Here is a 70,456-nt window from a genome sequence, read left to right as displayed (position 1 = left end):
AAGCCTCCCCAGGGCCTTGTTAGGGCAGATAATTGGAGGCCATGGTTAAAGACAGGCAAAGCACTGTGCTGAGAAAAGTCTTGTATTCTTCTAATGAAGGAGAAGAGGCCTCATCCCTGGAAGTGGGAGGGGAGATCCTGCACTCCGACATCTGTGTCAGGGCTCTTCCTGGGGTCTGTGGGATGGGGTGGGCAGTGTGATGCCATGAGAAGAGCAGTGGTATGAAACTTCTGAGGTTCTGTACAACGTTGAAATGAATCAATGAGGCCCCATCACAATGATTTTAACATATCTCCTCCTAAGCTGTAGCCAAAGGGGCAGCTATGGCTGTTGTCTCTGTTACTCAGGCCTATGAGGACACAGCTTCTCATTAAAGCACCAGGGCCTCATTGCCTCCTTGCCGCCACCCATGAACCAGGCAGGGCTCATACCATTCTCCTGCACTTGGCCATGCACATCCCCATCTCCTACTGACCAGGAAGGGTCCTGTGGAAGATGTGAAGGGAAAGGATCTTCCTTCCCAGAGGACAGGGGTCAAGGCCTGGCCCTTGTGCTTGGTGACACACATCCAGTTTGTCTATACCTCAGTGTCACCTTCACATTGCCTTTGTCTCCTTGTCCTCAATGCCTCCAGGGTTCTGCTCTAACGAGCTCCAAGGGAGGCTGTGTCAGTGCTGGCCCTCAGGGGGACACTGCAGGAAACTTGCCTCTGACTTGGACTTCTGGAGAGATGTCTTCAATTGTCTCTGAGGGCCTGAGGTTTGTGGGCTCATCAGCAAAGCCCCCAGAGGGGTGATTGCAGTGCCTTTGGTTGGTGCTGTGCTGCTGAGCTGGGCCAGGTTCATGGGACAGAGAGAGCTTGTGGCAAGAGGACCCTGGTGCAGAGAGACAGCTGTGGCCAGGAGCAGCTCCTCTGCACAGCGCAGCAGGGCTGGGGGCTCTGACCGCAGCTGGCACACAGAGAGGAGAGAAGGAGAGAGGGCTTGGAGGCAGCTGGGTGTGGGAGGATGCTGAGAGCTGCCTGCAGGAGAAACCTGCACAGCCCTTGACAAGGTAAGTGTCTGGCTGCAGGGCCGTGCAGCTGCAGGTCCTGGAGGGGTCTCCTCCTGCTGGGTCTTGTTTCTGGGAGGGCAGTGGGCAATGCAGTAGGCTTTGAGAGTCCTGCTGGGTTGCAGTGCGAGGTGAGGAAATCTGGCAGAAACCTCATGTATAGCCATAGGCCAGGTCTCCCTGGTCTGCCCAGAACACCCTGCTCGAGCAGGCCATGTCAGGCTCTCTGTCAGCTGCCTCATAGTTCTTGCAGCCATGGAAAAGAAGACAAGCTCACAAGCTCCGTCTGGCTTTCTGTGGCCCTCCTCCCTCAGCAGCCTTCTCCAGTGTCTTCTCCGTTTTTTCAGGGAAACAGTCTAACGGGATGGTCCTGCAACTCATATAGGGGTGACACAGGGCAGCTAAGAACAGGACTGCTGGGCAGAGCTGCTCTGCTTGATCTTCACCAAGGGACACTCCCACAGGGTATCAAGAGGAATGCACAGGAAATTTGAGGACATTCAGCAACCCAATTCCTATCCTAAGCATTGCAGGGCCTACTGGGATAGAATAAAGCAAACAAAATACCTACAGCTCAGCTCTGCACTCAGCTGAGTTGTTTGCAACAACTGACAAGTAGAAGGCACTTGAGGTTCCCTCATGTTCCTGCTTTCCTCCTACTGCACAGGAGGAAGGAACTCTAGGGAGCCCACAACTACCCATTCTTCCAGTGTCACTCTCAGCTAACACCAGCCACAGCTCAAGGAAGAGAGCTGCAGAAAATGTCTTCACATACTGAGCCTTGGACTGGGGGGTACTCTAAGGCTTGCAATAGTTCTTCCTCAAAGAAATCTTTTTTAACTTTTTCTACTGTTTTCTCTCAAACAGGCAGCCGTGTTCAATGTCAGAAAATGCCCAACATCAGCTCTGTGAGTGAGTTCCTCCTGCTGCCATTTGCAGACACGCGCGAGCTGCAGCTCCTGCACTTCGCGCTCTTCCTGGGCATCTACCTGGCTGCCCTCCTGGGCAACGGCCTCATCCTCAGCGCCGTAGCCTGTGACCACCGCCTCCACACCCCCATGCACTTCTTCCTGCTCAACCTCGCCCTCCTCGACCTGGGCTGCATCTCCACCACTCTGCCCAAAGCCATGGCCAATGCCCTCTGGGACACCAGGGCCATCTCCTATCAAGGATGTGCTGCTCAAGTTCTCTTTTTTGTCTTCTTCTTTGGTTCAGAGTATTCAATTCTAACTATCATGGCCTACGACCGCTACGTTGCCATCTGCAAGCCCCTGCACTACGGGAGCCTCGTGGGCAGCAGAGCCTGTGCCCAGATGGCAGCAGCTGCCTGGAGCAGTGGCTTTCTCAATGCTGTCCTGCACACGGCCAACACATTTTCCCTTCCCTTCTGCCAAGGCAACTCTGTAGACCAATTCTTTTGTCAAATTCCCCAGATCATCAAGCTCTCCTGCTCAGATGCCTACCTCCAGGAAGTTGAGCTACTTGTTTTCAGTCTTTCTTTTGTATTTGGTTGTTTTATTTTCATTGTATTGTCCTATGTGCAAATCTTCAGGGCTGTGCTGAGGATGCCTTCTGAGCAGGGCCGACACAAAGCCTTTTCCACGTGCCTCCCTCACCTGGCCGTGGTCTCTCTGTTTGTCAGTACTGGCATGGTTGCCTACCTGAAACCCCCCTCCATCTCATCCCCATCTCTGGATCTTGTCGTGGCAGTTCTATACTCAGTGGTGCCTCCAGCAATGAATCCCCTCATCTATAGCATGAAGAACCAGGAGCTCAAGGATGCCTTGAAGAGACTGATGACTGCAGATGTTTCAAAATCAAAAACATAGCCTATTTTTTTCTGCATATGACCCACAATACAGTGCAGGCTCAAGGTTTGTTCTGTTATCTTTTTTTGTCATTTTTCTTACTCTGCAGGGCATCACCACCAGCTCAGAGATATATGGTGCATGGGAAGGATGTTCAGCAATGGCTGGCCAGTCCACTGCTCATTGTTCATCTCATAAAGGCTCCCTGGGAGGTAGGATGTCCAGGAGAAGAGCAGGGCCCCCTGAGGGTTCATGGGAGACGTGTAAAAGGAATCCCATTGCTGCTGGTGCCAGCAGGCACATCATACACACACAGAGAGATGAACACGAGCAAGCACAAATGCCATCAGCCATTCCTACAAGTCTCATGAAGGCCAGTGGGGCAGACAGTGTCACGAGGTTAAGTAACATGCCTTGGGAAGTCACCTTTATCCAGCTCTGAGATATGCTTCCTTAAAGCAAGGTCCCTGTGACCAATCCTCATGCCTTGGGGCATCTCAGAGGAGGGCAGAGCAGGGCAAAGCACTGCAGGGCTAAGGTGCCTCCCAGCCTCTGGCAGTGGCTGCAGGAGCCAGAGGGACACTGCAGACACTGCAGTGCACTGTGCGTGGTGTGCAAGGCAGAGACTCATGTCTCGCGACAGCCCTGTGTGTATGAGGAGCGTGGGAGGCCATCTTAGATGTGGACACCTCACAGAGTGCTGCTGTTGCCCTGTGTGACTCCAGAATCAACCCCCAGTGTCTCTGTGAGATTTCTGTAACCCCCCTCTCACAAGCTCATTGCAAATGCCCCTCTCTGCTATGTCACACTACCCTGCCTTTCTGGACCAGGCCATCAAGCGTTTGGATCAGAGAGATTTCTGGGGACTTGGAAAAAGCAGACAGCAAACTCGTCTTCAGGAAGCACAAGAAAAAGGACTGGGAGATTTGCAGTTGTCACCTCTGCCCATGGGAACGTGATGGAGAAAGTCCTGCCACAGGTGAAGCAGTAGGGGAGGGCAGAGAAGGGAATGTGGTGAACCTGGATTTGGCAAGGCCTTTGCCATAGTCTCCTGGAGTCTCTCTTTAGCCACATTGCTGATATTCACACTGAAGAAGGGGATGAAGTTGGGGGGGGAGAACTTGGCTGGACATTAGTGGTACAAAGTCCTCCTGCCAGCCAGTTACCAGCAGCATCCTTCAGTCATGGGCACTTGGACCAACACATTTGACCCTTTTTTATCTCCCTTTATGATGGCATGGAGCACTTTTCCAAGTCATCATCTCATCAACATGAGTTATTCTTTAATTCAGTGACTTCTTCCCTTGGAGTTCTGCTTGAAGACGGAAGAGGTGGAGGAAGAAGAAAAAAGAAAAAAAAAAAAAAGTTGGGAAATATCTTTTGGTAAATGTTTGCATAAGACTATTCACAGAAAAAGCATACATTTGTAGATAATACTTGTCCACAGTGCTGTCAATAATAAATAAAATAAATAAATAAACAAATAAAATAATAATAATAAAAAACCTATGAGACTAAATCAAGAGAATTCATAGAAAAATAAAAAGCTGGTGGTGTTGCCATAAAAGACTCTTTCAGCTGTTACTTAGAGTCCTTTTATGCACAGGTTCCCATTGTTTCCTAGATCTACTTTCATGGCTGGTTTCCATTCTCTATTCAGAGGTGGCCACTGCCTCCAGGATGCCCTGGGGTAGCCAAGGAACGCAGATGGGACAAGTGACATGAGGGAGCACTTTTGGAGCGCAAGCTGAGGGGCATGAACTGAGGCTAGGCCTTACAGGGGCTGTACAGGGCTGCTAAGCACAGAATCATAGAACTGCTCATGTTGGAAGGGACCTTAAAGATCCTGTGGTTCCATAAGTTTCACATACACCCAAATCTCAAGCTTGTGCCACACTGCTGCTGGCCTAGGCCTTTTACTTCAGATGTAGGCCTTTTCCTGCAGCATATACCACGTTGGTCATGGCACAAAAATACTGTTTCTACACCAGAGATCTGGAGCCTCCTTCATGTTAGGCCACATTTCAGTGTCCTTCATGCTGCCTGCAGGGTTTTGTCTCATGGATGAACAGAATCCCAGAATCACCTAGGCTGGAAGAGACTTCCAAGATCACCTAGTCCAACCTCTGACCTACCACTAACAAGTCCTCCACTAAGCCATATCACAAAGGATCACTGAGTATTCTGAAACTCAATATCATGCTTTCATTATTATTATTATTATTATTATTATTATTATTATTATTATTATCACTATCACTATCACTATCACTATCACTATCACTATCACTATCACTATCACTGTTATTATTACTTTCCCTCTGAAGCACAATCACAGAATCAGAGAATCATACAACGGTTGAGTTGGAAAACACCTCGACGATCATCTAGTTCCAACCCCCCTGCCATAGGCAGGGACACCACCCCCTAGATCAGGTTGCTCAGGGCCATCTAACATGGCCTTGAACACCCCCAAGGATGGAACATCCACAGCCTCAGCCACAGCATTCCACTCCCTGGAATGCAAGTCTTTAAGCCCCATAGACTTGTACTTTTTGAGCTTCTTCAGGTGGCATCAAACCTTCTCTTCACTTAAAACAGGTGGGAATTTGCACCCCCCAGCCTCTATCTATGGGTTCAGGGAATGAAAGACTTGGGAAGCCTGACTGGCAGGGAAGATTGAAGAAAAGAAGTTGTTGAGTCCTTCAGGCTTCTCCATGTCTGTCATTAGCAGTTAACCCTTGTCATCCATCAGAGGGGGTACACTCTTCTTGGCCTTTCTTTTCTGAGCAATATACCTGTAGAATCTCTTCCTATTATTCCTTGAACCCCTTTCCAAGCTGGGTTCCATTCATGCCTTGGCTTTCCTTTTCCCATCCCTGCACACCCAAAACTGAAACATGTGAGAGGGCCTAGGAAAAGTAACTCTTGATCCACAGAAGCCATTTGGGAAACAAAACTTGTAGGTAGGAAGCACAGTTTTGTGGAGGTGCAGAGCTGATGGGCACATTGTGCAGGATGCTCCTAAAGATCTTTGTGTCCTTTCTTTCCTGACTACAATGATACTTCCTTCTCAGGAATGGAGGAGCCAACAGAAGTGAAAAAGATACTCTGTGATCATGAATGTCATCAGGAAGCTGACCCCACTAAGATACGGGGAGGTTAGGAGAAGCATGGACAAGAGAAATGTGAGAATTTGCGGTGAGAAAATGAGCATGGCCAGCAGAAATTAATGATTTCATAGAGATAAGAAGGTGCATGTAATGTTGACGCTGTAGTAACAATGACTTGAATGAATCATGTATGACCCTTTACCTTATTTAGGCAGTAATTTTAATCCTGAAACCTAAATGCTACTCCAACACTCTGACAGGAATCCCCTACTCTAATGCTTGAATTCAAAGGATCCCTTCAAGCAAAATTAAGCCCATAGCCCCATTCTCTTTCCTTTATTCTCTTACTCACCCAAATGCCTTCCGTGGACACTAGTATTAAAATGCTCTACTGATCCTTAGATTTCTTGGCAGACCTAATTAAAAACCCTAAACCACAGAGCTTATCCATACCCTAACGACAGAAGAACACCAAACATTCCCAATAAACCTCTGTTTACTCTCTTACTCAGAAAAGCAAGCCCTAGTCCCTAAGGGACTAGGGAGAGGTGAGCTCTGCCTCAGGATCTCCTGCCCCAGCAGGAGGAACATAACTGTGGCAGTGACTGTGAGGTCACTTCTGTCTCTGCACGTGATAGGGCAGCAGCAGGAACGTGTCACAGAAAGGGACTGTGAGGTCACTTGTGTCTGGAGGTGGCAGGTCACCCTTGACTTCTTCCTGGGAGCTGCACTTTTGAGCTGACATCTGGCAGTGGCCCTGCTAGGCCAGCAGAAGGCACCTGCTTGGCATGCTGACTGGGGGATCCCCTCTGCCTCCAGAGCCAGGAGGACGCAGGCAGAAAGAAGGCCCCCATATGGGTTGTCCTGTCCCTTCTGCTTGAGTCCATGAGTGTGCAGCAGGAGGCACAAGGCTTGGCTGTGACTCCACAAGAAGCTGCAAGGCCAGCAGCAGGCCCCTGGCTTGGAAGATGTCACTGAGGTGTGTCTGGTTGGCTGACAGGCCTCAAGGAGCCTGCTGGGTTGGGATGCCTACTTCAGGAGTGGTTTCCACCCTGATGGAGCTTTCTGTGGCATTAGGAAAGAGAAGGAGAAGAGAAACACCCACAAAGCGTGCGTTGGAATGCTGGCACTGGCCATGAGGAGGAAGAAATGTCCAGAAGAACAACTGGTCTTGCTGCTACAGACTGGGACAAAGAAGATATTAAGTACCTCAGCCTTCACCTTATCTTGAGATCTTCACCAGATTTCCCCCACATCCAATAAAGGATGATGACTCTCCTTTATCCTCCTTTATTTAAAGTATTTCTATAAGCAGTGTTTATTGTCTTTGAGAGTCATAGAGAGATTGAGCTCCACCTGGTCTTTGGCCCTTCCAGTTTTCACCTGCACAACCCCGTAACATTCAGGACCCAGATCCAGACAAACTGACAGCATGCATGAGAAGGAAGCACAGAAGAGATGGAACCTGGCAGCCTTCCATCCCCTACCCTTTTGTGGCTCTGTGCTGCAATTGCATTCAGTTGGTTACTCCTGTATTATCCAAACTTTCCTGTGAGTCCTGATGCTGCTGTCTTGTCCGAGAGAGCACAATCACAGGAAGGTTGAATTGTCTGCCTGCAGACATGAAGAGCTGACAGAATGGAGCATCAGTGTGAGCTAACATAGAGAAAACGCAAATTTTGTCTACAAAAACCTCTTGACATTTGCAAGGAGAAGAAACCAGTCCTGCAGCAGAGGGAGAGGAACCCCACACATCGGGGCAGACTGGGACCCTTCTGAGTGAGCAGTGTCCAGGAGGAGGAGTGCCTGGGCACCACGAGGGATGCCATAGGAGCAGTGATGCCTGCTCACCAGGAACCAGGCCAGCTTCCTACAGAGCTGCCTTATGAGATATTTGTGTCCATGGCCATGGCTGTTGTCTCTTCCACTGAGCCTTATGAGGGGACAGCTAATCACTAAAGCAACAAAGCCTAATTAACTCCTCGACAACCCATGTAGCAGGCAGGGGTTGTACCATTCTCCTCACTTGGCCATGCACATTCCCATCTCCTACTGCCCCACAAAGAGCCCTGAGCAGCGTCTGAAGGTGTTGAGGGATTTCTTGAAACAGCAAAAATCCCATGGCTTGCTGTAGCTGAGCAAACCAAGCTACCAGGGCAACTATGAGAAGTTCCCATGACAGTGTTCCCACATCGCCCAATTGAGGAATTCAGGAAAATATTGTTACCAGTAGCCGGCCTCAAGGACAAGGTCTATGTGACTGCTAATCACAAGGGGGTTGTTTTCTTGCAGGTGGGGTTGTTTTCTTGTAGCTGTTTGTCTGAGTGCTTTTGACCAATAATCTTGTGTGAAACACTGACCACCCCTGTTAAGTTCTCTATAAAAGTTAGGCTATTCGGGCAATAAAATGGAGCATGATCTGACTCTACTGGTGTCTGTTGTGCTTTCGGCCGTGCTTCCTGCAACATATGGTGCCCGAACAGGCTGAGACCCGAACAGGCTGCGGCCGGGACATCGGAGCGGCGCCGGGACAGAGATCCGAGGCACACGGCAAGCTGACCACCGCACAGAGAGAAGCATTGAAACACCCTACTAACCGACCTGGGCAACGGCCTCGGGGTGAGAAAAGGAATCGCGGAGAGACGCGGAAAAGGGAATCGCGGTGAGACGCGGAAAAGGGAATCGCGGAGAGACGCGGAAAAGGAAATCGCGGTGAGACGCGGAATCGCGGAGAGATGCGGAAAAGGGAATCGCGGTGAGACGCGGAATCGCGGAGAGACGCGGAAAAGGGAATCGCGGTGAGACGCGGAATCGCGGTGAGACATGGAAAAGGGAATCGCGGTGAGACGCGGAATCGCGGAGAGACGCGGAAAAGGGAATCGCGGTGAGACGCGGAATCGCGGAGAGACGCAGAAAAAGGAATCGCGGTGAGACGCGGAATCGCGGGGGGACGCGGGAAATTTGAAGTAATCGCATGAAATTGAAGTAATCGCGGTGCGATACGGGCCATCCGAGATCGAGTTGCTACGGGAGACCAGAGGCGTCAGTGGACAATGGTGGCTGACCCTCACCGTGTGGCGAGTCGGCACAGACTAGAGGGACGGAGATCAGGACCCTGCAGCCTGTCTGACATAACCATGGAGACAGCGGCAGCAGCGGCTGTGCTGCTTCTCTCTGGCATTCTTTTTATAAGAAGTTATCTTGCAATGCAAAAAAAGACTATTCGTCCCCAGATCGGTGTTATAACTATGTTTCTGGATAACATTCCGTGGGGTTGCCACATTCTACAGACTATTAATGACGATTTAGCTCTATTGCAGGGCAGGAGAGCAGAGACGCAGATTACACCGCCAAATGACCACCGTCAGTCAGGCTCGTTCACAAACAGCTTCTAGGGTTGCAGCTGGCACGGCCTGCAGCCGTATAGCAGACGTTACACTCTCTTTCCTAACTAGTAATCATGTGTCTCACCCATTTGTGGTGAATGGTCAGTGGTAAAAAAGAAAAGGGGGAGAGTAAGGGGCGACAAAGACAGAAACGGTACCAGGAGGATGCCACTGACACTAACGGCATGGGTAATAGGAGCAGTATAAGTGACACAGGTGCAGGGCGGCGGTGGGTACTGCCGCGCTGTGGGGCACTCTGCCTGCTGCTCGCCCTCGCCGGCCTGTGCACTGCTGCCGACGGTGCTAGAGCAAAATGTGAAGACTGCTTAGATGGCAGTGATGAGAGTGCTTGTGTGAAGAAGACGTGTGCTGAATCTGACTTTGTGTGCAACAGTGGTCAGTGTGTGCCAAATAGATGGCAGTGTGATGGGGATCCGGACTGTGAAAATGGGTCTGATGAGAGTGTTGAGCTGTGTCATATGAGAACATGCCGGGTAAATGAAATCAGCTGTGGTCCTCAGTCAACCCAGTGTATCCCAGTGTCCTGGAAATGTGATGGTGAAAAGGACTGCGACAGTGGAGAAGATGAAGAGAATTGTGGCATTGTGACTTGTAGTGCAGCAGAATTCACATGCAGTAGTGGGCAATGTATTTCCAAAAGCTTTGTCTGCAATGTTCAAGATGACTGCAGTGATGGTAGCGATGAGCTGGAGTGTGCACCTCCTACCTGTGGTGTTCGTGAGTTTCAGTGCAAGAGTTCTACCTGCATCCCTATCAGCTGGGTGTGTGTTGATGATGCTGACTGCTCCGACCACTCGGATCAATCTTTGGAGCAGTGTGGCCGCCAGCCTGCACCTCCAGTGAAGTGTTCTACGAGTGAGGTGCAGTGCAGCTCAGGTGAATGTATCCACAAGAAGTGGTGATGTGATGGAGATCCTGATTGCAAGGATGGAAGTGATGATATTAACTGCCCTTCTCGGACCTGCAGGCCAGACCAGTTCAGATGTGGAGATGGGAACTGTGTCCATGGGAGTAGGCAGTGCAGTGGTGTGAGAGACTGTCTGTATGGCACTGATGAAGCAAACTGTAACAATGTTATTCAGTGCTCTGGACCTGGCAAATTCAAGTGCAGAAGTGGAGAATGCATAGATATCAATAAAGTGTGTAACCAGCAGAGAGACTGCAAGGACTGGGGTGATGAGCCCTTGGAGGAATGCATCATAAATGAATGTGACTGTCCAGCTGGGTTTGAGTTTATAGACAAGAGAAACTGTGGAGACATTGATGAATGTCAAAACCCTGGTATCTGTAGTCAAATGTGTATCAACCTGAAAGGTGGCTACAAAAGTGAATGTAGCCGTGGATATCAGATGATTCCTGCTACAGGAACCTGGAAAAGGCCATACTGGTACAAAGACACAAATAACACCTGTGATTGCAATGATGCTGCTAAGCAGGGTTTAGGGGTTTATAGCATGGAGACAAGGGGTAACAACTACAGTGTTTGGAACAATTGTACAGCTTTGGCCTTACCTCCTGATGTGCTTCTGATTTGTGGGAATGGGGCCTGGCAAGGTATCCCTGCAAATGCTATCAGATGTCCATGTTACATAGATAAACTCATTGTATTTGCTCCTAGCTTGTTACAGTTGCGTGAGATCACCAGACATAAATGGACATTGCTTGCATTGGATTGCAATGATAATGTTGAATTGTGTGGGGTTGCAGCTAGAGCGGCATTAGCAATTTCAGTGCCTGGAGTGGCATCTGCGGCCGCACGTAACAACTTAGAAAAATTGGTATGCTGGGCTGAGAGGCAAGCCTATGCCACGACAGAGATACTTGAGGAGATGTTACCAGATCAAAATAGTCTGCGACATCTGCTTTTACAGGATCAAGCTGCTATTGACATCTTGCTTTTGGCTCAAAGGAATGGGTGTGAGGACTTTAAGGGAATGTACTGTTTAAACCTTTCTGATCATAATGAGTCAATTCACAAATCCATTACTTTCCTGAAAGAGCACATGAGAAAGATTCAATATGGTATCAATCCTTTCAATCAATGGTTCACTGACTTGTTTGAAACAAAGTGTAGATGGTTGCTGGGTTTAATCACAAGGGGATTAAGGATTTGGTTTATGGTGGTGGTAATCATCGTTGTGTGTTGTAAGTATAGCTAAAGAGTTACTTGTAAAACTGCTGTGTCGGGCTTGGTTTGCTCAAAAGAAGAAGGGGGAATTGTTGAGGGATTTCTTGAAACAGCAAAAATCCCATGGCTTGCTGTAGCTGAGCAAACCAAGCTACCAGGGCAACTATGAGAAGTTCCCATGACAGTGTTCCCACATCGCCCAATTGAGGAATTCAGGAAAATATTGTTACCACTAGCTGGCCTCAAGGACAAGGTCTATGTGACTGCTAATCACAAGGGGGTTGTTTTCTTGCAGGTGGGGTTGTTTTCTTGTAGCTGTTTGTCTGAGTGCTTTTGACCAATAATCTTGTGTGAAACACTGTCCACCCCTGTTAAGTTCTCTATAAAAGTTAGGCTATTCGGGCAATAAAATGGAGCATGCTCTGACTTTGCTGGTGTCTGTCGTGCTTTCGGCCATGCTTCCTGCAACACCATACCATTTATTTCATGCTCAGGTTCCACTCCTTACAAGACCACGTTCTGCTGCTGACCATGGCCATGGCTCCAGGGAAGCAGCAGCATCAACCCAAAGGCAGCAGAGAGGCAGAGCCCAGCGGGCAGTGAGGGGCAGCCCCAAAGGGCCACCGGGGCTGCTCCTGCATGTGTCAGCTGGGCTCTTGGCCCTGAGCCCCTCCTGTGTGCTGGAGCTGCTCCACCAGCTCCAGAGAAGATGGGAAGATAAGGATACTGAGATCAGTGAATTTCTGATGGCTTCTTTATTGTCTTTATTTACACTGGAAGATTAGTCCTATGGGTAGATTAGATGATTTGGTCAAAGTAAATAAATTAATTAACAGGCAGGATGCTAAGAATAACATTACTGAAATAATGATAAAAGTGAACTGACATGAATCACAGTAATTTCACATAATTATGACTATATATTATAAACCCATTATTGATGTTTAAGAAGCATGTATAGGAGCAGTCTCCTCACTCCATACTTTAAGTTCTTGTTTCTCATGCTGTAGATGAGGGGGTTCAGTGCTGAAGGTATCACTGAGTACAGAAATGCCAGCACCAGGTCCAGGGATGGGGAGGAATTGGAGGGGGGCTTCAGGTAGGAAACCATGACAGGCCTGAGGGAGGTGGACACCATGGCCAGGTGAGGGAGGCACGTGGAAAAGGCTTTGTGCCAAAGCTCTGATATAGAGACAACAGGACTGTCACCTAGATCCACAAGGTCTAATCCAAATACACTGCTCCTACCTGTGTCAGCTGGGCTCTTGGCCCTGAGCCACTCCCGGATGCTGGAGCTGCTCCCCCAGCTCCAGAGGAGATGGGAAGAGAGGGATACTGAGACCAATGAATTTCCACTGAGTTCTTTCTTGTCTTTAACTACCAAGGAAGACTGCTTCTGTATATGCATTAGACCATGTGGTCAAACCTAACACAAGATGTAACATTCAGAATGCTAAGAATTAGATTATTAAAAACAAAATGAAATATTGTTCAAATTTTTACAGAGAAAAATAATTTAAAAAATGTTGTGTCATTTTTCCAAATACCCTTTTATTTATTTTAGTATTATTATGAATGATAATGTCATGATAACAGTAGTAACAATAAAAATGATATGATATAGTATGAATCAAAATATTTGCACAGTATTAAGAATACATCTTCTGAACACATGATGGATGCTTAAGAAGCATGTATGGAAACAGTTTCCTCACTGCATCCTTGAGATCCTGGTTCCTCATGCTGTAGATGAGGGGGTTCAGGGCTGGAGGCACCACCGAGTACAGAAATGCCACCACCAGGTCCAGGGATGGCGAGGAAATGGAGGGGGGCTTCAGGTAGGAAAATATGCCAGTGCTGACAAACAGGGAGACCACAGCCAGGTGAGGGAGGCACATGGAAAAGGCCTTGTGCTTGCCCTGCTCAGAGGGCATCCTCAGCACTGCCCTGAAGATCTGCACATAAGAGAAAACAATGAAAATAAAACAACCAAATGATAAAAAAATGCTAAACAGAACTGCCCCAACTTCTCTGAGATAGGAATCTGAGCAGGGAAGCTTGAGGATGTGGGGGACTTCACAGAAGAATTGGTCCACAGCATTGTCTTGGCAGAGGGGCAGGGAAAATGTGTTGGTCGTGTGCAGGACAGCATTGAGAAAGCCACTGCCCCAGGCAGCTGCTGCCATCTGGGCACAAGCTCTGCTGCCCAGGAGGCTCCCGTAGTACAGGGGCTTGCAGATGGCAACATAGCGGTCATAGGCCATGATAGTGAGAATAGAATATTCTGCTGCTATAAAGAAGAGAAAGAAAAAGACCTGTGTAGCACATCCTTGATAGGAGATGGCCCTGGTGTCCCAGAAGGCATTGGCCATGGCTTTGGGCAGAGTGGTGGAGATGCAGCCCAGGTCGAGGAGGGCAAGGTTGAGCAGGAAGAAGTACATGGGGGTGTGGAGGCGGTGGTGGCAGGCTACGGCACTGAGGATGAGGCCATTGCCCAGAAGGGCAGCCAGGTAGATGCCCAGGAAGAGCGCGAAGTGCAGGAGCTGCAGCTCGCGCGTCTCTGCAAATGCCAGCAGGAGGAACTCAGTGATGGTGCTTCTGTTGGACATCTGCTTTTTTCGGGATATGGTCCTGAATAAAGTAGAGGATGAGAGTAATAAAGTACAAGAAATGTATCAGAGGGAAACAAATTCAGTTTCTCATTTAAAATCATTGCCTATATTGTGCACTTTCTGGCAGACATTTGGCAGATCCCTTTCATGCATCCTTATTCATTCTGCCTGAGGCTGTCTCTTGGAACAGGGGGCTCTACTGTGGGCAATGCAGGAGTCAGTCCTGTCCTACAGAAAAAGGTGAAGAGGAACATGGGGAAATGTCAGTTTCTCTTCCCTCCTGATCTCAGAGAGTTTTTCACAGTGTTGCTCCCAGTTCACCAAACTGCAGAGCAGAGCTGTGGACACTTTTTTTTAAATTTTATTTTAAATTTTTGTATTTTGAGTTTTTCTTTCAGCTGTCCCACCACTCCTGAGGAGTGTTTCTAAGCCACAGATCCTGGTTATTTCTACTGGACTCAAAGGGAATCCTTGTAGATCATTATCAGAGAAAAAGGGACTGTCACTTTAGTGCATAGTGTTTTTTGGGGAGGATAGCCAGTCTGTCCATCAAGTACGGTCTCAGCTGCCCCATGAAAGCTGTAGGAAAGTTGTACTCACATGTTTGATTGAAAAGAACAAAGACACTGCTGAGAGCAGAGGAATCCAGGCTCAAAGTGCCCATCTCTAGACGCATCACCTTGTCCCCGTATTCCCCTTCCCCCAAGCACACCGAGGGCTCTCCCCATGGGCATGTGAAACCCCCATCCCCAGCCAGCCTGGGAACAAGACCAGCAGCAGCACGGCCAGCTGGAGAAGCCAGGAGGAATGCCAGCGTGCTGCTGCCAGGGGAGGCAAGGCCAGGGAGGGACAGACGGACACTCAGCAGACCCTCCTGTGCTGCAGCTCTGCCTGCAGATGACACAGCTCCTGCAAGGGACACCAGGGGCTTGAGGGCAGAGGCTGTGCTGGAGGGAGAGGAGAGCAGGGGGTGTCCCAGGGAAGGCGCCTGACCTGCAGGGGATGGCAGGGAGGTGCCTGAGCCCTCCCTCGCACAGCATTTCTGGCAGCAGCTCCCTCTCACCACCTGCCCTGCTCATATCTCTACTGCCTTCCTATGTCCCTGCTGGAAACAGGATCTCTGTCCCCATGTATCTGCCATGTCCTTGCTCACAGACCCTATCCCACAAGCTGTGTGCTTCCTGAGTACAGGACATCACAGGGGTTGCAGCTCCTGAAGACCTGATAAGCCCTGAGGAGACAACAAACGTTGTTGTTTCAGTCTTTAGGCTGAGGTGCCTGAAGGGATTTGATCACGTTAATTGCTGCCATGTTGATCTCTCCCTGCAATACTCTTGGAGTCTCAGTCTCCTGTACAATCCAGACAATTCATTGTCATGAACCCTGCCTCCCCTCCACACCAAGAATCTGAAAGCACAGAATCCAAGCAAGTCTTCCATTTCAGATAAACCAAGCCTCGGTCTTCCTGTTAAAATGCCCCCTCAAAAATACCATTCTCTAAAACATCTTCTGTGCCACATTACAGGTAAAATAAGACACATCGTGACAGATGCTATCAGCCATCGGATGTGCCAGCTGTAGAAGACCCCTCTGGCAACCCCACCTGCATGGCCCTGCTGCCAGAGCCTCACGGTGTCAGGAGCCTGCAGATGTGTCCTGCCACACACTGCCCTCTGTTGTTGCGCTCCTCAGTGCCTCCAAGCCCTCTCTCCTTCTCTCCTGTCTGTGTGCCAGCTGCGGTCAGAGCCCCCAGCCCTGCTGCGCTGTGCAGAGGAGCTGCTCCTGGGCACAGCTGTCTCTCTGCACCACGGCCCTCTTGCCACGAGCTCTCTCTGTCCCACGAGCCCAGCCCAGCTCAGCAGCACAGCACCAGCCCAAGGCACTGCAATCACCCCTCTGGGGGCTTTGCTGATGAGCCCACGAACCTCAGGCACTCAGAGACAATTGAAGACATCTCTCCAGAAGTCCAAGTCAGAGGCAAGTTTCCTGCAGTGTCCCCCTGAGGGCCAGCACTGACACAGCCTCCCTTGGAGCTCGTTAGAGCAGAACCCTGGAGGCAGTGAGGACAAGGAGACAAAGGCAATGTGAAGGTGACACTGATGTGTAGGAAAACTGGATGTGTGTCACCAAGCACAAGGGCCAGGCCTTGACCCTGAAGCTGTGGGAAGGGAGATCCTTTCCTTTACAGGTTGCTCAGGGCTCTTTGTGGGGCAGTAGGAGATGGGGATGTGCATGGCCAAGTGCAGGAGAATGGTACAACCCCTGCCTGGTTCATGGGTGGGGGCGAGGAGGCAATGAGGCCCTTGTGCTTTAATGATAAGCTGTCTCCTCATAGGGCTCAGTGACAGAGACAACAACCATAGCCATGGACACAAAGACCTGAGTCCTGCTGGGACTTTCAGCCTTGTCATAGCCCTTGATCCTCTCCAAACCAGGATTGCCTAGAGAATCCCAGACCTGTACCTCTTTATTGGCTATTTGTAGACACTTGTCCATGTGGTGTCACATCACATCTGAGCTGAGTCGGATAACTCAGATTTTCTTGGTGGCCATGCCCCTCGTAAGGCAGCTCTGTAGGAAGCTGGCCTGGTTCCTGGTGAGCAGGCACCACTGCTCGTATGGCATCCCTCATGGAGGGTGTTCACAAGTCTATAGAGCAAGATGAGATATATCCGAGGGTGCTGAGGGAGCTGGCAGAAGTGCTCACCAAGCTGCCTTCCATCATTTATCAGCAGTCCTGGCTATCAGTCAACTGGTGACTAGCAACTGTGATGCTCACCTACAAAATGGCTGGAAGGAGGATCGTGGAACTACAAGCCTGTCAGTCTGAACTCGGTACTGGGGAAGCTCTTGGAGCAGATTATCTTGAATTCCATCACACAACGCTTCCAGAACAACCAGGTGATCAGGCCCAGTCAGCATGGGTTTGTCAAAGGCAGGTCCCGCGTGGCAAATCAGATCTCAAGGTGTGACAAGGTGATGCTCACAGTGGGTGAGGGAAAGGCTGTGGATGTGGTCTACCTAGACCGCAGTAAGGCTTTTCCATCTTTTCCCACAACATTCTCCAGAGAAACTGGCTGCTCAAGGCTTGGACAGGTGTACGCTTTGTGGGGTTATAAACTGGACCAAAGTCATGGTAAATGCAAATAAATGCAGATGGAGGCCTGTCCTTAGTGTCCCGCAGGGCCCAGTACTGTGGCCAGGTCTCTTCTATATCTCCATCAATGATGTGGATGAGGGGATCGAGTGCACCCTCAGTAAGTTTGCAGATGACACCAAGTTTGGAGTGAATGTTGATCTGGTAGAAGGGCTTGTGAGGCCACAACTCGAGTACTGTGCTCAGCTCTGGGGCCCCAATAAGGATGTGTATCTATTAGAAGGAGTCCAGAGGAGGGCCATGAGGATGATCAATGGGCTGCAGCCCTTTTCCTAGGAACATGCTGAGGAAGATGGGTTTGTTCAGCCTGGACAAGAGAAGGCTCTGGGGAGACCTTAAAGAGCCCTTCCAGTACCAATAGGGGGCCTACAGCTGGGGAGGGACTCTTCATCAGTGTCATGATAGGACGAGCAGTAATGGTTTTAAACTGAAAGAGGGTAGATTTAGATTAGCTATTAGAAAGAAGTTCTTGACTTAGAGGGTGGTAAGGCAGCGGAACAGGCTGCCCAGGGAAGCTGTGGATGCCCTATCCCTGGAAGTATTCAAGGCTAGGTTGGATGGGACTTTGAGCAACCTGGTCTAGTGGACGCCGACTCGATGGTGAGGCAGAGTGAGAAGCAGAGAAGGCCTTGATGCTGTGCAAACACTGCACAAGAACAGCGACTACAGCCGTGGGTGACCAACGGTGCTCTGGTCACACATTAAAAACACAGCACTGCAGTGTTGCAGGAAGCACGGCCGAAAGCACGACAGACACCAGTAGAGTCAGATCATGCTCCATTTTATTGCCCGAATAGCCTAACTTTTATAGAGAACTTAACAGGGGTGGACAGTGTTTCACACAAGATTATTGGTCAAAGCACTCAGAAAAACAACTAGAAGAAAACAACCCCACCTGCAAGAAAACAATCCCCTTGTGATTAGAAGTCACGTAGACCTTATCCTTGATACCCGCTGCTGGTAACAATATTTTCCTGCATTCCTCAGTTGGGCGATGTGGGAACACTGTCATAGATGCTTCTCACAGTTATCCTGGTATCTTGGTTTGCTCAGCTGCAGCAGGCCGTGGGATCTATGCTGTTTCCAGATTCCCTCAACACTGCAGGGGTTGCTCTGCAGAGGAACTCTGTCCCAGCCAGAATCAATGTCCCCACAATGGACAAGAAGCTCTGGAAGGAGGCAGGAAGGTGCTAATAAGCACCAGGACAATTGAGGAAGCCCAAAGGCCCTTCCGAAGGGTCACTGAGTGCCACCTGAGAGGCAGTGCTGGGCAGTGGGGAGGGCCAAGAGAAAGACTTGGGTGAAGGCTGTGAGAAACAGAGACACTCAGGGCTTTAGCAGCTGTCTGTGGATGGAGTAGGAGGACGAGGTCACTCCTGGGACTGGGGCAGGGCTGAAGTTCCTGCATGAAGCTGGGATGATGGAGAAGTGTCCACCTTGCATGTGTGCCTCAGCCTGGGAGCAGGGGCCTGCCCACGGTGCAGGATGGCTGGGCTGTGCTCAGCCATGCCCCAGGAGATGACCTTGCTCTCTTCCTCCCCACCACTCCCCACACGGGGCAGGCCCTCAGGAAACACCCCTGAGCCTGGAGATGCACCAACCTGCTGCGCTGAGGTGCCACTACTGCAGGGGAAGAGGGGAGGCTTGGAGAGGCACATTGGGCCTGCGGGCAAGAGTGGTGTGGCCTGGGGAAGTGAGTGTCTGGGAAAAGTTACCCTGGAGACATAGGAGCCATTCTGGAAAGAAAACTTGTAGGCAGGAACCATACTTTTGTGGCACTGCAGAGCTGCTGGGCATATTGTGCAGGGTGCTCTGATGGACTTTTGTGTCCTTTTCCATCGTGTCTTAAGTGGTGCTGTTCTCAGAAATAGAGCAGCCAACAGAGGTGTGATGGATACTCTGAGATCATGAAATCCATCAGAAAGCTGATCCCAATGAGATGTCTGATATGGGGAGGTCAGGAGAAGGCTGGACAGGAGAGATGTGAGATTTGGGGGAGGGAATAAGGGCTTGGCCAGCAGAAATTAAGGATTTTGTAGAGGTAAATTGGTTCAGGTTATGCTGATGCTGCTGTAACCGTGACCTAAAACAGTCATATGAGACCTTTCCCCACTTTCAATCAGTAACGTTAAGTCACAAATCTAAATGCTGCTCCACACCCTGACAGGAATCCACTACTCCAACGTCTGAACTCAAAGATTCCCTTGAAGTCAAAACTCAGCCCATAGCCTCTTTCCCTTAACTTTCCTCTATTGCTCACCCTGATCCCTGACCTTAACACTAGCATTAAAAGGCTCTCTTTAACCCTGGACTTCTAGGCAGACCTGAACAAAATCGTAAATCGCAAAGCTTGCCAATAATTTAACCACAGGCTTGACACCCCAGGCAGCACACAAAAGTCTTCCACTAAAATTTTGCCTAAACTCTAACTCAGAAAGGTGAGCCTTGTTCCCTAATGCCATACATGAACACCTAACACCCAAAGCCCCTGTTCCTGTGCATTAACCTCATCACCTTCAGCCCCTCTCCACAACCTTAACTTCAGGTGCTTGGCCCCTTGTTGCAGGAGAAGAACTGTGAGGCTGCTGTGCAGTTGCTTGGCATTCAAAGATGAATGTGAGGGGCCATGGGTCTGATCAGCTTGTGGGCCACAAGGAGGAGATGGGTGGGAATCCTATGAACCCTACCTCAGGATCTCCTGCCCCAGCACGAGGAATGTGACTGTGGCAGGGACTGTGAGGTCACTTCTGTCTCTGCACTTGATAGGGCAGCAGCAGGAACGTGTCACAGAAAGGGACTGGGACGTCACTTGTGTCTGGAGGTGGCAGGTCACCCTTGACTTCTCCCTGGGAGCTGCACTTTTGAGCTGACAGCTGCCAGTGGCCCTGCTAGGCCAGCACAAGGCACCTGCTTGGCATGCTGACTGGGGGATCCCCTCTGCCTACACACCCAGGAGGACCCAGGCAGAAAGAAGGCCCCCAGATGGGTTGTCCTGTCCCTTCTGCTTGAGTCCATGACTGGACAGCAGGAGACACAATGCTTGGCTATGTCTAGCCAAGAAGCTGCAAGGCCAGCAGCAGGCCCCTGGCTTGGAAGATGCTGCTGAGGTGGCTTGTGTCTGATCAGACCTGGGCTTTGTCTTTCAAGGAGTACCTGCTGGCACTCTCAGTCTTGTCACAGCCCTTAATCCTTTCCACAGCAGCCTTACCTAAGGACTCTCATACCTCTACCTCTTTCCCTGCTGGCTGCAGACCCTTCTGTTGGTGATCGCTTACACATCTGAGCTGAGTATGATAACTCAGATCTTCTTGGTGGCCATGCTCCTCGTAAGACAGCTCTGTAGGAAGCTGACCTGGTTCCTCGTGAGCAGGCATCACTGCTCGTATGGCATCCCTCATGGTTCCCAGGCCCTCCTCCTGCTGGACATTACTCACTCAGCAGGGTCCCAGTCTGCCCTGATGTGTGGGGTTTCTCTTCCTCTGGTACAGGACTGGGCTCTTCTCCATGTAAAAGTCAAAAGATTTCTGAAGTCAAAATCCTGCAGATTCTCAAGGTTCACCCGCAGTGATGCTCCATTCTATCAGCTGTTAATGTGAGCAGGCAGACAGTTCAACCTTCGTGTAATTGTGCTATCTCTGACCAGAGATACCTTGCAGCAGCAAGGGTTGTAGGGAAATTTGGATAATTCAGGAGTAACCATCTGAATGGAACTGCAGCACAGTCAAAGAAGGTAGGGGATGGAAGGCTGTCAAGTTCCACATTTGCTGTGCTTTCTTCTCATGCATGCTGTCAGTTTGTCTGAAGCTGTGTCCTCAATGTTAAGGGGCTGTGCAGGTCAAAATTAGACGGGCCAAAGCCCAGCTGCAGCTCAATCCATCTATTACTGTCAAAGACAATTAAATAAAATAAAATAAAATAAAAAGATATAAATAGTTTAAATGAAGGAGGATTAGGGAGAATTATAATCCTTTATTGGATTCTGGGGGGAAAACCCAGTGACAAGGGATGAGGTAAAGTCTGAGGCACTTAATGCCTTCTTTGCCTCTGTTACTAGCAGCAAGACCAGTTTTTCCCCTGGACATTTCTTCCACAACATGGCCAGTGCCAATCTTCCAATGCAAACTTTGTGGAATTTTTTCTCTCCTGCTCTTTCCTACTACCACAGAATGCTCCATCAGGGTGGAAACCACTCCTGAAGTAGGCATCCCAACACACCAGGCTCCTTGCGGCCTCTCAGCCAACCAGACACAAGTCACCTCAGCAGCAGCTTCCAAGCCAGGGGCCTGCTGCTGGCCTTGCAGCTTCTTGGCTACACACAGCCAAGCCTTGAGCTTCCTGCTGGGCATTCATGGAGTCAAGCAGAAGGGACAGGACAACCCATGTTGGGGCCTTCTTTCTCCCTGGGTCCTCCTGGCTCTGGAGGCAGAGGGGATCCCCCAGTCAGCATGCCAAGCAAGTGTCTTGTGCTGGCCTAGCAGGGCCACTGGCAGCTGTCAGCCCAAAAGTGCAGCTCCCAGGGAGAAGTCAAGGCTGACCTGCCACCTCCAGACACAAGTGACGTCCCAGTCCCTTTCTGTGACACGTTCCTGCTGCTGCCCTATCAAGTGCAGAGACAGAAGTGACCTCACAGTCCCTGCCACAGTCACATTCCTCCTGCTGGGCCATGAGATCCTGAGGTAGAGCTGAGCTTTCTCTAGCCCCTTCGGTATCTCTTTTTCACTTTCTGGGTTAGAGATTAAGCCAAGTTTTAGTAGTTTTTTTTGGTGTTCTGCTTGTGCTGTCAGGTCTGTGGTTAAGGTATCGACAAGCTCTGTGGTTTACGGGTGTTTTTTGTCTGTCAAGGAGTCTAGGGTTAAATAAGGCATTTTAAAGTATGTGTTAAGTGAATGGATTACAGTTATCAAGAGAGAAATTTGATTTCTTTCAGTTTGTTGTAGTAGCATTTAGGTTTATTTAGCATTAAAATTACTGGCTCAAGTAAGGTAAGGGCCATATGTGACTGTTTTAAGTCAGTCTTACTGCACTACCGGCATTGCATGAATGCTCTTACCTCTATGAAATCATTAATTTCTGCTGGCCATGCTCCTCTTACCACCCCAAAATCTCACGTGTCTTGTTCAGGCTGCTCCTGACCTCCCCATATCTTATTAGGATCAGCTTTCTGATGACATTTAACAGTGTATCACCTCTGTTGGCTTCTTCATTCCTGAGAAGGAAGTGGCATTGTAGTCAGGAGGGAAAAGGACACAAAAATCTTTAGGCGCATCCTGAGCAATGTGCCCATCAGCTCTGCACCTCCACAAAATCATGCTTCCAACCTACAAGTTTTGTTTCCCAAGTGGCTTCTGTGGATCCAGGGTTACTTCTCCCAGCCCCTCTCACATGTTTCAGTTTTGGATGTGCAGGGATGGGATAAGGAAAGCCAAGGCATGGATGGAACTCAGCTTATCTGGGGATGAAAAGCATAACAGGAAGAGATCCTATAGGTACTTTGCTCAGAAAAGAAAGGCCAAGGAGAGTGTACCCCCCTCTGATGGATGAGAAGGGTGAACTGGTAATGACAGACATGGAGAAGCCTGAGGGACTCAACAACTTCTTTTCTTCAGTCTTCCCTGCCAGTCAGGCTTCCCAAGTCTTTCATTCTCTGAACCTATAGATTGAGGCTGGGGGGTGCAAATTCCCACCTGTTGTAAGTGAAGAGAAGATTTGATGCCACCTGAAGAAGCTCAAGAAGTACAAGTCTATGGGGCTTAAAGACTTGCATTCCAGGGAGTGGAATGCTGTGGCTGAGGCTGTGGATATTCCATCCCTGGGGGTGTTCAAGGCCACGTTAGATGAGCCCCTGAGCAACCTGATCTAGGGGGTGGTGTCCCTGCCTGTGGGGGGTTGGAACTAGATGATCGTTGAGGTGCTTTCCAACTCAACCGTTGTATGATTCTCTGATTCTGTGATTGTGCTTCAGAGGGAAAGTAATAATAACAGTGATAGTGATAGTGATAGTGATAGTGATAGTGATAGTAATAATAATAATAATAATAATAATAATGAAAGCATGATATTGAGTTTCAGAATACTCAGTGATCCTTTGTGATATGGTTTAGTGGAGGACTTGTTAGTGGTAGGTCAGAGGTTGGACTAGGTGATCTTGGAGGTCTCTTCAAGCCTAAACGATTCTGGGATTCTGTGATCCAGTTCATCCATGTGACAAAACCCTGCCAGCAGCACGAAGGACACTGAAATGTGGCCTAACATGAAGGAGGCTCCAGATCGCTGGTGTAGAAACAGCATTTTTGTGCCATGACCAACGTGGCATATGCTGCAGGAAAAGGCCTCCATCTGAAGTAAAAGGCCCAGGCCAGCACCGGTGTGGCACAGGCTTGAGATTTGGGTGTTTGTGAACATTATGGAACCACAGGCTCTTTAAGGTCCCTTCCAACATGAGCAGTTCTATGATTCTGTGCTTAGCAGCCCTGTACAGCCCCTGTAGGGCCTAGCCTCAGTTCATGCACCTCAGCTTGTGCTCCAAAAGTGCTCCCTCATGTCACTTGTCCCATCTGCGTTCCTTGGCTACCCCAGGGCATCCTGGAGGCAGTGGCCACCTCTGAATAGAGAATGGAAACCAGCCATGAAAGTAGATCTAGGAAACAATGGGAACCTGTGCGTAAAAGGACTCTAAGTAACAGCTGAAAGAGTCTTTTATGGCAACACCACCAGCTTTTTATTTTTCTATGAATTCTCTTGATTTAGTCTCATAGGTTTTTTATTATTATTATTTTATTTGTTTATTTATTTATTTTATTTATTATTGACAGCACTGTGGACAAGGATTATCTACCAATGTATGCTTTTTCTGTGAATAGTCTTATGCAAACATTTACCAAAAGATATTTCCCAACTTTTTTTTTTTTCTTTTTTCTTCTTCCTCCACCTCTTCTGTCTTCAAGCAGAACTCCAAGGGAAGAAGTCACTGAATTAAAGAATAACTCATGTTGATGAGATGATGACTTGGAAAAGTGCTCCATGCCATCATAAAGGGAGATAAAAAAGGGTCAACAGTGTTGGCCCAAGTGCCCATGACTGAAGGGTGCTGCTGGTAACTGGCTGGCAGGAGGACTTTGTACCACTAATGTCCAGCCAACTTCTCCCCCCCCAACTTCATCCCCTTCTTCAGTGTGAATATCAGCAATGTGGCTAAAGGGAGACTCCAGGAGACTATGGCAAAGGCCTTGCCAAATCCAGGTTCACCACATTCCCTTCTCTCCCCTCCCCTACTGCTTCACCTGCGGCAGGACTTTCCCCATCACGTTCCCATGGGCAGAGGTGACAACTGCAAATCTCCCAGTCCTTTTTCTTGTCCTTCCTGAAGACAAGTTTGCTGTCTGCTTTTTCCAAGGCCCCAGAAATCTCTCTGATCCAAATGCTTGATGGCCTGGTCCAGAAAGGCAGGGTAGTGTGACATAGCAGAGAGGGGCATCTGCAATGAGCCTGTGAGAGGGGGGGTACAGAAATCTCACAGAGACACTGGGGGTTGGTTCTGGAGTCACACAGGGCAACGGCAGCGCTCTGTGAGGTGTCCACATCTGAGCTGGCCTCCCACGCTCCTCATACACACGGGGCTGTTGAGAGACACGACTCTCTGCCTTGCACACCACACACAGTGCACTGCAGTGTCTGCAGTGTCCCTCTGGCTCCTGCAGCCACTGCCAGAGGCTGGGAGGCACCTCAGCCCTGCAGTGCTTTGCCTTGCTCTGCCCTTCTCTGAGGTGCCCCAAGGCATGAGGAATGGTCACAGGGACCTTGCTTCAAGCAAGCACATCTCAGAGCTGGATAAAGGTGACTTCCCAAGGCATGTTACTTAACCTCGTGACACTGTCTGCCCCACTGGCCTTCATGAGACTTGTAGGAATGGCTGATGGCATTTGTGCTCACTCGTGTTCATGTCTCTATGTGTGTATCTGTGCAATGCATTCTGGGTCATATACAGAAGAAAATGGGCTATTTTTTTGATTTTGTAACATCTCTAGTCATCAGTCTCCTCAAGGCATCCTTGAGATCCTGGTTCCTCATGCTATAGATGAGGGGATTCACTGCGGGAGGCACCACTGAGTACAGAACTGCCACCAAAAGGTCCAGGGATGGGGAAGAGAGGGAGGGGGGCTTCAGGTAGGCAAACATGTCTGTACTAACAAACAGAGAGACCACGGCCAGGTGAGGAAGGCACGTGGAAAACGCTTTGTGTCGGCCCTGCTCAGAAGGCATCCTCTGCACTGCCCTGAAGATCTGCACATAGGACAACACAATGAAAACAAAACAACCAAATACAAAAGAAAAACTGAACACAAGTAGCTCAACTTCCTTGAGGTAGGCATCTGAACAGGAGAGCTTCACGATTTGTGGAATTTGACAAAAGAATTGGTCAACAGAGTTGCCTTGGCAGAGGGGCAGGGAAAATGTGTTGGCCGTGTGCAGGACAGCATTGAGAAAGCCACTGCCCCAGGCAGCTGCTGCCATCTGGGCACAAGCTCTGTTGCTCAGGAGGCTCCCATAGTGCAGGGGCTTGCAGACGGCAATGTAGCGGTCATAGGCCATGATAGTTAGAATTGAATACTCTGAACCAAAGAAGAAGACAAAAAAGAGAACTTGAGCAGCACAGCCTTGATAGGAGATGGCCCTGGTGTCCCAGAGGGCATTGGCCATGGCTTTGGGCAGAGTGGTGGAGATGCAGCCCACGTCGAGGAGGGCGAGGTTGAGGAGGAAGAAGTACATGGGGGTGTGGAGGCGGTGGTCACAGGCTACAGTGGTGATAATGAGGCCGTTGCCCAGGAGGGCAGCCAGGTAGATGCCCAGGAAGAGCGCAAAGTGCAGGAGTTGCCGCTCACGCATGTCTGCAAATGCCAGCAGCAGGAACTCGCTCACAGAGCTGCTGTTGGGCATTTTCTGACATTGAACACGGCTGCCTATTTGAGAGAAAATGGTAGAAAAAGAAAAGATTTCTTTGAGGAAGAACTATTGCAAGCCTTAGAGTACACCCCAGACCAAGCTTCAGTATGTGAAGACATTTTCTGCAGCTCTCATGCTTGAGCTGTAGCTGGTGCTAGCTGGGAGTGGCACTGGAAGAATGGGTAATTGTGGGCTCCCTAGCATTCCTTCCTCCTATTCAGCAGGAGGGAAGCAGGAACATGAGGGAACCTCAAGTGCCTTCTACTTGTTAGTTGTTGCAAACAACTCAGCTGAGTGCAGAGCTGAGCTGTAGGGATTTTGTTTGCTTTATTCTATCCCAGTAGGCCCTGCAATGCCTAGGACAGGTATTGGGTTGCTGAACATCCTCACATTTCCTGTTCATTCCTCTTGATACCCTGTGGGAGTGTCCCTTGGTGAAGATCAAGCAGAGCAGCTCTGCCCAGCAGTCCTGTTCTTAGCTGCCCTGTGTCACCCCTATGTGAGTTGCAGGACCATCCCATTAGACTGTTTCCCTGAAAAAACGGAGAAGACACTGGAGAAGGCTGCTGAGGGAGGAACGCCACAGAAAGCCAGATGGAGCTTGTGAGCTTGTCTTCTTTTCTATGGCTGCAAGAACTATGAGGCAGCTGACAGAGAGCCTGACATGGCCTGCTCGAGCAGGGTGTTCTGGGCAGACCAGGGAGACCTGGCCTATGGCTATACAAGAGGTTTCTGCCAGAATTCCTCACCTCGCAGTGCAACCCAGCAGGACTCTCAAAGCCTACTGCATCGCCCACTGCCCTCCCAGAAACAAGACCCAGCAAGAGGAGACCCCTCTAGTACCTGCAGCTGCATGGCCCTGCAGCCAGGCATGGCCCTGCAGCCAGGCACTTACCTTGTCAAGGGCTGTGCAGGTTTCTCCTGCAGGCAGCTCTCAGCATCATCCCACACCCAGCTGCCTCCAAGCCCTCTTTCCTCTCCTCTCCCCGTGCCAGCTGCGGTCAGAGCCCCCAGCCCTGCTGTGCTGTGCAGAGGAGCTGCTCCTGGCCACAGCTGTCTCTCTGCACCACGGCCCTCTTGCCACGAGCTCTCTCTGTCCCACAAGTCTGGCCCAGCTCAGCAGCACAGCACCAGCCTAAGGCACTGGAATCATCCCTCTGGGGGCTTTGCTGATGAGCCCACGAACCTCAGGCACTCAGACACAATTGAAGACATCTCTCCAGAAGTCCAAGTCAGAGGCAAGTTTCCTGCAGTGTCCCCCTGAGGGCCAGCACTGACACAGCCTCCCTTGGAGCTCATTAGAGCAGAACTCTGGAGGCAGTGAGGACAAGGAGACAAAGGCTGTGTGAAGATGACACTGAGGTACAAACAAACTGGATGTGTGTCAGCAATTACAAGGGCCAGGCCTTGACCATTGTCCTCTGGGAATGGAGATCCTTAGCCTTCACACCTTCCACAAGATGCTTCCTGGTCAGTAGGAGATGGGGATGTGCATTGCCAAGTGAGGAGAATGGTATGAGCCCCACCTGCTTCATGGGTGGTGGCAAGGAGGCAATGAGGCCCTGGTGCTTTAATGAGAAGCAGTGTCCTCATAGGCCTGAGGAACAGAGACAACAGCCATAGCTGTCCCTTTGGCTAGAGCTTAGGAGAAGATATGTTATACTTATTGTGATGGGGCCTCAGTGATTCATTTCAACGTTGTACAGCAGCTCAGAGATGTCATACCATTGTTCTTCTCATGGCATTACACTGCCCACCACATCCTACAGACCCCAGCAAGAGCCCTGACACAGACATGGGGGTGCAGGATCTCCCCTCCCACTTCCAGGGATGAGGCCTTGGCTTTTCTGCTTCATCAGAAGAATACAAGACTTTTTTCAGCACAGTGCCTTTGCCTGTCTGTAATCATGGCCTACAGTTATCTACCCTAACTAGTCCCTGGGGAGGCTTCATTAGTAACAGCCCTCAGTGGGCCCATTAATACTCCAAATCACTTCAACTTTTCCTCCTGACTTCACTTTCTCTAGCAGTTGCATTATTCTCCTCTCAGTACCTGAGTGTCATAGCATCAGACCAAAATACACCATGGTACTCATTAAAATGCAGAAACTCCTGACATCTCTTCCATAGTTTTCTTCATGACTTCAAGACTTGTACAGCTAATGGCAGAGCTTGCATGAAGTAGTTAAGGAAGAAGATTTCAAAAAAGCAGCTAATACAAATTTTTGTTGTGTTTTAAAGGCTGAATTTTACTGTATTTCAGTTTTGAGCATCATTCTCCTATTGCTATTGATCCAGGGGGACTTCTTTGGAGACTTTCATTGGGAAGAAAAACAGAGTCTGGAGGTCTGACACCTCCACTGCCAGCAGTAGTCTTTGTTCCTGTAACTGTAGCACAGTTCAGCACATGAAAAGCTTTCTAAGATAATCAGGGAAAATATAAAAAAATAAAGTAAAATAAAATAAAAAAGAAAAGAAAAGAAAAGAAAAGAAAAGAAAAGAAAAGAAAAGAAAAGAAAAGAAAAGAAATTTGAAATGACCGTTTGATCCTGAGAAATTCTAAATGAATCTTAGTAGACAACTGGACATCCATGGTCTCTCTTTGGTCTTCTGTGGAAAACTCAGGGTGAAAAGTGAAAAAAAAAATCTTCCTGTGGCTGTAGCTGTGCCCATGAGCTTGGCTTCTTTTGGGAAATTGTCCCCCTCCAGTCACACAAACCTAAACTGAGTAATGTGAAAAGAGCTGCCCAGTCAATAGAGCAGGGAAAAATCCTACTTCCTGTGCTACAGATGCAGAAGGCAAAAAGAATTGCATTGTGCCTGACACTACTCTGGGACGTGTCACCCAGGTCAGGCAACTTTACCTTAGTGTTGACAAGTCCATCACTAAACTACGCTCCCAAGCTCTACATCTACACCTTGGCTCTCCAGTGGATGACCCAGCTCATGGATGGCAATCAGGGAGTCTCGGTTAGCGTGACGCTGCCTCAGGTGCACCACCATGGTAGCCATTGGCACCTGCTGTTCTTCACCCCTCAGCAAACCCCCAACAGAAGGGTTCTGTGGAAGGCCAAGCAAGGTAGACAACTGTTTCATGTCCTTTGTCTCCAAGACAGCTATGTCAAAGCCCCACCTTGGAACTTTGAAATTCCCTCTCCTGAAGCAGCCTATGTCGAGGACGCACGTAGCCTCCGGGCCAGTCCCAATGGGGTGCTTTGGCCATTCCTTCCCAGTTAGACTCACTTCAGCCTCCAGTACAGTTAATTGTTGGGATCCCCCTGTCACTCCAGACATACAGGTGGACCTCTTTCTAGCTTGATGGCATTAGGGTACACTGTGCACTGGTGTCTAGTAGAGCCTGATACATTTTGTGGGTCTGATGTGCCAGGCCTTAATAATAATTATATCTCTGTCTATAATAATAATAATAATAATAATAATAATAATAATAATAATAATAATAATGATGATGGTGATGGTGATGGTGATGATGATGAAATATATAATAACAATTTATTGCTATTGTTGTTGTTATCATTATTTCCTTTGTGTCCTATTAATCTGCTTTTATATCAACTCATAAACTTTTACTTTTTTTTTTTTTTTCTCCCTCTTCTCTCCTGCAGTCCATTGGATGAATATCTGTACAGTTCTGAGCTGCCTGCTGGGTCAAACCACAGCAAGGCTTTTTGGTGCCTAGCATGGAGCACAAAGGTTGAGATGACAGAGCTGACCACAGCGTTTTAAAAGTAAATTGTTATAAGCATTAGATCAGTTTACCAGTTGCTGATCACAGCATTGATATTTTTGATCTGGGGTCTGTGGTGCTTGTTTTCAGAATTGTGTTGTACAGCACATTACTAATTGTCATCCACTGCGTGCTCTTTATCAGTTCTGGGGGCTGGTTTAAGGTTACTGTTTTGCTGTATTGGATAATGCTGACTTATGACAGGATAAAATAATTGCTGCCTCCATACCTCAGGAACCATCTCTTCATCTCTTAGAAATTATTTAGAGTTACACTCTTTTAAACTCTTTGCCTTTTCTCCTTGGGGAGTAAACCTATGCAGGGTGGGTGGAACTGGGATGGACAGTGGGGGATGCTTTTCACCACTTCTTCCCTCTCTCTTTCTCCTGCATATCTCCCTTCTCCTCCATGACAGGCATATGGCCTGTCCAAAGCCACTCCAAACCCTGCAACAGGCCCTGCAGGCACTCCAGCTCCTGAGGTGGGCCCAAAGTTAAATTGACACTCGTGACAGGCCCTATAGCTACTCCCAAACCTGCGATAGGCACTGCAGCCACTCCAACTCATCCAAAAGGCCCTGCAGGCAGAATAACTCCAGTGATGGGCCCTGCAGCCACTCCAGCACCTGCAATGGGCCCCATGGCTGGGCCAGAGAACCAGCCTGTGCCAGTATCGGTTGCCTCTTTATGCAAGAGAAAACAATGGGTGTAAAAGTCAGTTTTTCTTTAGAAAGGAAAGAAACTCAGGCACCCAGACAAGAAAGGAGGAGGAAGTAGAAGAGGCAGGTTTCTCCTAAGTTGGTCCATCATGGAGGCAGGGTGACCAAGAAGAAGAGGTAATATAAGCATCAGAAACCATGTGATCCCTATCCCAGTGTAAGCTACGAGACATGGGAAAATATTTTAGCCATCATCTCGGTGAGCACATTGTCAGCTGGCTGCTCCAGTGCTGAGAGAAGGGGGCTAACAGTCTGGATTTAGAGGGCAGGGAAGCCAAGCAGCTGGGATCCTCCTGTAGGTGAGGGGTGATTGAGAAAGCCATTGGAAAAGGGCACAAGGAACTTAATCCTCTCAGGCCTGAAAGAAAGGTATCCCTTGAAGGAAGATCTTCTATGTCAACCAGGCAAGTGTACCACCATGCACAGGGGTATCGTGTACCTAAGGGAATTACCCATGCTGAAGGCGATTTGTAGAAACCTAGAAAACTAACAGCTGCCCAAAGATCCCGATGAAGTCAACTGCACATGACCCATGTGACAGAAGTTTGTACAGAGCGCACCATAATCATATGCCAATTCGTTGGCAGTAATGACCAGGAAAGACCAAGAGGAACCCATGGTGGATGAATCGGCTAGCCAGCTATGGCATTACAAAGAAAGTCTCTCTTCTTCCCTACGAACCTGTGTCTCGGCAATGGAGAAACTGTCTGAGTAGGTCCAAGAACTACAAGAGAATACATCTTCCTCCCCACCTGTAAGAACCAATACCTCAGCTCTCAGGTGTAAGTGTCCCTCTACTCAAGAAAGGTGATACAGTGGGTACATACCACGTGGAAACCTGTGGTTTTAACTGTGTGACCATGGAGAAGCCATGAGTAAATGGGATGGAAAATCTACCTCCATCCTAGAGGCATGGATACATGAAGTGCAAGGAAAACATTCACAAAAAGTGGTTTGTCTGAGAAAATTGCTGCTCCTGTTTCTAGTGGGCAGTCCTCCAAACAGAATAATGAATACTATGAGCGGGACTAGAGGGGTTCTACCTCCAACCGGGGGGAGGAAGGAGGCAACTGAGTGTATTGGACTTTGAGGATTACTCGCTTGGCACATCAGACCCAGAGCAGGTGTTAGGTTTTAAAGGACACCAATGCACAGTGTAGTGTAATGCCATCGAGCTAAAAGGGCCAGAACCCAATTGTATTTTTGGAATGATGGGAGAATCCCAGTAGCTAACTGTATTGGAGGCTGAGGTGAGTCTAATGGGAAAGAGTGGCAAAAGCAACCCCTTGAGACTGGCCCAGAAGCTCTGTGCACCCTTAGTATAGACTCCTTCAGGAAAGGGTACTCCAAAGATCCAAAGGCTTACCTTTAAACAGTTGTCTACCTTGCCCACTCTCTCACAGGACCCTTCTGCTGTGGAGGTGCTGATGGCCAATGAGCAGCAGGTGCCAATCGCTACCACAACAGTGCACCTGAGGTAGTATTGCACTGACAGAGACTCCCTGACTCCCCTGCATGAGCTGGTTCATTGACTGCAGAGCCAAGGAGTGAGAGCCAAGGCTCTCTCACCTTTTAATAGTCCCATATAGACAGTGCAAAATTCTAATGGTAAATGGAAGATAATGGTGGACGTCTGTGGCCTGAATGAAGTCCCACCACTGCTGATTTTGACATAAAACAAAGCAAGATCAAAGGACCTACACAGGAGATCCTGAGGCAGGCTGGCCAGGTTCAGGGGGACCCCTGCCTGGGGACGGGCTGTGTATTGTTCAGTGTGTGGTGAGCAATTGCACTGTGCATCGCTTGATTTATTAAACTACATTATCACCATCATCATCATCAGCAGCAGCAACATCTCTTCCTTTCCTTTTGCAATCAAACCGTCCTTATCTCAACACATTAGCATTTCTGGGGTGAGGATGAGCTACTTGGTGCTGAGCTGTATGCCAGGATAAAGCACAACATGCTTGACAACCACAATCCAAAGCACAAATCACACTTTAAAAAATTAGTCTCTGGCATCTACAGAGAGAAGAGGTCAGTGATGAATTCAGTCTCCTTCAATCAGCACACCCCAGCAGAGACCCTGCTGCCTTGGGGAGCTGTCAGCCCTGAGGCCTTGGGGACACCTCGAGGGAACCCAAGGGCACAGAGTAAGCTATGCCATGGTCGGGTGCTGTGCTGCTGAGCTGGGCCGGGCTCATGGGACAGAGAGAGCTCGTGGCAAGAGGGCCGTGCTGCAGAGAGACAGCTGTGCCCAGGAGCAGCTCCTCTGCACAGTGCAGCAGGACTGGGGGCTCTGACCGCAGCTGGCACACAGAGAGGAGAGAAGGAGAGAGGGCTTGGAGGCACTGAGGAGCGCAACAACAGAGGGCAGCGTGTGGCAGGACACATCTGCAGGCTCTTGGCACCGTGAGGCTCTGGCAGCAGGGCCTTCTGGCAGACGGGTCTTCTACAGCTGGCACATCCGACGGCTGATAGCATCTGGCAGGGTGGGTCTCTCTGTTTCTCCAGTGAGGAGTAGAAAATGCATTAGAGATTGGCATTTAAAATTGGATTTTTCAAGAGAAAGACCTGGGCAGGGACTACCTGAAAGGCAAGACTTTTTCTATAGCCTCTGCTTGCAGATACCTGTGATAGAGCGGAGGCCGGTTTCATGGTAATAGGTGGTCAGGTTTGTACTGCAAACTGTGACTCCAAGAGAATTGCAGTGAGAGATCAATACTGAATCAATGAACTTCATAAAGTCCCTTCCCACACCTCAGCCCAGAAACTACACCAACATCATCATTGTGGTCCTCTCAGGTTTTATCCTAGCTGATCTTTAGGAGCTGCGAACCCTCCAATGCCCAGTGCTCTGTCTTTGGGAGGTCTCTAGCCAATTTGAGATGACTACAGATTGCATTGCAAAGAGCATGAGCTGCCTCCTCTGCAGGCAGAGCTGCAGCACAGGAGGGTCTGCTGAGTGTCCGTCTGTCCCTCCCTGGCCTTGCCTCCCCTGGCAGCAGCACGCTGGCATTCCTCCTGGCTTCTCCAGCTGGCCGTGCTGCTGCTGGTCTTGTTTGCAGGCTGGCTGGGGATGGAGGTTTCAGAGGCATGTGGTGTGCCCTCGGGGTGTTTGGGGAAAGGTGAGTATGGGGACAAGGTGAGGGGTGTGGAGATGGGCACTTTGAGCCTGGATTCCTCTGCTTTCAGCAGTGTTCAGGTTCTTTTCAGATGAACAACTGAGTACAACTTTCGTGCAGCTCTCACAGGGCAGCTGAGACCAGCACTGATGGAGAGGCTGGCTGTCATCTCTGAGGGACACTGCACTAAAGGCACAGTGTCTTTGCCTCTGAGGATCCACAAGGTTTTACTTGGAGTGCAGCAGAATGCCCAGGATTTATGCCTTAGAAACAGTTCTCCGGTGTGGTGGGGCAGCTACAACCAAAACCACAAAACAAATAATTACATATCTAAACCTCCACACCTCTGCTCTGCAGTAGGGTGAACTAGCAGCAAAACTGGGGAAATCTCTTTGATATCAGCAGTAAAGTTAATCTGAGACTACCCCATGTTCCTACCATGTTCCTACCATGTTGCTATCAAGCCACTCCCTCTGGCAGTAGTGCAGGACTGATTCTTCCATTGCCACAGAGGATCCCCTGCTCCCAGAGACACTCTCAGGCAGAATCAATGAAAGAGAGCTTCAAAATATCTGCCTGGAAATGGGCAATATTTTGGTGATTTTAAATGAGAATATGGAAAGGGTTTTTCATCAGTTATGTCTGTGGTACACAATCACTGCCTTTCTCTTCCTTGTACAGGACCTCATGACCAGAAATAACAGATGTCCAACGTCAGCTCCATCACAGAGTTCCTCCTGCTGGCATTCGCAGACACGCGCGAGCTGCAGCTCCTGCACTTCGCGCTCTTCCTGGGCATCTACCTGGCTGCCCTCCTGGGCAACGGCCTCATCCTCAGCGCCGTAGCCTGCCACCACCGCCTCCACACCCCCATGTACTTCTTCCTCCTCAACCTCGCCCTCCTCGACGTGGGCTGCATCTCCACCACTCTGCCCAAAGCCATGGCCAATGCCCTCTGGGACACCAGGGCCATCTCCTATCAAGGATGTGCTGCTCAGGTCTTCTTTTTTGTCTTCTTAGCTGGAGCAGAGTATTTCCTTCTCACCGTCATGGCCTACGACCGCTACGTTGCCATCTGCAAGCCCCTGCACTACGGGAGCCTCGTGGGCAGCAGAGCTTGTGCCCAGATGGCAGCAGCTGCCTGGGGCAGTGGCTTTACTCATTGCTGTCCTGCACACGGCCAACACATTTTCCCTGCCCCTCTGCCACGGCAATGCTGTGGACCAGTTCTTCTGTGAAATCCCCCAGATCCTCAAGCTCTCCTGCTCAGATGCCTACCTCAGGGAAGTCAGGTTTCTTCTGGTTAGTGCCTGTTTAGGTGTTGTTTTTTTTGTTTTCATTGTGGTGTCCTATGTGCAGATCTTCAGGGCAGTGCTGAGGATGCCCTCTGTGCAGGGCCGGCACAAAGCCTTTTCCACGTGCCTCCCTCACCTGGCCGTGGTCTCCCTGTATCTCAGCACTGCCATGTTTTCCTACCTGAAGCCCCCCTCCATCTCCTCTCCATCCCTGGACCTGGTGGTGTCATTTCTGTACTCGGTGGTGCCTCCAGCAGTGAACCCCCTCATCTACAGCATGAGGAATAAAGAGCTCAAGGAGGCACTGAGGATGTTATTGCAATATTCAGTATTTCAGAGAGGAACCCGTCTTCTGCATCTCATTCCCTGAAATATACGTGGACAAGTGAGAAATATCTTTGTTCGTATATTTAAAAAATTGTTCATTCTTTTCAATATTATTCCAATATGCTAAATATTTTCTTATGAATTTACTTTATAAATTTAAGATATTTCTATTCTTCTTCTACCTTTTCTTCTAACCCAAAGACCTCATGTAGAGGTGCTGTTAAGCTCTTTGTAACTAACTAAATAAAGGAACCAGCAGGTAGGCAGTTTCTCTGGATCTCATTTCTCATACACTCTTCTCAGGTACAGCAGTGGTTGTGGAATGAAGATCCCTGCTGCAACGTGGTGGAAAGCCCTGGTGTCCTCCTTTGGGGCTGCCCTTTACTGCCCTGGCAGGCACTCCCTCCCTGCAGCCTTTGAGGCAGGGTCACCGCTTTCTTGGACCCACGAATACTAACAGCAGCAGGACATGGTCGTTTTGGTGCTGGTCACCCTTCTCTTCCACACTGCTGTCTTGTAGCACCACTGAATCAGAACTGGCCTTCCAGCCAGTGCCCCTATGAGTATGGCTTTCAAAAGTGAGGTGGAGGAAGCATTGAGGAAGCAGCCTGATCTGATGTGAAATTTCTCCCTGCTCAGAGCAGATCTTAGCACTGGAAGCCTCCAGAGGTCCCTTCTGACTCTAATCCTGAAGGAAAGAAGTAGCAAGAGAGTGGAGGTAGGGGGAGGGAACACTGCTGTGGGCAGAGGTATTACTGGCATTTGTAATCCCTGCCAGGCATCACAAAGTGACAGATTCACTGAGATTGGAGGGGACCTCCAAAGCCCATCTAGCCACCCCCACTAGCCAGGCATGGACACCTCCACCAGGCAGCCCAGGCCCATTTCCAGTTGGGTTTGGGGTATCTCCAGTTGAGGAGGACTCCCCCACTTTGGGGGAAACCTGATCGAATGCTTGGTATTGGAAACATGATCCAGTTCTTGATATTGCTCACAGTAAAAGTGTTTTCCTGTGTGCAATTCCCATGTCTTGTCCAATCACCGGGCATTGCTGAGACTGTCAGAGGAAAAGATCTGAGAGCAAATCCATGTCTCACAGACAGCTCATAGCAGCAGACAGAGATGAACTAGACATGTTTTCTTGGTATTAGTCAGAACCAAAATGGTCACCGAGGCCTCTGTATTCAGTAAAAAGAGATCAAGGATGAGAAGAGCATGTATTGAGAGGAAGTTCATAAAAAGCCACCAGGACAAGGGCCATTTTCTGCCCCTGCAGGAGACTGACCCTGGGCAAGGCCCAGCTTGGGAAGCAGCTGTGTTGGACGTACTTAGTGGGCAGTGAGCTGGGCAGGAGGCAGCCATGTGCCCTGGGAGCACAGGAGGGAAGGCTGAGGGGCACCTGACCGCAGCCTGCCAGGAGCTGCAGAGATGTCAGGAAGAGCCCCCGCGGGGCCAGGCTGTGCCCTGTGATGTGCAGGGAGCCCTCCTCTTGCCATGCTGCGTGCGCTGGCTGCAGCAGCAGGGACCCCCAGCCAGGCCGTACATGGGGCATGGGGCTCTGCCACCCGCCTGGCCCCGGGTTTGGCTCCTTGTCTTTGCTGGGCCCCACCTTCCACACTCAGATGTGTCCCTTGGCTGTCGGCTCCCTTTCCACTGCCCTGTGGGAATACCAAGCCGGGGTGGACAGGTTACCATTAGGTGTGCTGGTGCTTGTGTAATTCACATGGGTGATGGCATAAATGCTGGTTCCTTCACCAGTGATGCACATCCTTCTTCATGTTAGGCCAAAATCAACGTCCTTCTCTCTGCTTTTCCTCATGGATGAACTGGATTAGGTCTCCTTGATTATTCTGAGGCACAATGCAATGCTTTTTGCCTTCTGCTACTCCAGCACAATATGGGTGACTTTCCCTTACTCTGCACATTGACCTCACGGGTCAACGGGTCATTCCACACTTTTTGCTTTCAAATCCTCAGTTGGATGGGGGCCATTTGCAAAGTGGGGCAAGCTGATGTGTCCTGCCTCAGCCATTTGAAGCATGCTATACTTGAGTTTTTCAGCCTGAGTTTGCTAAAGATGACCCAGGAAGGTCATCAACAGATGTTCAAGTGTCTAGTTTAAGTAAGGGAGAGTATCTCAGGTTTCCAGTGGCCATTTCAAATCTAGGTCAATCCAAGGAACCCACTGAAGAAGAGGTTTGTCTTTGAAGGGGTGTTCCTGTGCTGGACTGGGCTGCAGTTACAGGGACTAAGACCACTGCTGGCAGTGGAGGTGCCCTGGGAACTCCACCATGCTCCACCTGATTTTCCCAAAGGGCTCTGGCCTCCTGCAGGTCTTTTCTGACATCTGCCAGTCCAAGGAAGTGCCTCAAACACAACGGGGTCACTGGAGGTTTTCCCTCGTTGCTTACAGTCAGACAGCTGAATGTCCCCTCTCCCAGCTGCCTGTCTGGACCTATGCACTTCCCATCATTCTCCTGGTTTGCCCTCTCCTTTCTCTTCAATCATTCAGACCACTCTCACCAACCCAGTTGATTCTTTGAGTTTCAGTGAGTTCAAGCTCACCCATCTATCAGCAGTCTTTCTAATGGTTTCCTTAGTAAGACCCTCATCGTTTGTCATTGAATTAGTATGATATGGATTAATATTAACAAAATTATCTGAAATTTCCTATTACTCACTGTAAAATATATCATGTACAGTCATCCTTTTGGGAAGGTAAACATCACTGGAGGCAACAAAATTAGGAACTTGAGTTTTGTTTTGTTTTGTTTTTTTTTGAAAATTGCAGCATGTTTTCCTGTTGTTTGTTTTGAAATAGGAAAACCCCTGTTCTTCCCACCTAAGCAGGGCTTCAAAGGAGAAACCCTAGACCAATATATCCAGGAGAATGATGCTCTAAACTGAAACAGCCTTTGAATTGAGGAAAGATTTTTATTAGATGCTCTTAGAAATCTTCCCCCTTAACTACAACATGAAAGCTCTCCAATTAGCTGAACAAGTCTTGAATACTTGAAGAAAGTGGTGGGAGAGATATGGCTCCTTAGGAGTTTCTGTGTTTTAATGAGTTCCATGGTGTATTTTGGTGCTGAGGCTATGAAGTTCAGGTACTAGAAGAGAATGATGCAACTGCTAGAGAAAGTAAAGTCAGAAGGACAAGTTGAAGTGACTTGGAGTATTAATGGGCCCTACTGAGGGCTGTTACTAACAAAGCCTCCCCAGGGCCTTGTTAGGGCAGCTAATTGGAGGCCATGGTTACAGACAGGCAAAGCACTGTGCTGAGAAAAGTCTTTGTTGGTTTTGGTGATGCAGAAGGGCCAAGGGTTGGCCCCAGCCACTGTGAGGAGAGATCCTGCACCCCCACATCTGTCTCAGGACTTTTCTTGGGGATCTGTGGGACGTGGTGGGCAGTGTGAGGCCATGAGAAGAAGACTGGTATGACACCACCCTGCCTCTGCATATCATCTATCATATCATTTTTATCATTACTAGTGTTATCATAAGTTTGTCATTAATAGTAATCCTAACAGAAATCAAAGAGTATTTGGGAAAATGATACAACATTTCTTAAATTATATTTCTCTGTTAGTATTTGAACAATAAAATGATACAACATTTCTTAAATTATATTTCTCTGTTAGTATTTGAACAATATTTCATTTTGTTTTTAATAATCTCATTCTTAGCATTCTGAATGTTACATCTTGTGTAAGGTTTGACCACATCATCTAATGTACATGCAGAACCAGGCTTCCTTGGTAGAGAAAGACAATAAAGATGTCAGCGGAAATTCATTGGTCTCAGTGTCCTTCTCTTCCCATCTCCTCTGGAGCTGGGGAAGCAGCTCCAGCATCCAGGAGGGGCTCAGGTCCAGGAGCCCAGCTGCCATACGTAGAAGCAGTGTATTTGGGTTCGACCTTGTGGATCTAGGTGACAGTCCTGTCGTGTCTATAGCAGGGCCACCACAAAGCCTTTTCCACGTGCCTCCCTCACCTGGCCATGGTGTCTGCCTCCCTCAGGCCTGTCATGGTTGCCTACCTGAAGCCCCCCTCCATCTCCTCCCCATCCCTGGACCTGGTGGTGGCAGTTCTGTACTCAGTGGTGCCTCCAGCAGAGCACGTCCTCATCTGTAGCATGAGGAGTCAGGAGCTCAAGCATGCCTTGTGGAAATTGATGGCTAGATGTGTCTTGGATGCAAGAAATTTCTGATCTGCTTCTGCATATGACTTCTAATGTCAATAATACAAAGAATAGCCAATATTTTTGTTTTGTTTGTGGCTGTGCATAGATTATTACAGATATTAATTTACCTAATTACCTAAAATCCCATAGGATCCTACTGGACAAAATGTCCACCATACAGCTAAATAAAAACATCATACGATGGGTGAGCAATTGGCTAACTGGCAGGGCCCAAAGGGTTATGGTAAATGGGGCTGTGTCAGGCTGGTGGGCGGTCACCAGTGGAGTCCCTCAAGGCTTCATTTTAGGGCCGGTACTTTTCAATATTTTTATAAAGGATCTGGATGTAGGAATAGAAGGTATATTGAGCAAGTTTGCTGATGACACCAAACTTGGAGGAGTTGTGGACTCGAATGAGGGTGGAAAGGCCTTGCAGAGGGATCTGGATAGGTTGGAGAGCTGGGCGATCACCAACCGCATGAAGTTCAATAAGAGCAAGTGCCGGGTCCTGCACCTGGGATGGGGAAACCCTGGCTGCACGTACAGACTGGGTGATGAGACGCTGGAGAGCAGCCTAGAAGAGAGGGATCTGGGGGTCGTGGTAGACAGCAAGTTGAATATGAGCCAGCAGTGTGCCCTGGCAGCCAGGAGGGCCAACCATGTCCTGGGGTGCATCAAGCACGGCATCGCTAGTAGGTCAAGGGAGGTGATTGTCCTGCTCTACTCTGCGCTGGTGTGGCCTCACCTCGAGTACTGTGTGCAGTTCTGGGCACCACAGTATAAAAAGGACATGAAACTGTTGGAGAGTGTCCAGAGGAGGGCTACGAAGATGGTGAAAGGCCTGGAGGGGAAGACGTATGAAGAACGGCTGAGGTCACTGGGCCTGTTCAGCCTGGAGAAGAGGAGGCTGAGGGGAGACCTCATCACAGTCTACAACTTCCTCGTAAGGGGGTGTCGAGAGGCAGGAGACCTTTTCTCCATTAACACCAGTGACAGGACCCGCGGGAACGGGGTTAAGCTGAGGCAGGGGAAATTTAGGCTGGACGTCAGGAGGGGGTTCTTCACAGAGAGGGTGGTTGCACACTGGAACAGGCTCCCCAGGGAAGTGGTCACTGCACCGAGCCTGTCTGAATTTAAGAAGAGATTGGACTGTGCACTTTGTCACATGGTCTGAACTTTTGGGCAGACCTGTGCGGTGTCAAGAGTTGGACTTGATGATCCTTAAGGGTCCCTTCCAACTCAGGATATTCTATGATTCTATGATTCTATAATATTGCCAATTAAAATGATATTGTTCTTCAACTTTCTATTTCAGTTTGTACCTTTCAAACATAGTTCATAGGCACTGGGCATGTGCAGCCATGCTCTATGTGAACATAAACAAACTGAAGGAGCCTGCACTGCTTTCTTAGTCTTACGTCCTTCCTCTGAGACCAGGCCTGGCTCTGCAGGGGTAGTGCCCGTGTGCAGGGGTGCAGAGGAAAAGAGTCCCATCCCAGCAGCACGGCCAGGGAACACCAGCGCTTGGGGCATGCAGAGCTGCTCTCTTGCCACTGCCGCCCTGTCCTGCTGAGCCCTGCTGGTGGGGTCAGGCCCAGCTGCTCCTGCAGCTTGGTGCCAGTGCAGCTGTGGGGCCGAGCTGGGACTGCAGGCAGGGACAGGCAGTGGGCACGGCAGTGGCACAGCTGGCCTCCACTGCAGCACTTCCCTCCTAAGGGGGGATCTCCTCCAAGGTGGACTGAGCAGAGTTCAAGTGCTCAGTCTGCTGTGAGCAAGCAGAGGAGAGCTCTGCAGCCCCAGAACACACAAAAACCTTAGCAAAGGAGCCTGGCGAGTGATTCCTTGCAGCCCTGGGGCAATGGCAGTGATCCCATGAGCTGGGTCTGCCTCCCAGCCTGCCCAGCACAGCCCTGCAGAGTGCCCCCGTGCCCCGGGCACCACAGCCCCCTCGCTCTGCAGAGCAGCACTGCCAGCTGAGGCTGGGGCTGGGAGGGTACTTCCCCTGAGTGTCTTCTAGGCCAGCTTCAGGCTTCTGGATGTGAGTGTGATCTTCACTGTGCACAAGGAGCTGGGAGACCGCCAACAGGCATGGGGCTGGAACATTGCCTGCAAGGTCCCTCCTGCCCTAGCACCTCCCAGGACTGACACGGAACTGGCTCCTGTGCATCAGAGAGGCTGGGAGCCCAGCAGGTGTGCCATGGGCTTGGAGGATCACAACCAGATCATTTCTACCTGGGCAGGTCCTGGCCCAGAAACGGGGTGTTTTGTAGGTGTGGCATTATAAGCTCAGTGGTGCCTCAGAAACACTAAGTCCAGCAGGAAGCAAATGGCTGTTAAATGGCCTGTGAGTTGAGCTCTTTCTGAAGTAGCTGACAGGTCACCCTTGACTCCTGGCTGGGATCTGTGCCTTTAGGCTCACATCTGCCAGTGTCCATGGTAGGGCAGCAGAAGGCACTTGCTGTGCATGTAGTTTCTGAGATCGGCTCCTTCGAAGTACCTGGTAGGCCCCATAGTGGAAGAGGTCTTGGATAGGGGTTGTCATGTCAGAGGTGTCAGCTTTTGCCTGAAGTCATCCTTTAGGACTGCTTTCAGTTTTCTACACAGAGCGGGCCACTGCCTCCAAGACGCTTGGGGCAAACTGAACCATGCATGAGGGTTTGGAAAAAGATAGCCTGGGTGCACAGAAGCCATTCCGTATCCAAAAGTTGGAGGCAGGAAACAAAATTTTGGGGTGGTAAAAGAGCTGCTGGGCACATTGTGCAGGGTTCACCTACAGCCTTTGTGTTCTTTTCCATCCTGACTTAGGTGCCACGTCAGTCTCAAGAAAGGAGTAGCCAACAGATATGAGACAGATACTCTGAGATCATGAAAGCCATCAGAAAGCTGCCCCTAGGAAGATGACTGATATGGGGAAGTCAGGAGAAGCCTGGCCAGGAGAGATATGAGATTTGAGGGAGGAAAGAGAAGATTGGCCAGCAGAAATTAATGATTTCTGTGAGTTTAGAACATTCAGGCAATGTTGATTTTGCTGTAACACTGACTTAAAATAGTCATGTAAAGCCCTTGCACTATTTTAATCACTGACATTAATCCCCAAACCTAAATGCTACTCCACACCCTGACAGGAATCCACTATTCTTATGCCTGACCTCAAAGTATCCCTTCAAGCCAAAACACAGCCTATAGCCCCTTTCCCTTACCTTTACTCTCTTGCTTACCCTGATCTGATCAGCTTGTGGGCCACAAGGAGGAGATGGGTGGGAATGCTCTGAGGAGCTAAGCTCTGCCTCAGCATCTCCTGTCCCAGCAGGAGGAATGTGACTGTGGCAGGGACTGTGAGGTCACTTCTGTCTCTGCACTTGATAGGGCAGCAGCAGGAACGTGTCACAGAAAGGGACTGTGAGGTCACTTCTGTCTCTGCAGTTGGTAGGAGAGCAGCAGGAACGTGTCACAGAAAGGGACTGTGAGGTCACTTCTGTCTGGAGGTGGCAGGTCAGCCTTGCCTTCTCCCTGGGATGTGGACTTTTGGGCTGACATCTGGCAGTGGCCCTGCTAGGCCAGCAGAAGGCACCTGCTTGGCATGCTGACAGTTGGCATTCCTTGCAACACTGTGCAGGGCTGCGGAGGTGTCAAAATGAAGTTCTTCAAATAGCATCACACTGCCCACCATATCCCACAGACCCCAAGACTAGCCCTGAGCCAGACATGGGTGTGCAGGGTCTCCTCTCCCAGTGGCCGTGGTCAGGCCTTGGCCCTTCTGCTTCACTAAAACCAACCAAGATTTTTCTCAGCACAGTGCTTTGCCTGTCTGTAACCATGGCCTCCAATTATCTGCCCTAACAAGGCCCTGGGGAGGCTTTGTTAGTAACAGCTCTCAATGGGACCCATTAATACTCCAAGTCACTTCAAGTTTTCCTTCTGACTTTAGCTTCTCAAGCAGTTACATCACTCTCCTGTAAATACCTGAGCTGATTACAGGGGGACAATCACTTCCCTGGACCTGCTGGCCACACTGCTTCTTATGCAATCCAGGATGCCGTTGGCCTTCTTGGCCACCTGAGCACTCTGCTGGCTCATATTCAGCCGACTATCAACCAGTACTCCCAGGTCCTTCTCTGCCAGGCAGATTTCCAACCACTCATCTCCCAGCCTGTAGCTCTGCTTGGGGTTGTTGCGCCCCAGGTGAGGAACCCGGCACTAGAACCCCAGAAAACAGAAGAGCAGGGAGCAACCTCTTGGCTATGTTCCTGGCAGAATCTTTGGAGAGGCGTCCAGGATACTGGGTTTCCTCTGAGCAAGACCCTCCTGTTACTGTGGTGCTAGCAGGGAGGCAGCTGTGACCCAGGGCTGCACAGTGCCTGCTGCTGCCTGCAGCCACAGGGATGCCACTGCAAAGACAACAGGACTGTCACCAAGGTACAGGAGATCTGACAGCTTAACTGAAAAAAAAGAGCAAAGAAGAACACACTGGAAACCAAAAGAGAGCAGCAGTGTCAAGGCCACGTCCTGCTGCTGGCCATGGCCATGGCACCAGGGAAGCAGCAGCCCCGACCCAAACTCCATGTAGCAGCTGGGCTCTTGGCCCTGAGCCCCTCCTGTGTACTGGGGCTGGTTCCCCAGCTTCAGAGGGGATGGGAAGAGATTGCTGCAGATAACAATGTAGATCTGATGTGTTTTGTTGTTGTTGTTGTTGTTGTTGTTGTTGTTTTTGTTTGTTTGTTTCTCTACATAAACTGCTTCTTTCGATAATTAGATGACTGTAATAGAAATATTAGAAATAGAAATAAGAAAATCAGGTAGCAGGTTAATGATAACATAATTTAAATCAGAACAAATAATTTGTAGAAAATATTTATAGAGAAATATAGTAACAAAAATTTTCCTCACAGTTCCTGAAATAATCAGGGAACTCACAGACATTGATTGCAAAGAAACACGTATCCAAAGAGTTTCCTTACTGCATCCTTGAACTCCTGGTTCCTCATGCTGTAGATGAGGGGGTTCACTGCTGGAGGCACCACCGAGTACAGTAATGACACCACCAGGTCCAGGGATGGAGAGGAAATGGAGGGGGGCTTCAGGTAGGCAAACACGGCAGTGCTGACAAACAGGGAGACCACGGCCAGGTGAGGGAGGCACGTGGAAAAGGCTTTGTGCCGGCCCTGCTCAGAGGGCATCCTCAGCACTGCCCTGAAGATCTGCACATAGGATAACATGATGAAAACAAAGCAACAAAAGGCTAAAGAAACACTAAAAACTAGTGCCTCAACTTCCCTGAGGTAGGCATCTGAGCAGGAGAGCTTGAGGATGTGGGGGATCTCACAGAAGAACTGGTCCACAGCATTGCCTTGGCAGAGGGGCAGGGAAAATGTGTTGGCCGTGTGCAGGACAGCATTGAGAAAGCCACTGCCCCAGGCAGCTGCTGCCATCTGGGCACAAGCTCTGCTGCCCAGGAGGCTCCCGTAGTGCAGGGGCTTGCAGATGGCAACGTAGCGGTCGTAGGCCATGATGGTGAGAAGGGAATACTCTACTTCAAGGAAGAAAGCAAACAGAAAGACTTGGGCAGCACATCCTTGATAGGAGATGGCCCTGGTGTCCCAGAGGGCATTGGCCATGGCTTTGGGCAGAGTGGTGGAGATGCAGCCCAGGTCGAGGAGGGCGAGGTTGAGGAGGAAGAAGTACATGGGGGTGTGGAGGCGGTGGTGGCAGGCTACGGCGCTGAGGATGAGGCCGTTGCCCAGGAGGGCAGCCAGGTAGATGCCCAGGAAGAGCGCGAAGTGCAGGAGCTGCAGCTCGCGCGTGTCTGCGAATGCCAGCAGGAGGAACTCACTCACAGAGCTGATGTTGGGCATTTCCTGCTTCTGGTCATGAGGTCCTGCACAAGGAACAGAAAAACACTGAGAGTTTATCAGAGTTATCTTAACAGAGTTGTCTTACAAAAAAAATAAAAAAATAATAATTCTTTTATGACTTAATTTCACATTTCAGAGGAAAACTCATTCCATTTTTCATTTAATCCCTCCCAAATGATTCTCCACTTCCATTCAGACTTTTGACAGGTCCTTTTCATGAGTTCTGGCTGGTGCTGCTAGAGGGTGTCACTGAGAGCATGGGACTTGCTGTGGGCAATACGGGAGTCAGTCCTGCGCTAAGCTACTGGTAAAGATCATATAGTGATTTTTATTTTGTCTCTTTTGTGCTAGCAGCCCCACTGTACTCAAAGTAAAACCTTGTGTGTCATCAACGTGGTGATGGCTTCAGTGCAGTGTCCTTGAGAGAGCACATCAAGTCTGTGTGTTAGTCCTAGTGTCAACTGCCCTGTGCTGGTGTCTCTTTGACCTACTGGACAATTGCACTCCTATGTTTGCCTGAAACAAACCAGGATACTGCTGAGAGCAGAGACATCCAGGCTTAAAGTGCCCATCTGCAGACCCCTCACCCTGTCCCTGTACTCCCCTTCCTCCAAGCACACCGAGGGCTCACGCCATGGGCATGTGAAACCCCCATCCCCAGCCAGCCTGGGAACAAGACCAGCAGCAGCACGGCCAGCTGGAGAAGCCAGGAGGAATGCCAGCGTGCTGCTGCCAGGGGAGGCAAGGCCAGGGAGGGACAGACGGACACTCAGCAGACCCTCCTGTGCTGCAGCTCTGCCTGCAGAAGAGGCAGCTCCTGCTCATTGCAAATGCTGTTTGCTCTGCTTTGGCCTGCAAACACCTCTCAAAGACAGAGGATATCAGGGGGGTTCTAGCTCCAAAAAATCAGCGAGGATAAAACCTGGGAGTACCACAATATGATGTTGGTGCAGTCCGTGAGATGAGGTTTGGGAAGGTACTTTACAAATTTCATCACTGACATATCAATTTCTCCTATGCTCCAGGAGTCTCAGTCTCCTGTACAACCCTGAAAATTCATTACCATGAAACCTTCGTCCACTCCACTGCAGGAATATGAATACACTGACTGAAAAAAACGTCTTGCTTTTCAGGTAGTCCCTGCCCTGGTCTTTCTCTTGAAAAATCCAATTTTAAATGCCATTCTCTAATGCATTTTCTACTCCTCACTGGAGAAACAGAGAGACCCACCCTGCCAGATGCTATCAGCCATTGGATGTGCCAGCTGTAGAAGACCCCTCTGGCAACCCCACCTGCAGTGCCCTGCTGCCAGAGCCTCACGGTGTCAAGAGCCTGCAGATGTGTCCTGCCACACGCTGCCCTCTGTTGTTGCGCTCCTCAGTGCCTCCAAGCCCTCTCTCCTTCTCTCCTCTCTGTGTGCCAGCTGCGGTCAGAGCCCCCAGCCCTGCTGCGCTGTGCAGAGGAGCTGCTCCTGGGCACAGCTGTCTCTCTGCAGCGCTTGCCAGGAGCTGCCCTTGGGCCCAGGAGCCCAGCCCAGCTCAGCAGCACAGCACCCGACCATGGCATCGCTTGCTCTGTGCCCTTGGGCTCCCTCGAGGTGTCCCCAAGGCCTCAGGGCTGACAGCTCCCCAAGGCAGCAGGGTCTCTGCTGGGGTGTGGTGGTTGAAGCAGACTGAAGGCATCACTGACTGCTTCTCTCTGTAGATGTCAGAGTGATTTTTTAAAGTGTGATTTGTGCTGTTGGACTGTGGTTGTCAAATATGAGTACAAATGTTTCCCTCCCTTAACCCCTATTCTGTTCCCACTGCATGGCAGGACACCTCAGCCACGACTGACAGGGATCATTTCACCCCTCTGAATGTGTCCTAACAAGAGAGGGGGGAACTGAATGCTCTAAAAGGTTTTCCATGAAGGGAATTGGACACTAAGACACCATTTGTTGATTTTTCCCAGTAATCCACATGGAAGATCCTCTACTGATACACAAATCTCTTCTTCCTCTCTCACATGACCAGCATGGAGACTGGGACGTGGAACAGCCTCAACACTGTGCTGGTGCCTGCCACCAAACACCTGCAGATGTAGTGCTTCCTGCTGGGGACCATGCCCTACGGTCAGCCCTGGGCTGTATGCCATCCCCGTTCTCTGCAAGGCTCGAGAAGTGGAAGGTCTGACTCCAGAAGGCAGCTGTACCTGAACCAGGGGAATTTCTCTCATGTACACTAATTCCTTCTCCTCCTTCCAGCTACAGTCCTGTGGCCCCAGTGTCATAGAAACCTCTTGTACAGTTTTGCCCCATTGCTGGAGCTGTCCTGCAGTGCCACAGTGATACTCATGGTCTTTGATTTCATAATCTACATTTTGGATCCAGTCTTCCTCTTCCCTCTCATGCAGTTTTCAGGTGTGTGTGTGTCCTGTGTTGGCAGGCCCAAAGCCTTATCCACCTGCTCTTCTGTCCACACAAGTGTCACTGTTTTCTATGATACTGTCATCACAGTCTGTGTGAAGCCCATGACAGCCCTCATCAGAGATTTTAATGAAACCCTTTGCCAAGCAAACATCATCGTCCCTGGTCACTCCTCAGGTTGCCTTAGAGGTGGTGTGGTAAGGATGAGAGAGGTGCTGGTGGAAGCTGCAGATGTTGTTATAAGACCTCTCTCAAAGACCATGGAAAAGCCAGATATAGGAGAGACGTTGCTCAGGATTTGGAAAAGGCAGAGGTAAAAGGCATCTTCTACAAGAAGGGTAAAGAGAAGGATGATTAAGACTAACTAAGGATTGATGAAAATGCCAGCCTTAAACCTAGCTCTCTAACCAAACCTAAATTAAAAACCTCAAAACTTGTCCTTATCCCAGACCTTGAGAAGGCACCTTGAACAGAATGTTAGTCCCTCACTTGAAGCCTTTGCCATTCCCTTAACCCTGGAGGGTGACCTCTACTTCCTAAACATTAACCTGATCATCTAACCCTCAAAGCCCTCCACCATGCACACAGCACGTCTCATCCTCAACCCCACTCCTACACCTAACTTCAGCTGCTTTTCCCCTTGGGGTAGGGTAGGGACTGTGAGGTCCTGCAGCAGTCCCATGGCATTGGAAGAGGCATGTGAGGTGACAGGTATGTGATCAGATCAGAGGTCACAAGGAGGAGCTGGCTGGGAATGCTGGGATGAGGTCAGGTGTGCCTCAGGATCTGCTGGGCCTGCAGGAGGCACATGGCTGTGAAGGAGGCTGGGAGGTCACTTCTGTCTCTGGAGCTGACGGACCTGCAGGAGGAATGGGGTACAGATTAGGGACCAGTAAATGGCCAGAAGCATGCACAAGGCATTGAAGATGATGGTGAGGCACCTTCTGTTCTGGTCAGGTGAGAGACCACAGGAAGGCTGATGGGATGGGAGTCATGCTTGAGGTATAGCTAGTGAGACCATAGAATCAGAGAATGGCTCCTGTTGGAAGGGACCTTAGAGGCATCTAGTTCCAAGCCCCGGTCCATGGATGCCATTAGCAGGGATGCCCCCCTTGAGATCAGGTAGCCCAGGGCCTCATCTCACATGCTCATGATCAGTTCCAAGGATGGGGCATCCCTAAGGTCTCTCAGCAACCTGTTCCAGTGCTTCAACAGCCTCTGGGTGAAGAGTTTCCTCCTAATCTCTAGTCTAAATCTCTAGTCTTTTACTTTAAAAACATTTCCCTCTTGTCCTGTCATACGACTGAGCAAAGAGATACTCTCCATCTTTTCTAGAAGTCTCCTTTGAGTGCTGAAAGGCCACAAAGAGGTCACCCTGGAGCCTTCTCTTCTGCAGAATGATCAGCCACCAAGTATGATGGAGAGAGGCTTGGCAACTACATCAGCCAGTTCCCTCAGGACCCTGGGATGCATGTTATCAGGCCCCATAGACATGTACCTGTTTAGTGTCATCAGGTGGTCTTGGACCTGCTCTTAACTCCCACCAGGTTGGACTTTGCACCCCCAGCCTCCATCTACAGGTTCAGGGAAATGAAAGACTTGGGAAACCTGACTGGCAGGGAAGATTGAAGAAAAGACGTTGTTGAGTCCCTCAGCCTTCTCCATGTCTGTCATTACCAGTGCACCCTTCTCATCCATCAGAGGGCGTACACTCTCCTTGGCCATTCTTTTCTGAGCAGTGTATCTGTAGAATCCCTTCCTATTATTCCTTGCATCCCTTGAGAAGATCAGTTCCATCTGTTCCTTAACTTTCCTTATTCCATCTCTGCATATCCAAAACAGAACCGTGCATGAGAAAAAAAAAAATAAAAAAATAAAAGCCATTCTGGAAACAAAATTTGTAGGTAGGAAGCGCAGTTTTGTGGCAGTGCAGAACTGATGGGCACATTGTGCAGGATGCTCCTAAGGATCTTTGTGTCCTTTTCTCTTCTAACTACCATGCCAATACTGTCTCAGGAATGGAGGAGCCAACAGAGGTGAGACAGATACTCTGCGATCGTGAATGTCATCAGAAGGCTGATCCCAATAAGATATGGAGAGGTCAAGAGCAGCCTGGACAAGAGAGATGTGATATGTTGGGGTGGGAAGAAGAGCTTGGCCAGCAGAAACTTATGATTTCATAGAAGTAAGAGTGTTTATGTAATGTGGATGCTGTGGTAGCACTGACTTAAACTAGTCACATATAGCCCTTACCTTACATGAGCCAGTAATTTTAATGCCTAAACCTAAATGCTACTACAATACTCAGAAAGGAATTTTTTTTTTTTTTTCTCTTGCTAAACCTAATGCCTTCCCTTAACAGTAACATGAAAACTCTCTGTTTAACCCTAGACTCCTTGGCAGACTTAAAAATACCCTAAACTGTAGAGCTTGTCCATACCTTAACCACAGACACGACACCACAAGCAGAACAACACACACTCCCACTAAAACTTTGCTTAGTCTCTAACCAAGAAAGAGAAAAACAGGTACCTAGGGGGCTAGAGAGAAGTCAGCTCTGCCTCAGGATCTCCTGCCTCTGCAGGAGGAATGTGACTGTGGCAGTGACTGTGAGGTCACTTCTGTCTCTGCACTTGATAGGGCAGCAGCAGGAACGTGTCACGCAAAGGGACTGTGAGGTCACTTGTGTCTGGAGGTGGCAGGTCACCTTTGACTTCTCAGCACTCCTACTACTCTGTTTTCTATTCTGTACTCTAGCACTCCTAGACATCTGTATTTAGTAAAAGAGTTCAAGGATGAGAAGAGCATGTATTGAGAGGAAGGCCATGAAAAGCCAACAGGAGAAGGGCCATTTTCTCCCCTGCAGGGGACTGACCCTGGGCAAGGCCCGGCTTGGGAAGCAGCCATGTGGGACATTCATCCCCAAAAGATCCTATGCCCCATGAGCACCCAGTGTCCACCAGGTTTGAAGATACTGCAGAGAAGTTCTCAGAAACACTGCCAGGCACTGCAGAGTGATAGGTTCACTGAGAGTGGAGGGGACCTCCAAAGACCATGTAGCCATCCACACTAGCCAAGCATGGACACCTAAACCAGGCAGCCCAGGCCCATTTCCAGATGGGCTTTTGTATCTCCAGTGATGGAAACTCCCGTACTTTTGGGGAAACACGATTCAGTGCATTTCGCACTTTCATTCCCATAGTTGGAAGGGGATGGATTCCCAAAGTGCGGCAAGCTGATGGGTTGTATCCTAGTTATTTGAAGTTTCCTATTCTTGAGTCTTGCAACCTGAATTTTCCACAGATGTCCCACGATGGTAAATGGATGCTCAGCTGTCTACTAGGAAGAAAGGAGAGTATCTTGGGTTCCCAATGGCCATTTCAGCTTTAGGTCAATTTCTGAAATTCACTGAAGAAGGGGTGTTGTCTTTGAAGAGGTTTTATGTGCTGGACTGGGCTGTAGTTGCAGGGGTAAAGACCACTGCCAGCAGTAGAGGTACCCTTGAACTCCACCTGGCTGCACCTGAATCCCTCAAAAGGCTCCGGTCTCCTGAAAGCCCTTTCTGATAGCTGCAAATCCAGGGAAGTACTTCAAATACAACCGGGTCTCTGGTGGTTTTCCCTGATTGCTTATGGTCAGACAGCAAAGTTCTGTGTCAATACCCAGTAATGTCATTAGTACTTTACTAATAGAGCAACTACTCATCACTTCAAATGATTCAATCCCTTCCATAAAATGTCACACAGTGTAGTTTCTACCATGAAGAAATGTGAATTTTCAGGATGTATTTTCATCGCAGGAGAAGAAATACTGGTGTTCATCTGTAGTTGCATTGTCCTCTCATAGTCTGTCACGATGTGCTCCCTCATCTTCCAGGCACATCCACAAGTTTTGATTAAACAGACAATGCTCAATGTAGCTTTTCCAGCTGCCTATCTGCACCTACGCACTTCCCAAGGTTCTGGTTTGCCCTCCTCTTAATCTGATCATTCAGACTGCTCTCACTGACCCAGTTGCTGCTTTGAGCTTCAGGTAGAAACAGCCCAGCTTGCCCATCTATCAGCAGCCTGTAATTTTTTTCCTTAGCAAGAACCTCATACTTCATCTTTGAAGTCATATGGTATGGATCAATGCTAATACTATTGTTCATAATTTCATATCTATCACTATAAAATACTTCTTGTACATTCAATCTTTTGGGAAGGTAAACCTCAGAGAAGAAATAGAAGATGAGAAGGTTGTGTTTTTTTTTTTTATTTTATTTTATTTTATTTTATTTTATTTTACTTTTTTTTTTTTTAATTGCTGCATGTTTTCATTTGCTTTGGTTGGAAATTAGAAAGACCCTTCTGCACCTGTGTACAGCCACATCTCTTAGGAAAGCAGGTAGAAGCTGCTGCAAAGGGGCCATAGCATCCAGCTGCAGCCTTGAGTGAAGTCTGGTGTAAGGAAATGAGAAGCAAGCACCAGGTGGCCATTGAGAGAAATGGCAGGGCTGGGGTGGTGAGGAGCAAGGCTGTCCATGCAGTGTCAGACCTCCAGAGTCTCCTTTTCCTCCCCAAGCACATCTCCGAAGGAGACACCCTGGATCAATACCAATTAGAGAGTAGTACCTCAAACTGAAATTCAACTAAAAGCATCCTTTAAGATGAGAAGAGATTTTTATTAGGTGCTTTATGCAATCTTCCTCCTTAAATATACCATGAAAACTCTCCAAATAGTTGTACAAGTCCTGAAGTCCTGGACAAAAATACAGAGGAGATGGTAGGAGTTTCTTCATTCTAATGAGGTCCATGCTGTATTTTGGTGCTGAGCCTGTGACGCTCAGGTACTGAGAGGACAATGATGTAACCTCTTGAGCAAGTAAAGTCAGAAGGAAAAGTTGAAGTGACTTGGAGTATTAATGGGCCCCACTGAGGGTTATTACTAAGACAACCTCCCCAGAGACTTGTTAGGGCAGATAATTGGAGGCCATGATTACAGACAGGCAAAGGCACTGTGCTGAGAAAGTTCTTTGTTTGCTTTGATAAAGCAGAAGGGCCAAAGCCTGCCACCAGCTACTGGGAGAGAAGATCCTCCTCCCCCACGTCTGGCTCAGGGCTTTTCCTAGGGATCTGTGGGATGTGGTGGGCAGTGTGATGCCATGAGAAGAACAGCGGTATGACAATTCCGAGCTGATGCACAGGGTTGAAAGAAATCAATGAGGCCCCATCACAATGAATATAGCATATCTCCTTATAAGCTCTAGCCAAGGTGACAAAAACCTTAGGGCTGTTGAGGCCTTCCACTTTTACCAGCACTCTCTGCCTTCTCCTCTGAAGGCTTTCCTATTTTGTCCCACACTTCCCCCTATTTCCTTGACGTCTGCAGACACCCATCTCTGTTCAACATCTTGCTCTCATTTTTTGCTTTCACCCATGTCTCCTCATCCCTCACCAGCTGTTCCTTGAAACACAAAGCCAGGGTCTGATCAGAGGGTGACCTCTGGCACCACAGCACGACCCTTTGAGGGACATTTCTTCCTCCTCGTGGACAACGTGTAACTTCCAAAGTATACTCCATGGACATTTTTCTCTCCTGCTCTTTCCTACTACCAAAGAAAGCTCCACCAGGGTGGAAACTACTCCTGAAGTAGGCATCCCAACCCAGCAGGCTCCTTGCTGCCTCTCAGCCAAGCAGACTCAAGTCAACTCAGCAGCAGCTTCCAAGCCAGGGGCCTGCTGCTGGCCTTGCAGCTTCTTGGCTAGACACAGCCAAGCCTTGTGCCTCCTGCTGCCCAGTCATGGACTCAAGCAGAAGGGACAGGACAACCCATCTGGGGGCCTTCTTTCAGTCTGGGTCCTCCTGGGTGTGTAGGCAGAGGGGATCCCCCAGTCAGCATGCCAAGCAGGTGCCTTCTGCTGGCCTAGCAGGGCCACTGCTAGATGTCAGCCCAAAAGTGCAGCTCCCAGGGAGAAGTCAAGGCTGACCTGCCATGTCCAGACACAAGTGACCTCACAGTCCCTTTCTGTGACACGTTCCTGCTGCTGCCCTATCAAGTGCAGAGACAGAAGTGACCTCACAGTCCCTGCCACAGTCACATTCCTCCTGCTGGGCCATGAAATACTGAGGTAGGGCTCAGAGCATTCCCACCCATCTCCTTGTGGCCCACAAGCTGATCAGACCCATGGCCCCTCACATTCATCTTTGAATGCCAAGCGACTGCACAGCAGACTCACAGTTCTTCTCCTGCAACAAGGGGCCAAGCACCTGAAGTTAAGGTTGTGGAGAGGGGCTGAAGGTGATGAGGTTAATGCACAGGAACAGGGGCTTTGGGTGTTAGGTGTTCATGTATGGCATTAGGGAACAAGGCTCACCTTTCTGAGTTAGAGTTTAGGCAAAATTTTAGTGGAAGACTTTTGTGTGCTGCCTGGGGTGTCAAGCCTGTGGTTAAATTATTGGCAAGCTTTGCGATTTAGGATTTTGTTCTGGTCTGCCTAGAAATCCAGGGTTAAAGAGAGCCTTTTAATGCTAGTGTTAAGGTCAGGGATCAGGGTGAGCAATAGAGTAAAGTAAAGAGAAAGAGGTTATGGGCTGAGTTTTGACTTCAAGGGAATCTTTGAGTTCAGACATTGGAGTAGTGGATTCCTGTCAGGGTGTGGAGTATCATTCAGATTTGTGACTTAAGGTTACTGATTGAAAGTGGGGAAGGGTCTCATATGACTGTTTTAAGTCATGGTTACAGCAGCAAGAGCTTAACCTGAACCATCTTACCTCTACAAAATCCTTAATTTCTAATGGCCAAGCCCTTATTCCCTCCTCCAAATCTCACATCTCTCCTGTCCAGCCTTCTCCTGACCTCCCCGTATCAGACATCTCATTGGAATCAGCTTTCTGATGGCTTTCATGATCTCAGAGTATCCATCACACCTTTGTTGGCTACTCTATTCCTGAGAAAAGTGGCACTTAAGACACGATGGAAAAAGACACAAAAGTCCATCAGAGCACCCTGCACAATGTGCCCAGCAGCTCTGCAGTGCCACAAAAGTGTAGTTCCTGCCTACAAGTTTTCTTTCCAGAATGGCTCCTATGGCTCCAGGGTAACTTTTCCCAGGCACTCACTTCCCCAGGCCACACCACTCTTGCCCGCAGGCCCCACATGTCTCTCCAAGCCTCCCCTCTGCCCCTGCAGTAGTGGCACCTCAGCGCAGCAGGTTGGTGCATCTCCAGGCTCAGGGGTGTTTCCTGAGGGCCTGCCCCGTGTGGGGAGTGGTGGGGAGGAAGAGAGCAAGGTCATCTCCTGGGGCATGGCTGAGCACAGCCCAGCCATCCTGCACCGTGGGCAGGCCCCTGCTCCCAGGCTGAGGCACACATGCAGGGTGGACACTTCTCCATCAGCTCAGCTTCACGCAGGGACCTTCAGCCCTGTCCCAGTCCCAAGATTTGGCTACTTCTCCACCCACAAACATTACACTGCTTTCCATCTGGGGACTCAGGCAGGACTTTAAGGATCTGCTAAAGCCATGGATTTCCTTGTTTCTCACAGCCTTCTCACAAGTCTTTCTCCTGGCCCTCCCCACTGCCCAGCACTGCCTCTCAGGTGGCACTCAGTGACCCTTCAGAAGGGCCTTTGGGCTTCCTCAATTGTCCTGGTGCTTATTAGCACCTTCCTGGCTCCTTCCAGAGCTCAGAGGGAGTCTTCTTTTTCCATCAGGGTCCCTGTACTTGCTCTGGCTGGGGCGGAGTTACTCTCTGCAAAGCAGCCCCTTGTGGTACAGTGTTTTGGTTGTGTGACCAGTGATGGTCACCCACAGTTGTGGTTGCTGTTTTTGAGCAGTTCTTGCACAGCATCAGGGCCTTCTGTGGCTCACAATTTGTGAGTTTTACTTGGTTTTGCTATTCTGTTCCCAGTTCCTCTAGAAGAAGAGAAAGCAGGTGGCCAATAGGTGTTTATCTGCTGGATGCATGGAGCAAGGAGGTGTCCATGGTGCCAGGAGATGGAAGTCCGTGAAGCTGCAGGAGCCCTGGTGTCTTGCCTGGCAGATCCCCAGCACACAGTGCCTGTGCCCCGCAGGGCCAGCCCCGCTCCCCAGGCCAGCACAAGAGGCCTGGCCCAGCCACAGAGCAGCCTGACCTGAGTTCTTTTCCATTCTCAGGAGCCTGATTTTCACACCCACTGTTTTCTGTTGCATGTAGAGGCAAGAGATCCTGGCAAAGGTTGGTGCTCTGGCCTAGCAAGAGCAGACCTGGGGGGTCTGGTCTAGGCCCCAGACTAGACCTGGGGCCTGTCACTGGGGCTGGAGTGGCGGCAGGACATGTCAGAGGTGTTGTAGTAGCTGCAGGGCCTGTCACTGGGCTTGGAGTGGCACTGACTGAGGCTCCCTTTGGAATTCCCTTTGGAATTGCCAAGGTGATAACCCCTCCTTTTCAAGCACTTCTGCAGTTTTTAAGGATTCTGCATGTGCTCAGGGGGGAAGTTCCAAAGCACTGGAGGTGCCCACTGCTCTAGGTGCCTGCCCAGATCCTCCCATGCTCCCTGCCACTCCTAACTCTCCAGCCTTGGGGCAGGTCTCTGGAGGGCATTGTTCAAGAGTTGCTTATCCTTAAACAACAGTTGAAACACATTCAGGAGACATGACAATAGGACCATCCCATGGATATTCTAAGCTTTGTAGAGCTGTTGTAATTAGCCTGGAGGAGAAGGGGAAGTGAAGGAGATAGTGAAGAAGTGGAGAAGTGTCCCTCCCTTTTCTCCCCCTAGATTGTCTCCCTAAAGCAAAAAAGTCAAGAGTGTAATTCTTAATAGTTTCTGAGTGATGGTTCCTGAGGTATGGAGGTGATGGCAATGCTCAGTACAAAGAACAGATTTGTCACATGACCAGTAATTTTCCTGACTCATAAGCCAGTGCTACACAACATAGCAAAATAACTTTAAACCAGCCCCAGAAATGATAAACAGCACAATGGGCACACATGCAGTAAGTAATGTGCTATACAACACATTTCTGAAAACAAGCCCAACAGACCTGAGATCCAAAATGTCAACCTTGTGATCAGCAACTATTATACTGGTCTAATGTTTATAACAATTTTAACTTTAGCACTCTGTGGTAAGATCTGTCATTATCTCAACACTTTGTGCCCCACACCATGTGCCAAAAAGACTTCTGTGGTTTAACGCGGCAGTTCGAGTACATGGAATTATTTGAAGAGGTCCAGAGGAGGGTCACAAAGGTGATCAAGGGGCTGGAGCACTTCTGCTATGAAGGCGTGCTGAGAGAACTGGTACTACTCAGCACCGGAGAAACCTTAGAGTAACTTACCAGTGCTTAGAGAGGACCTACAGGAAAGCTGGGGAGACAGTCTTTGTCTGGGAGTGTAGTGAAGGGACAAGGAGTAATGACTTTAAACTAAAAGAGGGCAGGTTTAAATTAGATATATGGAAGAAATTCTTTCCTCTGAGGATGGTGAGGCATTGGAACAGGTTTCCTGGAAAGGCTGTGAATGTCCCATCCCTGGAAGTGTTCAAGAACAGATTGAAATGAGTTTTGAGCAACCAGGTCTAGTAGGAGGATGGTTGGAATAAGAGGATCTTTAAGGTCCCTTCCAACCCTAACCATTCTATATGTATGATTCTATGTTCCCATGTTTCTATGATTATCTGTGACACTGCTACCGTTGTCCTTGTGAAGCTCACAAAGGCTCTCCTCAGAGATTTTAAACAAGATTTTTGGTTAGTCCGGCTGGCATCCTTACAAGTGGTGTCCCCCAGGGGTTGGTACTACAACCTGTCTTGTTTAATATCTTTATTGATGACCTAGATGAGGGGATTGAGTGTACCCTCAGTAAGTCTGCAGATGACACCCAGTTGGGAGGTAGTGTTGATCTGTCTGAGGATCTGTAGGTGGCCCTTCAGAGGGACCTGGGTAGGCTGGATTGCTGGGTTGAGGTGAATGTGATGAGGTTCAACAAGGCCAAGTGCAGGGTCCTGCACTTTGGCCACAATAACTCCATGCAACGCTATAGGCTTGGGGCAGAGTGGCTAGAAGACAGTGAAGAAGAAAAGGACCTGGGAGTGTTGATGGATGCTCAGCTGAACACGAGTCAGCCGTGTGCACAGGTGGCTAAGAAGGCCAAGGGCATCCTGGCCTGTATTAGAAATAGTGCAGCCAGCAGGAGCAGGGAGGTGATCATCCTCCTGTACTCAGCTCTGGTGAGGCCACACCTCGAGCACTGTGTTCAGTTTTGGGCCTCCCATTACAAGAAGGACATTGAGGCACTGGAACATGTCCAGAGAAGGGCAACCAAACTGTTGAGGGGACTGGAGCACAGGTCTTATGAGAAGCGGCTGAGGGAACTGAGATTATTTACTTTGGCGAAGAGGAGGATCAGGGGACACCTCATTGCACTCTACAACTCCCTGAAGAGAGGTTGTGATGAGGTGGGGGTCAGCCTCTTCTCTCAGATAACTAATGATAGGACTTGAGGAAAAGGCCACAAGTCGTGCCTGGTGATGTTTAGATTAGATATCACAAAAAACTTTTCTAGTCGGGAACTGGAATGGTCTGCTCAGGGAGGTGGTGGACTCACTGACCATCACAGTGTTCAAGAAGCACTAGGACAAGATGCTAGGAGATATGGCTTAGTAGCTTAGTGGGTACTCTTAGTGATAGGAAGGTTGGACTAAATGATCGTGTAGGTCCTTTCCAAATTTGTGTTTTTATGATTTCTATGACTCTATCATAGGACAAGGGAAATGGTTTTAATCTTAAAGAGTGTAGATTTAGATTCGATAGTCAGAAGAAATTCTTGACTTGGAGGTGAGGCACTGGCACTTGTGCAGTGGGTCGAGAGGTCACCCAGAGGGAGTTTGGATCAGCCCATGCCCTTGTGTTTGAAGGAACAGCTGGTGAGAGTGGAGAGGCAGCAGTGAAATCATGGGAATACCAGAGTGAGAGCAAGGTGGGGAAGAGAAGTGGTTGTCTGCAGCCTTCAGAAAAGTGTGGGACAGCATAGGAAAGTGTGCAGAGGAGAAGGCAGAGGGCTCTGACAAGAATGGAAGGCTGCAGCTGCACTGACAACTTTTTCCCCTTGGCCTTGGCTTAGGAGGAGATGTGTTATACTCATGGCATTGGGACCATGTATTCTCCTTTCAACCTTGAGCAAACACCGGGAGGTGTCATATCACTGCCCTTCACATGATATTGTGGGCATCACCCCCTACCCCACAGACCCCAGGAAAAGTGAGACATGGGGATGCTGGGAGTGCAGGATCTCCCCTCCCAGTGGCTGGGATCAGGCCTTCACCTTCTGATTCACCAAAATAAACAGAGATTTTCTCAGCACAGTGCCTTTGTCTCTCTGTAATCATGGCTTCCAGTTATCTGCCCTAACAATTCCCACAGGAGGCTTTGTGAGTAACCGAATAAAATAGCCAACAGAGTACTGAGTATTCTAATACTACAGAATAGTGTAGCCAACAGAGGTGAGACAGGTACTCTGATATAATAACAGCCATCAGAAAGCTGATCCCAGTTAGATGACTGATATGGGGAGGTCAGGAGTAGCCTGGCCAGGAGAAATGTGAGATTTGGAGGAGGGAAGAGGAAGGGAAGAGGAGCTCGGAAGCTTACCTTTGTAGAGGTAAGAGGGTTCCAGTAATGTTGATGCTGCTGTTAAAACTGACTTCAGTCTTGTAAGGCATGTAAACAATAACAATAATCCCTCAACCTAAACATTAGTCCAACATCCTGACAGGAATCCACTATTGGAAATCAGAACTCAAGATATCACCTCAAGAAAAACTCAGCGCAGAGCCCCTGTCCCTTACATTTACTCTCTTGCTCACCCTGATCCCTGCCCTTAACACTACCATTAAATGCTCTATTTATCTCTAGACTTCTTGCCAGACCTAAACAAAACCCTAAACCATAATGCTTGCCCATACCCAGACCACAGACTTGACACCACAAACAGAACACCAAACCTTCCAACTAAAACTTTGTTTACTTTCTAAACCAGAAAGGTAAGCCCCAGTCCATAGAGGACAAGAGAGAGGTGAGCTCTGCCTCAGGATCTCATGGCCCAGCAGGAGGGATGTGACTGTGGCAGGGACTGTGAGGTCACCTCTGTCTCTGCACTTGATAGGGCAGCAGTAGGAACGTGTCACAGAAAGGGACTGTGAGGTCATTGGTGTCTGGAGGTGGCAGGTCACCCTTGACTTCTCCCTGGGAGCTGCACTTTTGGGCTGACATCTGGCAGTGGCCCTGCTACGCCAGCAGAAGGCACCTGTTTGGCATGCTGACTGTGGCATCCCCTCTGCCTCCAAACCCAGGGGGACGCAGACAGAAAGAAGGCCCCCATATGGGTTGTCCTGTCCCTTCTGCTTGAGTCCATGGCTGGGCAGCAGCAGGCCCCTGGCTTGGAAGATGTTGCTGAGGTGACTTGTGTCTGGCTGGCTGAGAGGCCTCAAGGAGCCTGCTGGGTTGGGATGCCAACTTCAGGAGTGCTTTCCACCCTGATGGAGCTTCCTTTGGTAATATGAAAGAGCGGGAGAGAAGAACTTGCCACAATGTGTGCCCTGGAAGTTTGGCGCTGGTCACAAGGAGGAAGAAATGTCCAGGGGAACAGTTGGTCTTGCTGCTAGAGTCTGAGGCAAAGAAGGAGTTAGGTACCTCAGCCTTTACCTTATCTGTAGATCATCACCACACTTCCCCCACATCTAATAAAGGGTGATTCTCCGTAATCCTCCTCTATTTAAAGTATTTATATAAACAGCTTTTTATTGTCTTTGACATAAATATACAGATGGAGCTCCAGCTGGGCTTTGGCCCTTCTAATTTTGACCTGAACAGCCCCATAACATTCAGGACACAGCTCCAGACAAACTGACAGCTTGCATGACAAGGAAGCACAGAAGAGGTGGAACCTGACAGCCTTCCATCCCCTACCCTTCTCTGACTCTCTGCTGTAGTTCCATTCAACTGGTCATTTCTGAATTATCCAAATTTCCCTGCAACTCTTGCTGCTGCTGCTATCTGGTCAGAGACAGCACAATCACAGAAAATTTGAATTGTCTGCCTGAAGACATAAAGAGCTGACAGAATGGAGCATCAGTGTGGGCAAACCTCAAGAAGCTGCAGGATTTTGCCTACAGAAGCCTCTTCACATTTACAAGAAGAGCCCAGTCCTGCAACAGAGGAAGAGGAACCCCACACATGAGGGCAAACTGGGACCCTGCTAAGTGAGCAGTTCTCGAGAAGGAGGAGGGCCAGGGCACCACGAGGGATGCTATATGAGCAGTGGTGCCTCCTCACCAGGAAGCAGGCCAGCTTCCTACAGAGATGCCTTATGAGATATTTGTGTCCATGGCTATGGCTATTGTCTCTGCCACTGAAGCCTATGAGGAGACAGCTAATCACTAAAGCAACAGAGCCTAATTGCCTCCTCGACCAACCATGAAGCAGGCAGGGGTTGTACCGTTCTCCTGCACTTGGCCATGCACATCCCCATCTCCCACTGCCCCACAAAGAGCACTGAGCAAGGTGTGAAAGGAAAGGATCTCCCTTCCCAAGTGCTTGGGGTCAAGACCTGGCCCTTGTTCTTGGTGACACACATCCAGTTTTCCTACACCTCAGTGTCACCTTCACACTGCCTTTGTCTCCTTGTCCTCACTGCCTCCAGTGTTCTCCTCTAACAAGCTCCAAGAGAGGCTGTGTCAGTGCTGGCCCTCAGGGGGACGCTGCAGGAAACTTGCCTCTGACTTGCACTTCTGGAGAGATGTCTTCAATTGTCTCTGAGTGCCTGAGGTTCGTGGGCTCATCAGCAAAGCCCCCAGAGGGGTGATTGCAGTGCCTTGGGCTGATGCTGTGCTGCTGAGCTGGGCCAGGCTCATGGGACAGAGAGAGCTTGTGGCAAGAGGGCCGTGGTGCAGAGAGACAGCTGTGGCCAGGAGCAGCTCCTCTGCACAGCACAGCAGGGCTGGGGGCACTGCCTGCAGAGACAGAGTGCTTAAAGGCAGGCAGAAGTGGCAGGATGCACAGAACTCACTGGGGGAGAACACTTCCCAGCCCTGAACCCGGTAAGTCAAGGGAGGGGAATGCAGCCGCAGTCCCTGGAGGAAGGAGAAGCTGGGGGTGCAGGAAGGGCTGCCCAGGGCTGTGTTGCAGAGCAGGGTCCCTGCACTCAGTCTGCCCGGGGAGACGAGTTGCTTGAGCAGAGGAAGGGCAGTGCAGGGGCTGCCTGCAAAGAGAAGGCACTTTCGGCACTCTCTGCCAACCTCTTCCTGCTCTGATTGTGGGGCAGGCTCTCTGTTAACAGAGTGGTTGGATTTGCACAGGAGACTGAGCTGCTACTGCCTTGAACTGAGACATAAACAGTTTAGTGATGAACCTGAGGATATCCCTTCTTTTCTCTCTGCTTACAGACTGCACCTGGGCTTTTCTGAGCTGTTCTTCAGGACCTGCAGACAAGGAGAAGTGATTTTTCAGCACAACCTCTGAGTCCATCCATCCCCCAGCTGAGTGCTGCATGCAGACAGCAGCTGGGCAGCAGGGGATGGACAGAGCAGCCCTCCTGGAAGTGACTTCTGGCTGACGTTTTTGCCCATAGCAACGACATTTACCACTGCAGTGGAGCTGTGTGGCTGTGTGCTGTGTACAGGACATCCAGCAAGAACAAAGCAGGGCTACAACCAGGGAGAGACACAAAGGTCACCTTGAAAGAAAGATAATGTGAAGGCTTTAATGAGAAAAGAAATGAGTATTGTTCGGGGAAATTTCCCCTAACAGTCTGTATTTTTCCTTCTATGCAGTGCCCTTAATGAAAGGCAGCAAATGCCCAACATCAGCTCAGTGAGCGAGTTCCTCCTGCTGGCATTCGCAGACACGCACGAGCTGCAGCTCCTGCACTTCGCGCTCTTCCTGGGCATCTACCTGGCTGCCCTCCTGGGCAACGGCCTCATCCTCAGCGCCATAGCCTGCCAACACCATCTCCACACCCCCATGTACTTTTTCTTCCTCAACCTCGCCCTTCTCGATATGGGTTCTATCTCCATCACTGTCCCTAAACCCATGGCCAATTCCCTCTGGGACACTAGGGCCATCTCCTATGTAGGGTGTGCTGCACAGGTCTTCTTTTTTGTCTTTTTGTTTGGAGCAGAGTATTCTCTCCTCACCATCAAGGCCTACGACCGCTACGTTGCCATCTGCAAGCCCCTGCACTATGGGAGCCTCGTGGGCAGCACAGCTTGTGCCCAGATGGCAGCAGCTGCCTGGGGCAGTGGGGTTTTCTATTCTCTTCTGCACACGGCCAACACATTTTCCCTTCCCCTCTGCCAAGGCAATGCTGTGGACCAGTTTTTCTGTGAAGTTCCCCAGATCTTCAAACTCTCGTGCTCAGATGCCTACCTCAGGGAAGTTGGCACAATTCTGTTTAGTGGCTTTTTGGTGTTTGGTTGTTTTGTTTTCATTGTGTTGTCCTATATTCAGATCTTCAGGGCAGTGCTGAGGATTCCCTCTGAGCAGGGACGACACAAAGCCTTTTCCACGTGCCTCCCTCACCTGGCCGTCATCTCCCTGATGATCAGCACTGCCACAATTGCCTACCTGAAGCCCCCTTACATCTCCTCACCACATCTAAATCTGGTGGTGGCTGTTCTGTACTCCACGGTACCAGCAATGAACCCCCTCATCTACAGCATGAGGAATAAGGAGCTCAAGGAGGCACTGAGGAAGTTATAGCAATATTCAGTATTTCAATGAGGAACCTGTCTTCTGCATCTGATTCCCTGAAGTATACCTGGAGAAGGCAGAAACACCTTTGTTCATATATTTCAAAATTGCTCATCCTTTTCGATATCATGCCAATATCTTAAATAATTTTATAATTTCAATTTATAAATTTAAGATATTTTTTTTTCCTCTATCTCCTTCTACCTTTTCTTCTTACCCAAAGACCTCATGTAGAGGTGCTGTTAAGGTCTTTGTAGCTAACTAAATGAAGGAACCAGCAGGTAGGCAGTTTCTGTGGATCTCATTTCTCATAAACTCTTCTCAGGTACAGCAGTGGTTGTGGGATGAAGATCCCTGCTGCAACGTGGTGGAAAGCCCTGGTGTCCTCCTTTGGGGCTGCCCTTTTCTGCCCTGGCAGGCACTCCCTCCCTGCAGCCTTTGGAGGGGACCTCCAAAGCCCATCTAGCCACCCCCACTAGCCACGCATGGACACCTACACCAGGCAGCCCAGGCCCATTTCCAGTTGGGTTTGGGGTATCTCCAGTTGAGGAGGACTCCCCCACTTTTCGGGAAACCTGATCGAGTGCTTGGTATTGGAAACATGATCCAGGTCTTGATCTTGCTCACAGTAAAGTGTTTTCCTGTGTGCAGTTCCCATGTCTTGTCCAGTCACCGGGCATTGCTGAGACTGTCAGAGGAAAAGATCTGAGAGCAAATCCGTTTCTCACAGACAGCTCCTAGCAGCAACTAGACATGTTTTCTTGGTATTAGTTTGTACCAAAATGGTCACCGAGGCCTCTGTATTCAGTAAAAAGAGATCAAGGATGAGAAGAGCATGTATTGAGAGGAAGGCCGTGAAAAGCCACCAGGACAAGGGCCATTTTCTGCCCCTGCAGGAGACTGACCCTGGGCAAGGCCCAGCTTGGGAAGCAGCTGTGTTGGACGTTCATGGTGGGCAGTGAGCTGGGCAGGAGGCAGCCATGTGCCCTGGGAGCACAGGAGGGAAGGCTGAGGGGCACCTGACCGCAGCCTGCCAGGAGCTGCAGAGATGTCAGGAAGAGCCCCCGGGGGCCAGGCTGTGCCCCGTGATGTGCAGGGAGCCCTCCTCTTGCCATGCTGCGTGTGCTGGCTGCAGCAGCAGGGACCCCCAGCCAGGCCGTACATGGGGCATGGGGCTCTGCCACCCGCCTGGCCCCGCGTTTGACTCCTTGTCTCTGCTGGGCCCCACCTTCCACACTCAGATATGTCCCTTGGCTGTCGGCTCCCTTTCCCCTGCCCTGTGGGAATACCAAGCCAGGGCGGACAGGTTACCATTAGGTGTGCTGGTGCTTGTGTAATTCACATGGGTGATGGCACAAATGCTGGTTCCTTCACCAGTGATGCACATCCTTCTTCATGTTAGGCCAAAATCAACGTCCTTCTCTCTGCTTTTCCTCATGGATGAACTGGATTAGGTCTCCTTGATTATTCTGAGGCACAATGCAATGCTTTTTGCCTTCTGCTACTCCAGCACAAGATGTGTGACTTTCCCTTACTCTGCACATTGACCTCACGGGTCATTCCACACTTTTTGCTTTCAAATCCTTAGTTGGACGGGGGCCATTTGCAAAGTGGGGCAAGCTGATGGGTTCTGCCTCAGCCATTTGAAGCATGCTATACTTGAGTTTTTCAGCCTGAGTTTGCTAAAGATGACCCAGGAAGGTCATCAACAGATGTTCAAGTGTCTAGTTTAAGTAAGGGAGAGTATCTCAGGTTTCCAGTGGCCATTTCAGATCTAGGTCAATCCAAGGAACCCACTGAAGAAGAGGTTTGTCTTTGAAGGGGTTTCCTGTGCTGGACTGAGCTGCAGTTACAGGGACAAAGACCACTGCTGGCAGTGGAGGTGCCCTGGGAACTCCACCATGCTCCACCTGATTTTCCCAAAGGGCTCCGGCCTCCTGCAGGTCTTTTCTGACATCTGCCGGTCCAGGGAAGTGCCTCAAACACAACGGGGCCACTGGAGGTTATCCCTGGTTGCTTATGGTCAGACAGCAAAGCTCTGCCAGAATACCCAGTATTTTTTTCAGTACTTGAATAATAAAGCAACAACTCATCAGCTCAAAAGACTCAATCCTTTCTGTAAAATGTCTCATGTGAAGTGTAATTTCTATCATGAAGAAATGTGATTTTTCAGGATGCATATTCATCCCAGGAGAAGAAATACTGGTGTTCACCTGTAGTTGCATTGGTATCGCTTTTCTATCATGGTGTGCTCCCTCCCTCATCTTCCAGGCACAAAACTCATCTTGATTACATAGACCCTGCTGAATTTCCCCTTTCCAGCTGCCTGTCTGGACCTATGCATTTCCCATCATTCTCCTGGTTTGCCCTCCTCTTACCGTTTAATCATTCAGACCACTCTCAGTGACCCAGTTGCTGCTTGGAGTTTCAGTGAGTTCAAGGTCGCCCATCTCGCAGCAGTCTTTCTAATGGTTTCCTTAGTAAGACCCTCATCATTTATCATTGAATTAGTATGATATGGATTAATATTAACACAGTTATTTAAATCACTGTAAAATACATCATGTACAGTCATCCTTTTGGGAAGGTAAACATCACTGGAGGCAACAAAATAAGGAACTTGAACTTTTTTTTTTTTTTTTTTTGAAAATTGCAACATGATTTCCTGTTGTTTGTTTTGAAATAGGAAAAACCCTGCTCTTCCCACCTAAGCAGGGCTTCAAAGGAGAAACCCTAGACCAATATAACCAGGAGAATGATGCTCTAAACTGAAACACAACAAAATTCAGCCTTTAAAATGAAGAAAGATTTTTATTAGATGCTCCTTGAAATCTTCCCCCTTAACTACAACATGAAAGCTCTCCAATTAGCTGAACAAGTCTTGAATACTTGAAGAAAATGGTGGGAGAGATATGGCTCCTTAGGAGTTTCTGTGTTTTAATGAGTTCCATGGTGTATTTTGGTGCTGAGTCAATGAAACTTGGGTACTGAGAGGAGAATGATGCAAGTGTGCGAAAAAGCAAACTCAAAAGGAAAAGCTGAAGTGACTTGGAGTATTAATGGGCCCCACTGAGAGCTGTTACTAACAAAGCCTCCCCAGGGACTGCTTAGGGCAGATAATTGGAGGCCATGATTACAGACAGGCAAAGCACTGTGCTGAGAAAAGTCTTGGTTGATTTTGGTGAAGACAAGGCCCAAGGCCTGACCCCAGCCACTGCGAGGAGAGATCCTGCACCCCCCTGTCTGGCTCAGGACTTTTCCTGGAGGTCTGAGGAATGTGGTGGGCAGTGTGATGCCACGAGAGGAAAACTGGTATGACACCACCCTGCCTCTGCACAGGGTTGCAAGGAAGCAAAGAGGCTGCACTGCAATGACTATATCTCGTTTTCTCAAAAGCTCTAGGCAAAGTGTCAGGACTGTTGGGGCCTTCCCTTTTTACCAGCAACCTCTGTCTTTTCCTCTGCATGCTTTCCTATGCTGTCCCACACTTTGTCCTGTTTCCTGGAAGTCTGCAGATAGCCATCTCTGTTCACCACCTTGCTCTCATCCCAGCATTTCCATCATTTCACCAATGTCTCATCAACCCTCACCAGCTGTTCCTTGACAAAGGAAGCTAGGGTCTGATCATAGATACTCACCAGCATCTTCCAAGACATGGACCTGGTGCTGGCCTTGCAGCTTCTTGGCTAAACACAGCCAAGCCTTGTGCCTCCTGCTGCCCACTCATGGACTCAAGCAGAAGGGACAGGACAACCCATCTGGGGGCCTTCTTTCTGCCTGGGTCCTCCTGGCTCTGGAGGCAGAGGGGATCCCCCAGTCAGCATGCCAAGCAGGTGCCTTCTGCTGGCCTAGCAGGGCCACTGCCAGATGTCAGCCCAAAAGTGCAGATCCCAGGGAGAAGTCAAGGGTGACCTGCCACCTCCAGACACAAGTGACCTCACAGTCCCTTTGCGTGACACGTTCCTGCTGCTGCCCTATCAAGTGCAGAGACAGAAGTGACCTCACAGTCCCTGCCACAGTCTCATTCCTCCTGCTGGGGCAGGAGATCCTGAGGCAGAGCTGAGCTCCTCAGAGCATTCCCACCCATCTCCTCCTTGTGGCCCACAAGCTGATCAGATCCATGGCCCCTCAAATTCATTTGAGGTTAGGGTTTTGTATAGGTCTCTTAAGCAGTTTTCTAGTGTTAAATAGGCCATTTTAGTGCTAGTATTAAGGGCGGAGATCAGAGTGATTAAGAGAGTAAGAGCTAGGATGAATCAGCTATGGGCTGAGTTTTGTCTTCTAGGGATACGTTGAGGTCACTCATTAGAGTAGTGGATTCCTGTCAGGGTGCTGAGTAGCATTTAGGTTTAAGAATTAACTTTATAGGTTGAAGCTGGGGAATAGCCTTGTATGACTATTTTAAGTCACAGTTACATCTGCATCAGCATAACCTGAACCCTCTTACCTCTACAAAATCCTTAATTTTGGCTGGCCAAGCCCCTATTCCCTCCTCTCAGTCTCACATCTCTCCTGGCCAGGCTTCTCCTGATTTCCCCATATCAGTTATCTTTTTAGGGGCATGCTTATGATGCCTTTCATGATCTTAGACTATGTGTCAGTTCTCTGTTGGCTACTCTATTTTGGAGAAATGTGGCACTTAAGACACGATGGAAAAGGACACAAAAGTCCATCAGAGCACCCTGCACAATGTGCCCAGCAGCTCTGCAGTGCCACAAAAGCGTGGTTCCTGCCATCAAGTTTCCTTTCCAGAATGGCTCCTATGGCTCCAGGGTAACTTTTCCCAGGCACTCACTTCCCCAGGCCACACCACTCTTGCCCGCAGGCCCGATGTGTCTCTCCAACCCTCCTTTCTTCCCATGCAGTAGTGGCACGTCAGCGCAGCAGGTTGGTGCATCTCCAGGCTCAGGGGTGTCTCCTGAGGGCCTGCCCCATGTGGGGAGTGGTGGGGAAGAAGAGAGCAAGGTCATCTCCTGGGGCATGGCTGAGCACAGCCCAGCTATCCCGCACCACGGGCAGGCCCCTACTCCCAGGCTGAGGCACACATACAAGGTGGACACTTCTCCATCAGCCCAGCTTCACGCAGGGCCCTTCAGCCCTGCCCCAGTCCCAGGAGTGACCTCATCCTCCTACTCCATCCACAGATAGCTGCTAAAGCCCTGAGTGTCTCTGTTTCTCACAGCCTTCACCCAAGTCTTTCTCCTGGCCCTCCCCATTGCCCAGCACTGCCTCTCAGGTGGCACTCAGTGACCCTTCAGAAGGGCCCAGATCCCTTTGGGCTTCCTCAATTGTCCTGGTGCTTATTAGCACCTTCCTGGCTCCTTTCAGAGTGCAGAGGGAGTCTTCTTGTCCATCAGGGGCCCTGTACTGGGTGTTGGTGGGACGGAGTTACTCTCTGCAAAGCAGCCCCTTGTGGTACTGTGTTTTGGTTGTGTGACCAGTGATGGTCACCCACAGATGTGGTTGCTGTTTTTGAGCATTTCTTGCACAGCATCAGGGCCTTCTGTGGCTCACAATTTGTGAGTTTTACTTGGTTTGCTATTCTGTCCCCAGTTCCTCTAGAAGAAGAGAAAGCAGGTGGCCAATAGGTGTTTATCTGCTGGATGCATGAAGCAAGGAGGTGTCCACGGTGCCAGGAGATGGAGGTCCGTGAAGCTGCAGGAGCCCTGGTGTCTTGCCTGGCAGATCCCCAGCACACAGTGCCTGTGCCCCGCAGGGCCAGCCCCGCTCCCCAGGCCAGCACAAGAGGCCTGGCCCAGCCACAGAGCAGCCTGCCCCGAGCAGGGGCCTGCACAAAGAGCTTTCTCCTTCTCATTTCTGCTTTTATATAGGCCTAGCAATGCTGCCCTGCTCTTCCCCAGTGCCATCCCTGCTCCCAGGGAGCCTTACCCAGGGCACTGTGTTTGTGCTGGCCCAGACAGCCGTTGCTTCTTCCATCCCTGTGCTCCCCACAGGGCCGCAAGCTTGCAGTGCTGTTGTGAGAGCCAGGGGCTGTGGTGCCCTGGGACCCCCGGGGATCTCCCCCGTACCCGTGCTGCTCAGGGTGGGCACCAGACCTACGTCCATGGGGATCTCTGCTGCTGAGCCCCTTTCCATCTGCCCTGATGGCTCAGCAGCACAGGGCAGTGCTGGGCAGGGCCATGGGGTGTCTCTGAGGACACAAAGGGCAGGCTAGTGCTGTACCAGACCTGGCCCACAGCACTTCAAAATGTATATCCTCAACCACTCTGCAGTCTTATGGGCCTTTGCCTGCTGGCTCTTCACCATCTCTTCTGTCCTTTCAGAGCCCTCCTTTAGCCCATGGACTTCTCAGATTCCCCTTTTCCTTTAACAGACCCTTCTTTGCATGGACACACATTTTATGAGGTTCTAATCACTACCCACTGAGCACATTGTCCCTGCAGATGCCCTGACAACTCCTGGAAGCTCCAGATTCCTCTACAGGCTGGAATCTGCCATCTGCCCCGCTGCCGGGGGTGCAGTCCCATGCAGATAAATTTAAGATCAGTTGTCATCGCCTTAGGCAAGTTCTGCCATAACTGAAGCTCTTGGTCCTGCCCCTGGTTCCTCAGGAACCACTTTCAGCCTGTGTCCTTCACTCTATGATGAACACCCAGAATAGAGAAGAGCAGGGAGCAACCCCTTGGCTGTGTTCCTGATAGCACATTTGGAAGAGGTGTCCAGGCTTCTGGGTTTGCCGTGAGCAGCCCCATTTGTTACTGTGGTGCTAGCAGGGAGGCAGCTGTGACCCAGGGTTGCACACTGCCTGCTGCTGCCTGCAGTTACAAGGATGCCACTGCAGAGAGAACAGGACTGTCACCAAGGTACATGAGATCTAAGAGGTTATCCAAATGTAAGAGCACAAGAGAACAATGAG

The 70,456-nt window shown here is 49.6% G+C and overlaps 5 protein-coding genes and 1 pseudogene across 5 annotated transcripts; 3 read left to right on the top strand and 3 right to left on the bottom strand.

The window, feature by feature from the left end:
- Nucleotides 1-1,940: 1,940 nt before the first annotated feature.
- LOC116501316 (olfactory receptor 14C36-like) lies at nt 1,941-2,879 on the top strand. The gene has a single exon (XM_032206835.1). It carries the CDS (start codon nt 1,941-1,943, stop codon nt 2,877-2,879), a length of 939 nt encoding a protein of 312 aa, XP_032062726.1.
- Nucleotides 2,880-5,314: 2,435 nt separating this feature from the next.
- On the top strand, nt 5,315-13,125 carry LOC116501315 (very low-density lipoprotein receptor-like). Its single transcript, XM_032206833.1, is given in 3 exon segments — nt 5,315-5,427; nt 9,560-10,765; nt 13,071-13,125. Coding segments are annotated over 3 exon segments (1,374 nt in total).
- A 30-nt stretch (nt 13,126-13,155) lies between these two features.
- On the bottom strand, nt 13,156-14,115 carry LOC116501314 (olfactory receptor 14A16-like). Its single transcript, XM_032206832.1, has one exon. It carries the CDS (start codon nt 14,113-14,115, stop codon nt 13,156-13,158), a length of 960 nt encoding a protein of 319 aa, XP_032062723.1.
- Nucleotides 14,116-25,270: 11,155 nt separating this feature from the next.
- LOC116501313 (olfactory receptor 14C36-like) lies at nt 25,271-26,209 on the bottom strand. The gene has a single exon (XM_032206831.1). The coding sequence runs from the start codon at nt 26,207-26,209 to the stop codon at nt 25,271-25,273; it is 939 nt and encodes a 312-aa protein (XP_032062722.1).
- An 8,682-nt stretch (nt 26,210-34,891) lies between these two features.
- LOC116501312 lies at nt 34,892-37,253 on the top strand (annotated as a pseudogene).
- A 7,267-nt stretch (nt 37,254-44,520) lies between these two features.
- Nucleotides 44,521-45,462, bottom strand: LOC116501311 (olfactory receptor 14C36-like). Its single transcript, XM_032206830.1, has one exon. It carries the CDS (start codon nt 45,460-45,462, stop codon nt 44,521-44,523), a length of 942 nt encoding a protein of 313 aa, XP_032062721.1.
- Nucleotides 45,463-70,456: the final 24,994 nt, after the last annotated feature.

This window comes from Aythya fuligula, chromosome W, assembly GCF_009819795.1.
Source record: "Aythya fuligula isolate bAytFul2 chromosome W, bAytFul2.pri, whole genome shotgun sequence".
NCBI classification, from domain to species: Eukaryota; Metazoa; Chordata; class Aves; order Anseriformes; family Anatidae; genus Aythya; species Aythya fuligula.
This window is presented reverse-complemented; position numbering and strand designations above follow the sequence as displayed.

Coding starts and splice junctions, on each gene's coding strand:
- LOC116501316 (XM_032206835.1), top strand. CDS start 1,941: ATGCCCAACATCAGCTCTGTGAGTGAGTTCCTCCTGCTGCCATTTGCA.
- LOC116501314 (XM_032206832.1), bottom strand. CDS start 14,115: ATGTCCAACAGAAGCACCATCACTGAGTTCCTCCTGCTGGCATTTGCA.
- LOC116501313 (XM_032206831.1), bottom strand. CDS start 26,209: ATGCCCAACAGCAGCTCTGTGAGCGAGTTCCTGCTGCTGGCATTTGCA.
- LOC116501311 (XM_032206830.1), bottom strand. CDS start 45,462: ATGCCCAACATCAGCTCTGTGAGTGAGTTCCTCCTGCTGGCATTCGCA.